The sequence below is a fragment of the Sander lucioperca genome, chromosome 4 (assembly GCF_008315115.2).
Source record: "Sander lucioperca isolate FBNREF2018 chromosome 4, SLUC_FBN_1.2, whole genome shotgun sequence".
Classification (NCBI taxonomy): Eukaryota; Metazoa; Chordata; class Actinopteri; order Perciformes; family Percidae; genus Sander; species Sander lucioperca.
Window position 1 is genome coordinate 42,128,499 of NC_050176.1, and position 64,793 is coordinate 42,193,291.

Genomic DNA, 64,793 nt, shown 5'->3' on the forward strand with positions numbered 1-64,793 from the left:
ACCTGAAAGGAAACATATTTAAAGGTATTTCCAACCACAGCTATTCAGTGAGTCATCCTTGTCGGTACACGATCCGTTCTGCGCTTGCGCAAAATGGTCGTGCATGCACAGATGATAATCTTGGCGTACAAGGATTTACGACACTGCACAATCTTCAAATGCTTCCGGTCGTAGTTGTAGCGGTCTACCATTAGCAGAGCTGTATAGTAACAAAGTAGAACTACTTCACTACTCTACTTAAGTACTAAAAGGCTGTATCTGTAATCTACTGGAGTATTATTTTTTTCTCCTACTTCCACTTTTACTTGAGTACATATTTTCAATGAATGAAATACTTTTACTCCGATAGATTTTTTTATGTGCTGCATCGTTACACATTACTGTTGTGAATTCCTCATGCTACGGAGACTGTGTAGGTTACAGTGTCTGTACGTTAGTTACGTACGCTAATGATCCCCGAGATTGCGTATGGTTTGTTTTCATTACGGTTGCTTGTTCAGAAGTCAGAGACGATGTAAGTTTGTACTCTTTCTATTTAGCTATTTTTGCAGCAGATGAATCAATTCCTGAGTTGTTTGAGTCTGCAGTGAGTACTGATTGTTAACCGTTTACCCTGTGATGTGAAGCTTGCTAACTTTCCTGTTCATCACACTTGTTACTAGCTAGTGTGTGATCGTTACTGTGCTGTTCATTTTACTTGCACAGTGTAATAATTGTATGTTTTATTTCAGTATTTGTTAATATTTGTTATTTTTAATATAATATATTTAATATTTGTTAATTACTTTGGCTACAGCCTTAGGCTAAACATTTGACATAATATAAACAATCTGGTATTCAAACTTTTGACTGCTTTCTTTAATAACTAAATAACACAATACTTGTACTTTTACTTTCAGTACTTGAGTAGTAACTTTTAAAATAAACTACTTGCAATACTTTAGTACTTCTACTTAAGTGTTGTGCTTAAAGAGCACTTCTACTCAAGTCACTTTTTTGATAGAGCACTTGTACTTTTACTCAAGTATGGGTCACTAGTACTTTATACACCTCTGACCATTAGCCTCCACTGGAAAGCTAACGTTAGTTTAGCTAACAGCTAATTCGGCTAACCGCTAGCTGAGACAGCATGTAAAAGACAGGATTATCATCTTGCGCATGCGCAGGACGGATTGTGTACCGACAAATTCTATTTGGTAAAACTTTATAATAACCATTGCTAATAAATGGTAAATTGATAGTTAACTAAACTTAAGTTAATACTAATTATTAACATTATAAATCATCATTTCAGTGTTTGTTGACAGTAAAATAACTATTAAGTAATAGCTATTAAGTTTAACTACCAATTTACCATTAATTAGTGGCGGTTATTATAAAGTGTATATATTAGTGACTCCTTTAATGTATTGTTCTCTTGTAATTTTGAGTTTGATAACAAAGATATTGTGTGTGTTGGTCAGCAGTGTGAGTGTTTCTATGAAACAGAAGGAGACTCTCCATCCTACAGAGAACACAGAGACACTGAATCACGCCACCCTAACCAGAACCCAGGATAAAGAGGTTGACTGAATGTGGTGTTGAAGGTGTAGAGGTGGATCAGTGTGTCAGAGGTGACTCTGTAGAAGGACAGAGAGCCAGCAGGACAGTCCACATACACTCCTACAGACAGAGACAGAGGAGGAGGAGATGTGTGTTGTTATTTTATTGTGACAGACAGAGTAACCACTATCAGAGCACCTCAGACTCCAGGACTGATCATTCTCTCCAAACCCGCAGTCTTTACTGTTTCCACTCCTCCTGATTCCTCTGTAACTCACTGCTACACGAACCTCTCCTCTCCTCTCGACCTCCCAGTAACAGCGACCAGTCAGATCATCTCTACACAGCAGCTGAGGCCAGTATTCAAACCTCTCTGGATGATCATGATATGGCTGATCCTCCTTCACCTGTGTCACTTTCCTGTTGTTGTCAGACAGTTTGAGTCTTCTGTTCACTGTGCTTGTGTCCAGTGTTAGTTCACAGGAATCTGACGGAGAGAACAAGACACAACACAGCAGCAGTTTATCATCTAACAAACCTGATTGTTTATTTGTTGCTTTATTAACAGACTGACTGATAATTAGATCCAATCTTCACAATGAAACACGTCTTTGGATTATCTTTCAAATGAGAATAGAATGCAGAAACACAAGCTTTAAATTCAACTTCCTTCTGTTTTTAAATGTTTCTATGTATAAAAAAACAGGCTTTAGTGTAATCACTCTCCTGTATTTGGTCACACGCTCTCATCATCATCAGATCTTATTTCATCTCTTTCAGCTGAAATCAGCTGTTTGAAATTATCACTTTATTGTGTTGTAAATAATCTGCTAAAATCGTCTTTATATTTCAATATGTTTTAGAGCCATAATAATTGTATTCATTAATTCACAGTAAAAAAGATGATTTATATTTAATTTAGTTTTCTATTTATTTTGAGTTCATGAAATTTAGACTTTGGATTTTAAAGCAACACTAGAGAACTTTTCCTCTTCGGTCCCCCCTGCAGGTTGGAAGCGGAATTGTCTCATTGGAACTACAGATCTGCTACCCGATCTGGCAAACTTGCATAACGTGGTTATAGCTGGTAGAGAGCCACAAAGTGAATGCAGAAGTGCCGTTCACCCTGTTACGAGTTGAAGAACCACTGAAATGATTTTGGAAACATTATTTGAAGATACAAAAAGTTCTCTAGTGTTGCTTTAAATTTGGAGAAGTAACTGTTATTCTCAATCTTAACCTCAGCTCCTCCTTCTCATGAGGTCATTCTCAGGTATAATCAGGTGACAGCATGGGGAGTTTGAGTGTTTTTTCTCACAAACGAGTCACAATCCTCCTCCAAAAGACATAAGAAAATGAGTGCAGGAGTCGCCATAACAAAGTATAACACTGTGTGGATGAATACTCAATTCTGATTGGCTGCATGGTGTCCATAAAAAAGTGTTATGCCGTGTTCACACCAAGGCGAAATAAAATATTTATGTTGCGTCATACAATGGTGAACACAAATGATCTATATATATATATATGGGGATCATTTGTGTTTAATCATGCTACTTGCGTACCCGCCGGTGTACAGCTGTAGGCACCAACAACATTTCTTTGTCATCATATGGCCAAAATAACCTCTGTTGCTTTGTACCTGATGTGGAAGTCACAGATACATCGGGAAATTAAACAGCGTCATGTCTGGGTTAACAATATTAGATTAGATTTTTTAGATTAGATTCAATTTTATTGTCATTGTGCATAATAGTACAAAGACAATGAAATGCAGTTTGCCAGAATGGCAAAAAAAGCAGAAAAGTGCAATATGATATACAAAGTATAGACAGGTGGTGCATCTACAGGACAAGAAATATATTGCAGTGTTATAAGAGCAGAATAAATATGGCTATGTAATATGAACAATGTATGTACAGATATGTGCAATGTAGTAGCAGTGACATAATAGTAGTAAAAATAGATATATGTAATATAGATTTATGCAGTGTATTAACAGAATATATAGTAAAAAAAACAGAATAAATATGGATATACAGTATGAACCATATAGACAGATATGTACTGTATCTACAGCTATGTGCAGTGTGGTAACAGTGCAGAAACAGTAACATTATAAGAGTAGTAAGAATAAGTGTATGTGCAGGATGAATAGTATGAAGAGCAGTAGAATATGGCTATGTATAGGTGTAATTACAATATGTACAGTAGTGCGAATTGTCCGGGGGGGCTTAGTGGCTTAATTATCACTGGAATGCAATTCAATTCAATTCAATTTTATTTATAGTATCAAATCAAATCAAGAGTTATCTCGAGACACTTTACAGATAGAGTAGGTCTAGACCACACTATAATTTACAAAGACCCAACAATTCTAGTAATTCCCCCAAGAGCAAGCATTTAGTGCGACAGTGGTGAGGAAAAACTCCCTTTTAGGGAGAAACCTCGGCAGACCCAGGTTCTTTGTAGGCGGTGTCTGACGGTGCTGGTTGGGGGTGTGATGAAAAGTGGCAATAATAGTCACAATAAAGATAATGGGACAGTGACTAGAAATAGTAGTCATAGTATGCAGAGTTAGAGTTCAGTAATGTGACACCCGCAGGAAAGAAGCTTCCTCTGAACCTGCTAGTATGGGTGCGTAGAGACCTGAGACGCTTCCCGGATGGGAGTGGGGTGAACAGTCTGTGGTTGGGGTGAGTTGGGGTGTCTTTGATGATGCTGCACGTCTTACGCAAGCATCGCTTGTGAGGATGCTCTTGATGGTGTAGCGGTATAAGTATGGTTGGGTACCGTTTGGATTTTTACGATTCCGATGCCAAACTGGTACTTTTAAAACGATTCAGATTCCTAACCGATTCCTAAACCGATTCCTAAACCGATTCTTGAAAAACTGAAAAATGAAATCAAAGAAAGGCTCTTTTATGGAGTTTTTTTTAAATTGAAAATGATTTCAATTTATTATTCCGTTTGTGTAGGAATCAGTTTCATAGTGGAACCAGGTTTCGGTACCCAACCCTAGGTATAAGTATCATCTGGCGGAGTAATGTTTACTGCCTTTTGCAGGAAGGAAATGTGACATCTGATGTCTGATGTCTGACTTGAAGTACACATTGTGCCATTTTTTAATTGCAATTAAGGGATAGAAAGTATTCCGAAATGACATCATGATGATGATTGTAAAAAGTCAGAGTTCATACTTTTTCAGGTCTGTCTGCAAGACGACACGCAAATAACTTTTAAAATGCTATTTTTCTGGATGGAGTTTGATTCTATCAGGGCTCTGCTCCATAAAAACAACAACAGAAATATCATTTCACAACTTACCTGGGGCCTGTTTCACAAAACCAAGATAAGGGACTAAGCCGGGATTTATCAGTTATCCTGGATGATTTAAGCCTTGACTCGGTTTCACGAAAGTGGAGGCACATAAATCACCATGGAGATTTATTCTGTGCAGCTAGCCTGCTCCTGACCAGGCTAACAGCCAGGATTTATTTAATCCTGGAGCCTTTTCTGATCACCCAGCAGTTTTACCCTATTGTTATCAGCCTGGATTAAAATACAACAGGTGCATATTGTTGTTCCTTTAAAGGAGAACTCCGGGCAATTTTTACGTTACTCTTGATCGCTATAAGTATGTGAGTACTGTCGATAGCAAAAAAAAACGAGCCGAATCGGTGCTAGCTAACTGGAGCTGCTGCAGCTAATGCTGAGAGCTCCCGTTAGCTAAAACGGCAGTTTTGGGGGCATATCATAAAGAGTGCCTTTGTGCCTCTTAACAGACACAAAATGCAATTAAAATGTCTGTGCAACATGAACAGGGCCCTTACATGACAACAAGATGCGTTTTCAACTCAGACATTGTTTAAATTCACCTACCCTGTTAGCTGCTAGCTGCCATCTGGGATGAGTGAGTGTGTTCAGCCAGGCTTCGGTAATAATCATCAAGCAGCAGTTCCCTGTGTATTTGTAGCATATATATCCATTTTCTGTGCGATCCATCTGGCGTTGGTGAATAGTAGTCTCTGCAGTGGCGAACTGTGTGTTAGTTGCCTTAGCCAGGCTAGCAGGGCCGACTGGCATCCTTCTAATTCCTCCCCGCCTTCCTCACCTGCCGCGGCCGACAACAATCCATGGGCGCCCGCTGGTCTGGTGGATGTCCTCCAGAGGACAGTTCATGCTTTCGCGGCGAAATTTTTGCGGCGAAAAAAAGTTCATTTCCCCCTCAAAAATATGTAATTGAGCACTGTAGTGGTTATGATCATATCAGTGACTATGTAACTAGATGGAAACGGGACAAATGATGCCTGTTTCTTGTACAGTAATAGCGTTACTGAAGGCTAGCTCTAGCTCCATAGGTTACTCCAAGCTTCTTCCCTTGTGAACACCTCCGCTCTTCACTCTTCTCACACCACGCTTCCATCTGCACACTGCTGTTTACCTTTTCCTGCTACAACTGAAATCCCACGGGACTTCAGCGCAAGACTACAGCTAGCCTTCTGTAACGCTGTTACTTTACAAGAACCAGGCATCATTTGTCCCGTTTCCATGTAGTTACATAGTCACTGATATGATCATAACCACTACAGTGCTCAATTACCTATTTTTGAGGGGGAAATAAACTTTTTTCGCTGCAAAAATTTCGCAGCGAAAGCATGAACTGTCCTCTGGAGGACATCCACCAGACCAGCGGGCGCCCGTGGATTGTTGTCGGCCGCGGCAGGTGAGGAAGGCGGGGAGGAATTAGAAGGATGCCGGTCGGCCCTGCTAGCCTGGCTAAGGCAACTAACACACAGTTCGCCACTGCAGAGACTACTATTCACCAACGCCAGATGGATCGCACACAAAATAGATATATATGCTACAAATACACAGGGAACTGCTGCTTGTTGATTATTACCGTAGCCTGGCTGAACACTCACTCATCCCAGACGGCAGCTAGCAGCTAACAGGGTAGGTGAATTTAAACAATGTCTGAGTTGAAAACACATCTTGTTGTCATGTAAGGGCCCTGTTCATGTTGCACAGACATTTTAATTGCATTTTGTGTCTGTTAAGAGGCACAAAGGCACTCTTTATGATATGCCCCCAAAACTGCCGTTTTAGCTAAGTGGGAGCTCTCGGCATTAGCTGCAGCAGCTCCAGTTAGCTAGCACCGATTTGGCTCGTTTTTTTTGCTATCGACAGTACTCACATACTTATAGCGATCAGGATTAACGTAAAAATTGCCCGGAGTTCTCCTTTAAGTACTGTTATTATTTAAAGTTGTGACCATTATTTTTTTTTATAATTATTCATGTGAGGGTCATCGTTACTGTTATATTGCTGTATGCAGACTGCTGTTCATATTGTTGTTAGAAGTTTGATGAATATATTATAGCAGTTGTTGAGATAATTAGAAAAGGCTGATAAAATTTCAAATGTGTTTTAAATGAAGTCTGTTACTAAGGGCAATACATACAACGCTGTACATTTCTATAGTTGACCAATGCACCTTGAATTATTTTAGTTGATTAATTTTTTTTAAATTCTTTAACAATAAGGATCATGTTTGTTCCGCTTCCATGTGCATTGTATTTGGCATTCTTAGCACACAAATTGTGTTGTCCAGTAAACTGGGACTATAATTTGGGAGGATTGTACAATTTAAAGAACATATCCTAATTGTACAATCCTCCCAAATTATAGTCTTAGCTCACTGGACCAGTAACTATATAGTGATGTAGGCTACTGTACATTCATGTTACAACAGGGAGAGGACACCTCAATGGTTTTTGACCTTATATTTAGCTGGCGGGGAAATAACTGATGAATATACTCTGTTCCATTCATGTTTACAGTGTGCATGGAATTTATCACTTAATTGTCTTTATAGTTTCTAGATTTTAGAGTCACATTTCTTCAGTGTCTTTATTTTCTATGTTCATAAATACAAGGGAGCAAGGCATATAATATGTAGAGAAGGAAACTCGTCCTCTATAAAAAATTAAAATTAAAAAAACACAAGAAAAAGCGTGGCAGATAATAGCGGACCGACTGAATGATAGTCTAAAAATATACATTTACGAACTACTGCTCTTAACTGAAACCATTCACTGAGTCACTGTCATCTGCAAAAACGAACAGTTGTACACTTTGCATTAAAAGCGAGCAGTGGAAGTTAATATGACTTAGGTAATTTATATTTTAACCCATGAGAGAGAGGGAGAAACAGAGCGAAAGATATTTATGCATCATATTCTAGTGTTGTAGAAAATTGATCTTCATGGTAAATTTCCTGAGTAACATTATCTTCTGCTTACTTTTAAGGCAAAGAGTACAACTGTTAATTTGTGCAAATGATTAGTAGCCTAATCCTTGAATGGTATGATTATGACGGTTTCAATTCAGAGCAGTGGTCAGTTAATGTATATGTTTAGGCTACTTACATTTCCGTCATTCAGTCAGTCCGTGATCGTCTGCTACGCTTTCTCTGTTTCATTACAGCGGCCGTGTTTCTTTTCTTTTTATACAAATAATGTGTTTCCATTTTGGCATCAGTAAATCTGTGATCGACCTCGCGGTCTTTTGAGGAAAGCCGTGGACGCGCATCTATCTGAATTACTTCAGCCTGGCTCAACCTAGTCTCTCCTCCTCAGCCTGGCTTGGCCTTCGTGAAACGCACCAAGCCAGGATGCACAGATTAGACTAGGTCAAGCCTCGCTTTATCAGTTATCCTGGATTTATATATTCTGCTTTTATGAAACAGGCCCCAGGTAGTCAAACATCCCTGCTTACTTCTCCCAAAGAAAAGTCCTGTGGTCATTGACTGCATTTTGTGTTAAAGCAATAAAAAATTATCCACAGTTTGTGACTTCTGTTTCTCTGTGTGAATAGTTTTGACAATGTGACTTCCGTTTAACTGATGGTTGTTAGTAATAAAAAAAAATACTAACACAATACTAATCCTACTGTAAGATGTTGTGCCTTGTTTTTATGAATCAAAGTGAAAGCACACTCACACTTCCTCAGACCAGGTTTCAGCCTGGAGGAACAAACAAAGTCAGAATGAACCGTCAGAAGCTTCCTCATCTCTTATCTTCAAAATATATCAAACATCTCAGGTTGCTAAGGTCAAAGATTAACTCTGAACATCAACATAATCCAGATGTCCTCAAAGTGTTCCAATAAGAATGTAACTTAATAATAGGAGTTGAGTCTCAGCGCGGACAAGATTCTTTACTGTTATCACCAGGGCTGCTGGTACACACTGTGAACCAACAGTGAGCTCTGCTGTTGGTTCATACCTTAGATCGTCCTGTCTCCAGTATGTATCCACCCATATTGCTGAAAGCAGGTCCACTCCCGAGTCTCCTGGATGATTGTAGCTCACGTCCAGCACTCTCAGATGGGAGGGGTTGGAGCTCAGAGCTGAGGCCAGAGACTTACAGCCTTCCTCTGTGATCAGACAGCCTGACAGACTGGACACACAAACACACACACACACACACACACACACACACACACACACACACACACACGCACACACGCAGACAATGAATTGAATTTACAATAATAATAATGAATTAATTTTCATCATGTCTTTCTTCTTCAGTGTAAATTTCCTAATTTTAGCTAAACGTTTTTTTTTAGCTAAATTGTCCACTTCTTTGAAATACATTGTTGTTGAACAGTGAAATGCCACCAGAATTTGACACAAAGTAATTTGTCTTAAATCTGCATTAATTTATTTTTGACCTCTCACTTAACTGGCAAACTTCTGCAGTGGCCCAAGGCCAGTCCAACAAAAGAGCAAAATAAAGCAGAAGAGTCTGGAAATATTGAATTTAAAAGTTGGCATAAAACCCAACAAAGTCATTTGACTTAAGTTGGTACAGCCCTAAAGGTTTCTCTTTCATGGCTGGTAGACAGCAGACATCTGTAAGATCACAAATAATCTTTATGATGCAGCCAACTGAACTGGGAATGATATGTGAGTAAATCACAGAGTATCATACGGAGTTCTGAGGTTAAAAAATGGACTAAGGCTCCACAAATCCTTAAGAAAAATGATATTTTTTGCTCTTAAGCTGCTAGATGTTGAACTTTCTTTACCAGCTAGTGTCTAACTGTGTCTGTCTGCTGTTGGTTCATGGCAGATAGTGTACAGTGGGTTTATTAGCTTTACTAGCTTGTTAGATTGAAAAAGCTGCATGCTGCTGCTGAAGAATGTGCTGATGAGAGTAGTGAGACTAAATTAAAACATGGAAGTTGTGGGTCTTGAAAACACAACAATTGGCTGAAAGATGTTGGGTATATTTTTGAACATACATTAACTTGTATATCAAGCGACATTCAACATGAGCTGAATCCTGACCTGAGAGTCTCCAGTTTACAGTGTTGACTCTTTAGTCCAGCAGAGAGCCGCTTCACTCCTGAATCCTGCAGGTCATTGTTACTCAGCTCCAGCTCTCTCAGAATAGAGGACTCTGAGCTGAGAACTGAGGACAGAGCTTCACAGCTTCTCTCTGACAGATTACAGCCACTCAGCCTAAAAATATGAACAGAACATAAGTGCAAACATGTTTATCTGTATTTGATATGACTTACACTTAAAATAAAAATGACTACACCTTGTGAAAGATTTGGGTCACCCTTTTCTCACTCACCTAGTCAACCGGCTGTTTCCTGGACTCTCTCAAACAAGCAAGAGTGAACCCTCTCCAAAAGAATCCACACTCAACCTTTTTGAAGTTAACAACAGACCTGTCTCTCTTCTTCGTTTTCTCCAAAACACTGAAACATGCTATCTTCAACCAACTCTCTTCTTATCTTCACCAGAACAACCTTCTTGATCCCAACATTTTTTGTTTCAAGGCAGGCCACTCAACTAAAACTGCCCTCATTCCTGTCACTGAGTGGCTTGAAACTGCTAGAGCAGCCTCTCTCCCTTCTGTTGTCATCCTTCTGGACCTTACTGCTGCATTTGAAACAGTTTCTCTCTTTTCCCCAGTCTGAAACACAATTACCAGTAGGCTAAGTATCTCTGTCTGTCTGACTGACTGACATCTCTCATTGAATGTCCACACACCACTTGAAACTCAGCCTTGACTAGACTGAGCTGCTTTTCCTTCAAGGGACGGGCTCTTCCACACAGATCGACAACTCTGTGGTTGTCCCAACCAGGACTGCTAGCTAATGGATCACCCTTTATAGCTTTATTGTTCCTGACCTGAGAGTCTTCAGTTTACAGTGTGGACTCAGATTCAGTGCAGTAGAAAGCTTCACTTCTGATCTATATTTGAAATGACTTACACATCTACAACACAACACATTTCTACGGTTGTCCAGCCTGAGTTAATGATTCAAACACAACAAATGTGTCTTTCATTGTGTATATTACTGGAATCAGAAAACTATTAAATGAAATTTCAAAAAATATAGTCATATCTGTTGGATCTCAATCATTCACACTAATTAATTTCAGCCTCAAATGAACTACAAAGTGGCAGATCTTTTTTTCTTCATTTGGCTGGATTAATCTGTGGAGGTACAGTGAAACTGAAGAAACAATTAGATTTTTCAATTGATCAACTAAGCAATTTGTTGACTAAATATTGACTATCATTTGACTAAAACATTCATTAGTTGACAACAACCCTACACATCTGATACAGTTAGTATCTTCAGTAATCAGTGCACTTACAGAGCTTTTTTGGATGCTTTGACCACTGGCAGCAGCCTCACAAGAGCCTCATCTCAAGCAGAGTATTTCTTCAGGTCAAACACGTCCAGATCGTTTCCTGATGAGAGTAAGATGAAGACCAGAGCTGACCACTGAGCAGGAGACAGTTTATCTGTGGAGAGACTTCCTGAACTCAGGGACTGTTGGATCTCCTCCACTAGAGAACGATCATTCAGCTCATTCAGACAGTGGAACAGATTGATGCTTTTCTCTGCAGACAGGTCTCCAGAGAAAGGCCCAGGAGGAAGCGAAGGAACAAGTCCAGGTGTCCGTTTGGACTCTGTAAGGCCTTGTCAATAGCAAACCTGTGGACCTTAAACATCACAGATTTTTTGCTGAAAAACATTCGCCATTTTTCAAACCAACTTTGCCCAAACATCACATTCTTGTTTCTGTTAATGACTGCCCTCTCTACATGAAGACCAGCCAGAAACTCCTGAACACTCAGATGGACGAAGGTATACATCTTGTCTTTCTCATTCTTTTTCAGACTTTCCTGTTTGAAGATCTCTGTGAACACTCCTGAGCACACCAAAGCTCTGCTGACATCAATGCCACTCTCTTTGAGATCTTTCTCGTCGAAGATCAGGTTTCCCTTTTCCAACTGACGGTAAGCCAGTTTTGCTAATGACTTAATGTACTGAATGCACTTTTCTGGGTCATACTTCTCTTTTGTCTGATGAATCTGATACACCAGGAATTCTGCGTACATCTCGGTCAGGGTCTTGGGCAGCTCTCCTCCCTCTCTGGTTTTCATCACCTCCTCCAGAACTGTAGCAGTGATCCAGCAGAAGACTGGGATATGGCACATGATTGTGCCGGCCTGCTCCTCATTGCGGAACCTCTTCTTGAAGTATTCCTCCTTCTGTGGGTCGGAGAACCCTCTGACCTCTGTTGTGATGTCTACAAAATCAGAATGGATCTGATTGGCTGCTGCAGGTCGGGTTGTTATCCAGAGGCGAGCAGAGGGAAGCAGATTCTTCTTGATGAGGTTCGTCAACAGCTTGTCCACTAAGGTTGGCGCTGTCACATCAATTTCAACTGCCTTGTTTTTATTGGTGGAGCAGTTCAGATCAAGGCGGCTCTCATCCAGTCCGTCCAAGACAAACAGAAGTTTGAATTCACTCTTGTCAAAGTTGGTGTTTCCTGATGACTGCAGAGCTTTAAAGATGTGATTAAGAGCTTCTTCTTTGATGTCTCTTGTCCCTGTAATACATACACGAATGAGCCTTGCCAAACATACCTTTTCTCCCTTCCATGAATTCAGCTGGCGGAAGGTGAAGGGGAAAACGAGATGCACATCTTGATTGGTTTCTTTTTTACACCAGTCCCACACAATTTTGTGCACAAGAAACGTTTTTCCAATTCCTGCGATTCCATTGGTCAGTACTGTTCTTATGGGTCTGTCTTTTCCAGAGGGGGGTTTGAACATGTCACAAGGTTTAATTGTTGTCGCTGTATCTGCTGGCTCCACAGTCTCAAGCTGCCTGACCTCATGCTGTGTGTTGATGTGTACGTCACCAGTAGCTTTGATGTACAGATGTGTATAGATATCATCCAGATGTTGTTTATCCTTGTTCTGTGTCCACCCCTCTTGTGCACACATAAACTCATCCTGAAGGTTTGATTGAAGACAGTCTTGGTAAAATGAGATGTGTCGTGTCTCTGGTACTGGAACAATTCCATCTATATGACATACAAAGAAAAACAACAACACAATTAGGCAGTATATATGAAGATGCCTCTTTTCTCACAAGCATCAGTAAACACATGCAATTGAATATTGTGGTGGAACAAGTTGTATCTTGACTGTATTTGAGTTTAAACATTTACGACAGGTAGCTGCCCAGTACAACCACAGCGCTGCACTCGTGACTATTGACCAACTGCTGGCATTGCTGACGTCTACTGGTTAAAGGGGACATATTATGTTTTTCGTATTTTTTGTCATATCTACAATGTTATAATGTCAGATTTTTATGTAAAACTTCAAATAATGAAGCAAACATATTTTAGAGAAATCCCTGTGAGCTAAAACATTCATATTTTCAACTGTTCTGAACGCTCCGGTTTCAACAGTTTTTTCTACTCTTAGCTAAGTCTTATGCAACTCTAAGCCGGACTTCTATGATTGGTCGTCTGCTCCAGGTAAGAACTGCTGAAGTGTTTTTTAAAACTGGTGTTAACATTGTCGCATGTAGCTACATGGCAGTGAACAATGTCATCTTGTCACAAATTAATGTCCTGTTACATCAGTTTTAGTCTCTCCTTCTGTTCATATACAGTATGTGCTCTCATTCTCTATCACATGTCCAGAAATGCACACTTTCTATTTTTTTTACTCTCTTTTGTTAAGTGGTACTTTACTGATTTTCAAACGGGCTTGTGTCATCGCAGTGGGGGTGGTCAACATATGGCCTGGACTCCTAACACTGTGGTGAGACAAAGCAATTTGAAAATGTTGAAGTAATCCTTTGAATGGTTTTGAATTAGGGTTGGGCGGTCTACCAGAGTATTTAGAAATTCCAATGGAATAGTTCTAAATACTTTTAAAAATACAGATGCTCCTCTTTCTATCGAACTGATATGGAAATGCAGTATTAAGAAGGTTTAGTCCACAGGGAACTGAATTTAACACTTGTTGACCTGCAGATAATTTGATGCTGTTTGTAATATATCTTAGCAAGTTCTCCTATCTTTGCTTTATCTCAGTTATAATGGAGTCACTAACTTACTTGTACTTTTTTTTTTCTCTGGGCTTTCATACTTACCAGAAAGAGGCGGATCTACAGGGGGGCAAGAGGGGGCAGCTGGCCCCCCACTGTAGGCATGTTGTCGGCTAATGGAGTGGTGGCTAATGGAGCAGCTGATTTGGACACATTCTCTAATATGGAGGAATTAATCCACCGGGTCTTGGAAAAGCACCTACGTGCACTTAAATCAGTGATATATAGCACAGTGAAGGGAGTGCTGGCCGAAATTAATGCCTCGCAGCAACACATCTGAGATGCTGGAAAGTCATGGTATGTGAGCCGGACCAATTTGACTGCATCACATTCACGATCCAGCGGCTTCGGATGCCTGAAGGGATACAACATGAGCTGTACGCTGAATGCAACCCAGACTCGTTCATCTGCGCGCTGCCTGGGAGCGACCTACGGAGGGAGAGAGTTCACTTTCGCTGCATTAGAAGAGGAGGAGAACGCGCTACAGCCACGGATCGCCCAGCACCGCGTGGAACCGGAGGACAGCGGTGGGATTTTGCTTTTGATGCCGGGCCGCGACTGAGCACCTGTGGACTAATGGTGTTTGGGTCACTGTACCGAGTTTGACTGGAGGATACCGTGTGTAAGTTTTGAAACCAACCGTTGAAGGGACATCTAACCAGACTGTAAGAAATGATGAATGCTGGCTACTCAGTCTACAATCCAAATTCCATTGTGATATGTCAGGAGAAAGATCTAGGAGAAGGCAATTTAATAATTCCCTTCTCCAGAACACAGCTTTTGATTCAGAATTTAGAACCAAACTGGCTGAATTTATATCAATTAATACCGACTCAGTTCCTGATCCTGCATATACATGGCAAGCCACTAAAGGATTTATTAGGGATTTCACATCCTCCTTCGCAGTCAACTTGAAGAGGAAAAGAGAGGCAAAGATTGCAGAGTTGGAATAACGCTGTAAATTGTTAGAGCAATCTCTTAAGACTTGTTTTTCTAAATCTACACATACTCTTCTAGTCACAAGTCGAGCAGAGCTGAATGATTTGCTAAGAAGGAGAGTTGAGTTCATAATGCACAGTGAGGAAAAATTACTATTTAAACGGCTGTAAACCAAGCAAATAGTTTGCTCTGAAATTAAAACAAAGCAATTCCAGAGCTACTATCAACAGCATCCGCACAGATCGAGGTATCTCAAACAAATCCTAAGGATATCACCGCCACTTTCCAATCCTTCTACTCAAAGCTGTATGAGTCCTCCTGCAACCCAGATCCGACACAGTGCCAGGAGTTTCTAAAAGAACTAAACCTGCCTCTTCTTGACCCAGAGGAGGCAGAAGAACTGGGTCACCCTATAATGTTAGAGAAAATTAAATAAGCATTAAAAATGGTTAAAAAAGGGAAAACACCAGGGTTGGATGGAATTCCATCAGAACTTCTTCTACAGTATTTTGACATAATAGGACCTACCGTTTTACAAGCTTTAACTTCAGCCGTAGAGAAGGGTACTTTCCCTAGTGAGGTGGTGAACTGAAGTCAGACTGCAGAAAGTAAATGGGAAAAACGATTACTCGTAATATTTTCAAGTATTGATATGACTCACGCACATCTTTTCACTCCATATCATCCACGTTATCATGAAGATTAAATCCAGCAGTGTTATTTCTGCTTGTACTGAGTGATACTTGTTCCATAAACACCTTGTAAAATCCAACTCAAATCTTTAATAAAAATGTGTTCTTAATGTGTAATCGGCGCTGTCTCGCCGTCACATTGTCCACTACGGAGCGCACGCAGGAGGAGGGGATAGCCCGACTGCATGGAATACAGGATAGCATCAAATACCCTAGCATTAGAGAACGGCAGAACACTGTGTAAATAACTAAAGATCTGTCTTTAATACTGTGCATATATCATCAAATGTCAAAGTCTGGAAATACAGCCGTTAAGCTCTCGCGCAATCGTTACACTTAATGTCCTCATTATCGGTCCTAACTTTAATACTGTTCGTGACAAAACCTGCATGAAGAAAAGTGTGTTTGCCTATTAGACTTTCTTTCGTCTTCAAATTGTATCTTGGGGTGGGGATACCACTAGTTGATGCTGTGTTGGCAAGGTGTTAACAATCACAAATTGTTGTAAACAAATACTGTGGTGAACCTGTGCGTAATGCTGCATGGTGGCAATGGAAGAATCAGGAGAGAAAGAGACTAGGGACCATGACGATGACTGGCTAATATGCCGATTTAGATTCCCTAAAGCTGAGCTCTTGGATCTATGTATTGAATTGGGTCCAGTAGGGCAACGCGCCGGAACCGTGCCATCCCGGTCCAAATACAGGTCCTCGCCACTCTGGGGGCAACTGGCTGTTTCCAGAGGGAAATGTCAGACACAAGTGTTTTTTTTTTTAATAAATATTACATATCATCTTCAACTTTATCACTAAGGCTTGTTTGGATATAATATATAGTTCTGTGAAATCTTATTATATACGTCTGGTATATCGAAGCTGTCCCCGAGTGCCGTAATGCAATTCCTGAACGTCTGAGAAGTTTTTTGCTTTTTCTCCACCAGTCATCATGATTCGGTCTAACAACTGCCAGTGTCATTCATATACTGATCAGCATTCACGAGGTGCTTTGCATTGACTATTTATGGTTAAAAATGGGCGTGTACAGGGCGGGATAAGAGGCGGATTCAAGTACGCACACTTGTAGGTAATCTCTGATTTATAAAGGGAACTTTGCTTACAGGTGTGCGCACACATGGTTTTATAAATCTGACTTTTCTTTGGCGTACGCCATTTTGGGCTTTTGGGCATACATACACTTATAGTAAGGCTCCTATGCACAGTTTTATAAATGAGACCCCTGGCTCTCGCTTAGAGCGTTTTATCAAGAAGCTAGTCCACCCTGACCAATCAGGTTTTATACCCAAGAGTCATGCTGCAGACAATGTACGCAGACTATTTCATGTAATAGAAGAAGCCAAAAATCTTCCAACAATGGAGCAGTTTTATCAGTGGACGCGGAAAAAGGCTTTTCGACTGTAGTGGAACTACTTGTGGCAAGTAATGGAGAGGCTTGGTAAGGAATTTGCCTTGCCGTTTCAATACTTTTGGAGGGGACTGTATATGTGTATATGTGTGTGTGTGTATAATATATATATATTTATATATGTACAGTCCCCTCCAAAAGTATTGGAACGGCAAGGCAAATTCCTTTGTTTTTGTTCACTGAAGACATTTGGGTTTAAAATCAAAAGATGAGCATGAGACAAGAGTTCAGAATTTCAGCTTTTTTTTTCCTGGTATTTACATCTAGATGTATTAAACAACTCAGGACATATTACCGTTTGTATTAGACCACTGCATTTTTAGGTGAGCAAAATTATTGGAACAAATAATATTAAAGTAAATAACATTTAATATTTGGTGGCATAACCCTTGCCTGCAATAACTGCCTCAAGCCTGTGACCCATTGATATCACCAAACTGTTGTATTCTTCATTTGTGATGCTATTCCAGGCTTTTAACGCTGCTTCTTTCAGTTCATGTTTGTTTTGGGGGGTTTCTCCCTTCAGTCTCCTATTCAGGAGGTGAAATGCATGCTCTATTTGGTTAAGGTCAGGTGATTGACTTGGCCAGTCTAAAACCTTCCACTTTTTCCCTTAATGAAGTCCATTGTTTTGTTGGCAGTGTGCTTTAGGTCATTGTCCTGCTGCATGATAAACTTCCTCCTGATTAGTTTAAATGCATTTCTCCGTAAATTGGCAGACAAAATGTTTCTGTACACTTCTGAATTCATTCTGCTGCTACCATCATCAGTTACATCATAAATAAATATGAATGAGCCTGTTCCAGAAGCAGCCATGCACGCCCAAGCCATGCCATTACCTCCACCATGCTTCACAGATGAGCTTGTATGCTTCGGATCATAAGCAGTTCCTTTCTTTCTCCACACTTTGGCCTTTCCATCACTTTGGTAGAGATTAATCTTGGTCTCATCAGTCCATAAGATTGTGTTCCAGAACTTTTGCGGCTCATCTCTGTACTTCTTTGCAAATTCCAATCCGACCTTCCGATTCTTACTTCTGATGAGTGGTTTGCATCTTGTGGTATGGCCTCTATATTTCTGCTCTCCGAGTCTTCTTCGAACAGTGGATTGTGATACCTTCACCCCTGCACTGTGGAGGTCGTTGGTGATGTCACTTACTGATGTTTTTGGGGTTTTCTTCACAGCTCTCATAGTATTTCTGTCATCAACTACTGTTGTTTTCCTTGGCCGACCTGTTCAACGTCTGTTGCTCTGTAGACCAGTACTTTTTCAGAACATTGCCCAATGTTTTTCCAGTGGCTCTGGTCGATTTTCCTTCTTTTCTCAGCTTGAAAATTGCTTGCTTTTCTCCCAATGACAGCTCTCTGGTCTTCATGTTGGTTTATCCTCTTTAACAAGAAATGCAGTCTTTATAGGTTTAAACCAAGGATAAAAAGTTAGACTAGTCATGCAGAGCTATTTAATGTTTGAACAATCAACCTAAAAAGCAACACCTGGGTAACAAGAAACATCTGTCAGTCACATGTTCCAATACTTTTGCTCACTTGAAAAATGGGTGGGTTCAAACAAACGGTGATATGTCGTTGTTTAACACATCTAGATGTCAATACCAGGAAATAAAAGCTGACATTCTAAACTATTGTCTTCTACTCATCTTTTGATCTTAAACCCAAATGTCTTCAGTCAACAACAAAAACAAAGGAATTTGCCTTGCCGTTCGAATATTTTTGGAGGGGACTGTATATAGATAAAAATTAACCAATAACTATGAAAAACATCAGTCGCAACTTTCCAATAGGCATCCAGATAATGTTTATAGATGGTTTACAAAGTATTTATTAACTATTTAACAAGGTATTATAGTCATCTGTTGCAACTTTATAATAACCATCCAGACACTGTTTATAGATGGTTTACAAATCAACTAGTAACACTTAACAAAGTGTTAGGTATATCTGGTCCATCTATCTATGTAATGTTTATATGTTTTAAAAATGGTTTCTTAAAGGTTTACAAAAATGTTTTGAATTATTACCCGATACCTAATACAGTATATGAGGGATATAATGTGTGTACAATAAACTGTTAATTAACAGCACTATACTAATAATTAGTAAACATTATAATTTAATTGTTTGTTAACAGTAAATTTAGTGTTTGCTAACAATTAACTAAAGACTAATTAACTATCAATTTACCCTCTATTAATGATGGTTATTATAAAGTGTTACCAAAAATTCTTAAGATCTTCAACAAATTCTCCAGGAGAAGACCATAGAAGGAGATGCAGAAATAAGTGAAAGAGAAGAGGGAAAGAAATAATTGATTGTGAGGGATGAAGTGGAGGCTGCAGATGCAGAGAGAGGAACAGAGGCAGAGTGGTCAGGAGGAGGCAGATGAAGATGACAGGGAGAAAGAGGCCTGCAGTTACCCCTGGACCATATGGTTTGTTTATATTATCATTCCATATAAATTGCAGTACAGTAGCGTGTCATGTCATGTCACTCAGTGAAATGACATGTTTTCAGTTTTTTACCATTTCCATTAGGTTGTATATATTATAGGTTAGATATGTAAAAATGTACATATATAACATACGTAGATTATCTAATGATGTTTTACAGTTTCTCTATCATAGCATTTGTTTGACCTTTTTATTGATCATAATTACTGATAAAATAAGACATTCTGTTCTATTTTCTGTTCTTTGTGTCTGTATCAGTAAATATGATCAAGCCATTTAATTAATTTTCAGCTAAATTCAATGTTATTTATAGTATCAAATCGTAATAAGAGTTCACTCTTCTCAAGACACTTTACAGATAGAGTAGATCCAGATCACACTCTTTAATTTACAAAGACCCAACAATTCCCCTAAGAGCAAGCACTTGGTGCAACAGTGGCAAGGAAAAACTTCCTTTTGGGCAGAAACCTCAGACAGACCCAAGCTCTTGATGGGCAGCCGGTTGGGACCAGTGTTGGGGAAGTTACTTTTAAAAAGTAGTGTTTGCTCGTTACTCATTACTTCTTAAAAAAGTAATCTGTTACTTTACTTAGTTACCCCCTATGGAAAGTAACTTTTTACTTTACTCATTATTTTTACGTTACTTTTAAAAACAGGCATCTCTGGCAGAGACTGAGGTTAATTATACAAAAACTATCTTTGACCATAAAGCCAATCTATGGTTTATCAGTGAAATGTCTGAACTACACTGCAGACTGGATTCTCTACTCACAGAGTGACGGCTGATTCATTATGAACATGTCCAGCGCGGGTTGAATGCACATCAGCAGGTCATCGCCGTTACACGGTGTTAGTGTATACTATGTAATGTCTGTATCGACTTGTACCGGGGTCCGTGCATTGTTGTAGACACATGCAGCCTCTTTTCTGGAAATCCTTGCATGTCCGTGCAACCGACACAAGTCCACAGCGGTCCGCTGCATGTATGTATGAGGCCATCACCACGCATCCATCTGTGAGGTTGTCAGCTTTGTGTCTGCCTGGCTCAGAGTGCCGTCCAGCAAAAAGCCACGAAGCTTAAAAAGCTCTCAAAAGTTAGCTTTGGCTGCTTCTCGCTTGCCATGATTGCTCTGCTACCAGCGTAGCGTCCCGTGTGGAGCTTGTGAGCGCGCAGCTAAGAAGGCAGTGTTGCTGTCTAATCTGTCCCTGGGAAAAGTAACGTTGCACCGAATTGAAAAAGGAACTATATTTCGATACCAAATTTTCAGTAGTAGCGCGTTACACTACTTTTTACCTGAAAAAAGTAGATCAGTTACTATAACGCGTTACTTCCAACACTGGTTGGGACACAGACACTGATACAGATATACAGATATAGAGAATTATGATTCATAATAGTTATAGCAGTTGGTATGATGAACAGTGGCACTTATACTAACAACAAAGATTGTGGAACTATGACTAGAAATAATAGTTGTAGCAGTTCAGGGCGTAGCAGGGTGTTGCGGGGCATAGTTAGGCATAGCAATGCGTTTAAATATGGGGGTTCCCATGTACTGTACCTACACACACAGTACTGGACTGATCTGAGTGCTCTGACATGGACAACGTCATGGACAGTTAGAGATGGTTCAGCAGCTGTAACCATGGTTCCAACATGTGTGAGGCAGAAAAACCACAGAAGAGCTGTAGTTGTGCTATCAGTCCACTAGATGGAGCACTTTACCCACACCATCTGAGTCAAACTAGAACAGGAGGCAGAAACAGTCAGATAACTCCAGTCATTACAGAAGATAACAGAACATCCAACATTATTTATAGCTGCTCCGCAGGAAAAGGAAAAAGCGGCGGATGGAGAAGAGGAGAAAAATGTCAAGGGTTCTGTCAGCATAGGTGTCAAACAGAGACATTCCTCCTCATTACCTTCGTTATGCCCAATGAACAGGGCTACAGTTTAAGTGAGAGTTGGTAAGTTGTGCGTAGGGGATTGTAGCAGAGAGAGTGTGGCAAGATGGTGGCAGGTCACAGGTGGAACACAGCAGCACCGGATTGTAAACCTGTATGATTCTTTAACAGCAACACCCGTTGTAACTGCCAGCGTTAATGCAGAGAAGCGTATTTTGATATGGCTGACTTTAGGGGATTTGAACTCCAAACATCTCACATACTGAGCAGAGAAAAAAAGTTTAGCAAAAAAATATATATTTTTATTATAACATTTGAAAAACATGTATAAACTGAACACCAAATAACAATATTAACTATGCAAATTATAAGCAATATACCTAAGTAAAATAAATAAATAGCCAAAGCTTTAACACTTGTTTAGATTGTAACAAAATACTGTTGAAAAACAAAAGGAACTAAACTCCATTGTGGAGTTGAATTCTTCAATCAAGTTCTCTTACATATACAAAGTAAATTAAATGGCTACTGTGTCACAGTACTTTGCAGTGTCTGAAATGAAAGGTCCCATGACATAGTGCTCTTTGGATGCTTTTATATAGGCCTTAGTGGCCCCCTAATACTGTATCTGAAGTCTCTTATATAGGCCTTAGTGGTCCCCTTATACTGTATCTGAAGTCTCTTTTATATAGACGTTAGTGGTCCCCTAATACTGTATCTGAAGTATCTTTTATATAGGCCTTAGTGGTCCCCTAATACTGTATCTGAAGTATCTTTCCCGGAATTCAGCCTTGGTGCAGAATTACAGCCACTAGAGCCAGTCCAACAATGAGCTTTCCTTAGTATGTGCCATTTCTGGGTCTGTAGCTATTGATGAGGAGGAGAGGGGGGGGGGCAAGGTGGAGGGGGGGGGGTGTGGCCTTGACCAACTGCCACTTTGCTCGTTTGAAAGCCATGATGTCTCTCTCTCATGGGCGGGCCAAATTCTCTGGGCGGGAAAAGCAGAGGAAGGGGAGGTAACCTTTCTCCTTATGACGTCATAAAGGGAAGATTCCAGATCGGCCCATCTGAGCTTTCATTTTCTCAAAGGCAGAGCAGGATACCCAGGGCTCGGTTTACACCTATCACCATTTCTAGCCACTGGTGGACCATAGGCAGGCTAGGGGAACTCATATTAATGTTAAAAAACCTCATAAAGTTACATTTTCATGCCATGGGACCATTAATACTTGCCAGTCGCCAAATGTGGAGGCGGGCCGACACACAAACGCATAAACACTGGCGCACACACCAGCCACCAGCTTCGGTTTGCTGATAACTTGTGTTTAACTCAGGCTAATTAATTAGCTAGTAAGGTGCGATTTTTGGCAGCCAGCCTTCCAAAGAAAGCACAGGAAACAGAGTCTCACTTCACCTGGCCGGGAGGCTCTGACTCACTTTTCGCACTCTGTGTCCACGGACAGCGCTCACGTAGCTCTACACAAGCAGAAAAAAGAGGAGCTTAAAACGTAACTTGCAATGTGATCTTGTGATCTGGACGGGAAGGATAACTCTGGGAGTTGGAAGGGGTGTGTCGTGATTCTGTCTTCTAACAGCGTGACACAGGTTCATGGATCTGAATGTCGCGCTTTCAGTTTCATCGCATATCATTACAGTCCTAATGTTGTGACTTTTATTCATGAACATCAGAGGTTTAGTTTGGAACAATTTGTTTACACTACTGTATGCAGTAAAACATTTCAATGCACTGTGGGATCAACTTTTGATACATCAAAAATCTGAATGGTAAAATTGTCGAGGACAGTCTGGAGATGAAGTTCCCTAAGTTTGGTGTCAATTGAGCCAAAAAATGTGGGAGGAGATAGGTTTAAAGGTTTAGTGCGTAACTTTTTGATATTAATGAACGTCCGTTACATTCAAGCCATTGCCAAATAAGTTGTTACAAAGCTAATTAAGACTATCAGCTCCACACAACTCTCTCTGTATTTCTCAGTATGACTATGTTCAGAAGATTGTGGTGTCCGGTGACTTTCCAACGCAGAAACTCAAGTGAAGATAATGAACTCTTCTGAAGAGTCCATGTTTTTTTAATCCTCCGCTCACCAGCATGCAATATTGTTTACTATGTTAGAGATACAGATAGTTGTAAGTAAATATTACCCAGTACTGACAGTATTGTAGTAGTCTAATACTAGAAGTATTGTAAGAATAGTAACATTTAAATGTAAAACTGAAATGTATTTAACTAATGTTATTTCAGCTGTACTCTGTTTAAGTTTTACAGTCTGTTCAACTGGACCACTAAGAATCCAGTAAAGAGTGAAGCCTGACTCCAGCCTCAGGGGACTGATTTATAAAACTGTGCATAGGATCCTTACTAAAAGTGTACGTACGCCCAAAAGCCAAAAATGGCGTACGCCAAAAATAATCAGATTTATAAAACTGTGCGTACCCACATCTGTAAGCAATGTTCCCTTCATAACTCACAGATTACCCACAAGTGTGTGTTTGTGAATCAGCCTCTTATCCCGCACTGTACACGCCCATTTTTAACCATAAATAGTCAATGCAAAGCACCTCATGAATGCTGATCAGTATGTTAATGGCCTGGCAGTTTTTCTTTAAGCCAATCATGATGACTGGCGGAGAAAAAGCAAAAAACTTCTCAGACGCTCAGGAATTGCTGCAAATTTAATTATAATTTCGGCCTGTTCTCGCACAGTGTAGGTAAACCTTATCTATAGACTACCTATATTAATGATACCGTCCAAAACGGCAGGCATTACGGCACTCAGGGACAGCTTCGATGTACCAGACCTATTTGATAAGATTTAACAGAACTATATATTATATCTAAACAAGCCTCAGTGATAAAGTTGAAGAGTGGTGAGGACCTGTATTGGGACCGGGATGTTCGGTTCCAGTGCGGTGCCCTCTCTACTGGCCCCAATTCAGTAAATAGATATGTCAATAGAGCAAAAAAAATGTGGGAGGAGATAGGTTTAAAGCTTTAGTGCATAACTTTTTGATATTAATGAACGTCCGTTACATTCAAGCCATTGCCAAATGAGCTGCTACAAAGCTAATTAATAGCTCTACACAACTCTCTCTGTATTTCTCAGTGTGACAATGTTCAGATGAATTGTCCGGTGACTTTCCCGCACAGAAACTCGAGTGAAGATAATGACCTTTTCTGAAGAGTCCACCAAGACAGCCGTGCGGCGATTGGATTTCATAAGGGCGAATTGTTAAATCTGCTTTAAAAATAAACATGTATGTTTTGGAATATAATGTTTAGCTCCGGCAGCTTTACCTATGTGCAAAAAATATACAATGACTGAGGAAGCCTAGTGATGAGTCCATAGCAACCAGTGTTGAATCTGTTATTTCCCAGTGTCCTTTGCTGAATGGTCTCAATGTCACGTGCAGAGAGAGACTGGTGGACCCAAATGCAGAGAGCAGGCGAAGGAGTAATGAGCACGAGGATTTATTAAATACAAAAAAGGAGCAAACCAAAGGCGGTCCAAAAATGGAGCAGGCAGAAACAACTGAACAGGCTACGACGTACTGACAGGAACAAAAACCAGACACAAAACACGCAACAACAAAACAATGATCCGACACCAGACAAAGAACAGCACAGGAACTAAATACACCAGGTAATGAACACTAACAACGGACAGGTGATACAAACAGGTGGAACACATCAGGGCGGGGCAGAACAATCAAACAGGCGGGAAAACAGAAAACAGGAAGTAAATTAGACAAGACAAGACAGACAAGACAGACTACAAAATAAAACAGGAAACCAAATACCAAAACCCTGACACTCAATGGTTTATTATTTTATTTCATGTGAATACTAGTTTACTAGAGGAGTAACTTAGTATTTGAAGTAATGCAGTAATACAGGAAGTGTGCATTTAGTTTCCATGCTTATTGTGTTTCCACAACAATGTTAGTGAGTAAATCTACTGAAATGGCCACTACACCATAATAGAGGAGTGTGATGTAAAGGTTCAGAAAGCAGAGGTTAACTCATCTATGTCATGGCTGTTAAAAATCAAAAGACATCTGTACATCTTTGCTAAGCACAAACTAGCACATAAGGCATCAAAAAGTTGCTGGGGAGGGTCATGCCTCTTTTTCAAATCATTTTGGAGGGTCATAGAACAATTACTACTGGCAGGGGGGGGGGTGTCAACTTTTTTTAGCCTAAAAGTCTCAAAACTCCTCCGGTGGCCCCTGAAATAAATAACGAACTGTCCCTAAATGACATTTAATCTAATAATCTAATCTAATATGGAGCATGCAGGAGATGGACAGGGGAAAGAGGAAGGGGCATTAAAGAGGGAGTGGTATTTTAAGAGGGAGAGGGGGGCACAGAGGACAGGGAACGGCCAGAGAAAGCTAAAGGCTTATAGCCTGGAAATCCAGACCCAAATCCGATGGACGGCACCAAGCATGCATTTGAAAATCTCACTGCACGCAATTGTATAACAACTACGACCAATCACAACAATACACGGGGTGACGTATCTAGAGCCTCATACGCTTAGCTACCAGCGGAGCTAACTGGTAGATTAAACTCTTGCCGTATCCGGTCGGCAAAACAGCAAAAATGTCCTTCTTGCAAAGGAAAAATTCCGGCGCCGTCTTCTGTTCTTCTTTTAGATAAAAAGCCAAGTCTAACTCGTTAATTGTAGCGGCCAAAGCTGTTTCATACAACTGGTGTTCATCTGTAGCCATCTTGCAATGTTAAATAATATTACTTCAATGTCGCAGCGCTGTCGTCATCTGTTTAGCTCGCTTCTAGTCCCACCTATATCAGATGGGCAGCTCGGCTACAAGGGCATAGTTATAACATCACTATGGACTGTTTTTTTTTTCATTACTGAATGCCAGATTGACTTGCTGAGCAAATTACTCTGAAATAACAAAATAACTCTGGATTTCCAGGGTAACACAATGTGGCACTGCCACCAAGACATTTCTAACCCTTTAAATTAAAGTTGTAGTTTTTGCCCAGTGACACCAAAAACCAATCAAAGCTGCTATAAAAACAAAGTGTATTATTATTATTAAAGTGGTGTTAAAGTATAAAGTTGCACAAAATGTAAAACCTAGACAAAGTACAAGTAGCCTACCTCAAAACTGGACTGTACTTAAATGTACTAAGTTACTTTCCACCACTGTGTGCTACTACTTTGCCCATGTAGCATTGCTTCGGCTGTGCTTCCACCCAGTATAGTCCCAAGTCAATATCTGTCCAGGAAATCCTCTAGTCTTAATCTGCCTTGCTATTTGTACTTCTTGTGAATACGAAGTCCATAAAAAATAATTAGGTTGTTTTTTTTGTTGGCTCATGCTAAAAGGTAACATAGGATTCCATTCACTACGCTAAGCTAACTAGACGCTGCCGGTGTTGCACCGGACTAAAACAATGCATGCACTGAGACAAAAAATGCGTTTGCCCAACTATCTACAGCTAGGGGAGACCGTGATCAGCCCTATTTCAACAAATGTTGGCGTATTCCTTTAACCTTAAGGAAACATTTTAATGCCTTTAACTTGTAATACTTCATGTAATACTTCCACCACTGTGACATTGTGACACAAGTTACTGAACGTCTCCTTTTGTGCTCTGTAAACATGAACACAGCTCCACACGGTGGCCGATGGCACCACTGCAGCTTTCTGGGTACAACCAACAGGTGACTAAAGGCCGTTTTACAGTCACCGCATCTGAGCTTGAATTATAATTTTGGCCTGTTCTCGCACAGTGTAGGTAAACCTGATCTATAGACTACCTATATTTATAATACTGTCCAAAACGGCAGGCATTACGGCACTCAGGGAAAGATTCGATATACCAGACCTATATGATAAGATTTAACAGAACTATATATTATATCCAAACAAGCCTTAGTGATAAAGTTGAAGATTAATATTTATATAAAACACTTAGCTGTCTGCCATTTCCCTCTGGGAACAGCCGGTTGCCCCCAGAGTGGCAAAGACCTGTATTTGGACCGGGATGGCAAGGTTCCAGTGCATTGCCCTCTCTACTGGCCCCAATTCAGTAAACAGATGTGTCAATCTAGCAAAAAAATGTGGGAAGAGATAGGTTTAAAGCTTTAGTGCGTTACGTTTTGATATTAATGAACGTCCGTTACATTCAAGCCATTGCCAAATGAATTGCTACAAAGCTAATTAAGACTATCAGCTCCACACAACTCTCTCTGTATATCTCAGTATGGCTATTTTCAGAAGATTGTCGTGTCCGGTAACTATCCCGCAGAAACTCGAGTGAAGATAATGACCTCTTCTGAAGAGTCCATCATGTTTTTTTAATTCTCCGCTCACCAGCATGGAATATTGTTTACTATGTTAGAGATACAGATGCTTGTAAGTAAATAGTACCCAGTACTGAGAGTTTGTAGTAGTCTAGTACTAGAGTATTGTAAGAATAGTAACATTTAAATGTAAAACTGAAATGTATTTATCCAATGTTCTTTCAACTGTACTCTGATTTAGTTTTCAGTCTGTTCAACTGGCCCAGTATGAATCCAGTAAAGGGTGAAGCATGACTCCAGCCTCAGGTATGTACATAGTTATCTACATGATGATCGGAAACATAAAAATAAAAACTCTCACCTGAAGGTTTGGAGAACAATAAAAAACGTCAAAGTCTGTCACTCTGCAGAAGTGAAGAATGAGTAAACAGTCAGGCTGCTACGTGTCTGTAACAGGAAGTGTAATTGGGGTTATTCTTTTTCATGCCAGTTCCTGTAAATGCCCACCCAACATTGCACATTACTACATCATCAACACCACTGAATATGTTGTTTGTTTGTTTGGTTTATCTTTTGATTTGCAGCAGTTGTTTTCATTCCAATAACGCACTAAACTCTGCAGAATCCTCTGGTGATCCTAAATTAAAAACCATGTTGCTCTTCAATCCTACAGAGATAGGTTTGCTGTCTTTCATCAGATCACTTTATAATCTTTATCAGGCAACTTTATGGAAGTGCAATACTGAATCACTAGAGTGTTCCTTAAATTACTGCAGTTTTTCGCCAAATGACTATTAAACTTTGTCAAACTATTTGACATGAGTTCAGTTCTTCAATAATTTATAATTGATTTGGCACAAAATGCACTGAGTAAACCTTGCATAACAAAATAGTTTGCATTCATTTGCTATTGAATCCTATCATTCTCTAATGTTACTATAAACACGTTTATTGTGTAACTCCTTACATGCAAAATAGAGCAACCAACTATCAAATAACTTGTCCCACATATAATAGATACATAATAGTTATGTGGTGGTATTGTTGTAAACGTTGAAAACTTCCTCAGAATTTAGAGCAATCAAACAATTTAGCTGACAGATGAAACTCATAACCAATCAGTTCTCAAACATATTCACACTGTGAGGGTAAGACTTTTGGCGCAGTGGATATGACACATGCATTTGGTGCGGGAGATCATTCGGGTTCAATTCCCACTGCGATACAATGAGCAAGACACTTAACCCTTAGTTGCTCCAAAGGTGTGTGGCCTCTGACATATACAGCAATTGTAAGTCGCTTTGGATAAAAGCATCAGCTAAATGACATGTAATATAATAATCTAATCTAATATGGAGCATGCAGGAGACAGACATGGCAAGAGGAAGATAGCATTAGAGAGGGGTGAGGGGGAGAGGAAGAGGGAGATGGGCAGAGAGACAGAGAGGACAGAGAGGACAGGACAACTACGACCAATCACAACAATACACGGGGTGACATATCCAGAGCGTACCCATACGCTTAGCTAAGTGGTAGATTAAACTCTTGCCATATCCGGTCAGCAAAACAGCAAAAACTCAGAATCGCAGACTCAGCATTCACATTCCATTCCAGCAGTTGTTAAACTCCTCGCTACATTATAAATATTGGCATCAGGATCATTTTAAACAGTCATAGCATCAGCAGTGGGAATATCGCAGTCTGCACTCAGCTGTATCATAGCACCAGTACCGCTTTGCTACAGCGCAGTTTACGGTATAGTGGGCGGAGAAAGGTGCTGATTACTCAATGAACTGGATGTTTGGTAAATACGATGTAAACTGAAGTATCACAGCGTGTGCTTTCTGTGGGTTGGCCATGGTGCTGATAATGCTACATTGGCAAATGTATGTACATCTTACCCTCATATTGACTGCAAGTCTCTCTTGTAAAAAAACATGAGTTATTTTATGGTAAATGAAAGGCTTGATCTGATGAAGTAGGTCATTGAATCAAATCGAAGCATTGACGTCAATGATGCTGCCAGTTCTGCCGTTGTTCACCTTTTTCTTCTTCTAGTCTGTAGAAATAGCAGTCGGTAGCCTTTCCTCATTAGCGCCACCTCTGTTCTGGAGAAGACAGCAAGTACTGTTGCGACCACTTCGCGGGAGTATAAACAGTTACGGCACTCCCATGACGTCACACTGGCGCTCGACAGGTCGGCTAGTATACCACACTTTTAAGGCTCTGTCCCAATAGCTCCCCTTCCCCTAGATTATTGCCCTAACCCTCATTTTTGCGCGTTCTCGTGTAGGGGTACGGTGTCCCAACACTTTAGGGAGTAAGAGGGAGTGCTATTTTTCCCCTTAAAATCAACCCTGAAAATATAGTGAGGTCCGATCAAGGATTTAAATGAAGTGGGAGATGAAATTACCCAGGATACCATGCGAACTCAGCGAGCTGGACACATTTTTCAACCAAGATGGCGGACACCACTGGAAAGGAACAATTGAATTGTAAGAATATTTTAATATTTTTACAAATAAGCATGTTAAAATGTCTAAATGTGTTGGAATGTGTTAGTTTGATGCACATCCAAAGGACTGTTGAGTTTTGAACACTCATGTTAGAAAATATGTCAATCTAAAAACTTACATCTGATCTGGGTAGTTTTGTCAATATTTAGGATGTGTGTTCTAGAGTTCATATGAACATGAATATCCCGGGCTTATCCAGATTTCAATCATATTCGTAATATGGCTTTAAAGGTCCAGTAGGTAAGCCTTAGAAAACTAACTTTCTGGCATATTTGCTGAAACCCTATGTTCCAGTAGAACTACATGAAGCAGGTAATTTAAAAATTGTCTATGCTGTCTTTGCTGTAATCAAATCAGTATATATTTATGTTTAACATGAAGTATACTACTGCTGGAGTGAATTTTATCTAAATAAAGTTGAAGAACATGCTTTTCATTTTCTCAGTGGAAATGGTAGGTTGCAGGGGTTATAGGAAGCTAAATAATGCTCCAAAGTTAGGCTTCATTTTGTAGAGAGAAAAACTGGCATGGCCATTTTCAAAGGGGTCAATTGACCTCTGACCTCCAGATATCTGAATGAAAATGGGTTTAATGGGTACCCACGAGTCTCCCCTTTATAGACATGCACACTTTATGATAAGCCATGCAGTGTTTACTTGAAAACTATCATGTTTTTCCCAAATGATGTACAGATTTTTAAATGGCTTTAACTATAGTGCAAATAGCTGCCGGGTCATATTTTCATAAAACCAGAATCCTCAGTAAAATGTTTGAATAACATACAACACACTGCTGATCAGACTGATATACAGTAATTATCATTTTATTATAGGGTGGAACTTCCCTTTAACATATTCATATGCTGTGTACAACAGCAGATAAATTATCACTTTATATTTCTTTCTCTTCATTACTGAATCAAAAACGTTCAAGTTATTACATTCATTATAATCAGAATAATAGTGATTTAACAAGCTTCTTTACAGAATCACAAAAACCTTAATCTCATTTTCACAATTATCAGATTAAACTCAAACTGTAAATCATTTTTCTTGCTACACAGTGTTTTTAATACAGACATCAGATGAGACTAAAAGCTCAATGAGCCAGACAGAAAGCCATCTCATCATTTCCTTTATGTATTTAAAAGTTTAAACATCTGCAGAGGACGCAAACATTTTTCTGCAACAAATTTTTAACGTGACACTTTTGATCTGAAGACTTCAGTTTGCCTCTCCATCTTGAATGTTATATAGTTATATACAGAATATTTCAGTATTTGTGGATCTGCTGCCTCCTCTTGCTCACTCTGCAGGCTCACACTCTGATTGGCTGCCAGCTGGAAGCAAAACCATCTAAACCAATGGAGAGCAGCTTTCTGAAGCAAACATTATACTAAAGTAAGTTACCCCAACTCAAAAGTTATTTCCTGTCTGTGTGCCTCTTTAGGAGACTAGCAGCAGGTCCTGAGTGGATTGATTCCAATGGGAGAAGTGAACGTGAACACAGATTAGGAGCGATTCTTTCACTCCATAATCACCAAAGTAAATATTGGAGCTAGTCCAGAAATCTAGACGCACCCTAGTGCCAGCAAATGTAATTTGCAGCCAGCGTCGTCTAGCAACTCTCGTTGGCTTGCGAGCTGGAAAAACCATACTCTAGTCAGGCCAATCACATTGTGTATAGAGTTGGTGGGTGGGCTTAACATAAGGTCGGCAGAGTTGTGGCAGTTCCGCGTGAATTTCCTGCTACTTACAAAGAAGATGGCTGCTGCTGCTGGTAAACAGCGGTCTTTGTAATCTGCTTTGGCCGCAACTCTGGAAGACTTGGAATTAAGCTTTTCTTTGAGAAAGAACAAAGAACGGCACTGAAGTCATTCTTAAAAAAGGAACGTGTTCAGAGTTTTGCGGACCGGATACGGCAAAGTTTAATCTTCGTTGCTCTGGTTGGTTGTAGCGCTATCCTATTGCGTGCAGAGGGAATTTGAAAGACAACCTTTTATCCCGCCCCTCGGATTGAGCCCTGCCAATGGTGAGTTCCCAGACCTAACATCTTGATGTGGGTCTGGCTTGTCAGGCTATATTGGAGCCATTCTTCAACAAGCTTCATATCTCCAGAACATTCTGACACTAAAATGTTAGATTTGAGATGGACACATAAGGAGAAAATTAACTGTCGTTGTGACGTTCACTACACTTTCAAACGAGGCCATGCCCCTATAGGAGACAGGAAGTTGGTACCGTTTCAGACCATTGGCGCTGTGTGTGATGACCTATCTTTAGTTAGAGATAATCTTTGCTCGAGATTTTAAACAAATGTAGTAAAAAGTTTCACAGAAGCACCCCAAAAACCTGAAAGGAAACATATTTAAAGATATTTTAACTCACAGCTGTACAGTGAGTCATTCTATGTTGGAAAAATTTTATAATAACCATCGCTAATAATGTAAATTGAGAGCTAACTAAACTTAAGTTAATACTAATTATTATTAAACATTATAAATCATCATTCATTGTTTGTTGACAATAAAATAACTATTAACTAAAGTTTAAGTTCAAGTTTAAGTATCAATTTCCCATTAATTAGTGTCGGTTATTATACAGTGTATATATTAGTGACTCCTTTAATGTATTGTTCTCTTGTAAGTTGGAGTTTGATTTACAAAGAGATAGTGTGTGTTGGTCAGCAGTGTGAGTGTTTCTGTGAAACAGGAGACATTCCATCCTACAGAGAACACAGAGACACTGAAGCAAGCCACGCTAACCAGAACCCAGGATAGAGAGGTTCAGTAAATGTGGTGTTGAAGGTGTAGAGGTGGATCAATGAGTCAGAGGAGACTGTGTAGAAGGACAGAGAGCCAGCAGGACAGTCCACATACACTGCTACTCTATCAGAGACAGAGGAGGATGAGGAGGAGAGGTGTGTTCTTCTCTTATTGTGCCAGACAGAGTAACCACCATCAGAGCAGTCCAGGCTCCAGGACTGATCATTCCATCCAAACCTGCAGTCATCACTGTTTCCTCTCCTCCTGATTCCTCTGTAACTCACTGATATATGAACCCATATGCTCCTCTCAACCTCCCAGTAACAGCGACCAGTCAGACCATCTTTACACAGCAGCTGATGATAGCAGTCAAATCTCTCTGGATAATCAGGATATGGCTGCTCCTCCTCCTTCACATTTGTCACCTTCCTGTTGTTGTCAGACAGTTTGAGTCTTCTGTGTGCTGTGTTTATGTCCAGTGTGAGTTCACAGGAATCTGATGGAGAAAACAAGACGCAACACAGCAGCAGTTTATCATCTAACACACCTGATGGTTTATTTGTTGCTTTATTAACAGACTGACTGTTAATTAGATCAAAACTTTACATTGAAACATCTCTTTAGATAATCTTACAAATGAGAATAGAATGCAGATACACAACCTTTAAATTCAACTTCCTTATGTTTTCAAATGTTTCTATGTAAAAACAAACTGTATTTGGTCACATGCTCTAATCATCATTACATCCTATTTCATCTCTTTCAGCTTAAATCAGCTGTTTGAAATTATCACTTTATTGTGTTCTAAATAATCTGCTAAAATCGTCTGTATATTTAAATGTGTTAGAGCCATAATAAGTTAATTCATATGTAAGACTTCGGCGGAGGCAACCGCTGCGCGTTGGACGGTTCATGCCTTGCCATCGTCCATTATACCTGACAATGGAAACCTCAAAGGGCATTAACCGGCTTATACCATGGTCACAAATAACATATGTTTTCTCCAGTCTTAGGTGGCTCAGAGTGGAGGAGAGAGTTCCCCAACTTAAATTGTGTTTAGTTTATAAGATAAGAAATAACCTGGCACCCACGTATTTATGTAATTATTTTTAAAAAATTAGTGATACGCATAGCTATTCCACCAGGGGGAGTTACACAGATTACAGGCCCTGCTGTTTTAAGAGCTGTATGAGAAAGTACTCTTTCCTATACTTGGCAGCTGTCTTGTGGAATGGCTTACCTTCCAACCTTGAATTGTTGAGCACCTCCTACTTTCATTTTACATCTTCAATAAAAAAATGGTTATCAAGCCCGTAAACAAACTCAAAAGATCCTTGAAGTACTAGGAATATTGTACTGTTGTCTGTACTGTATTGTCTGTTTATGTGTCTGCATGTCTGACAGGGAATCTAGCCCCTGTTTTCTATTGTGTTTTAGATCTGTTTTACTTGTTTGTTTTTGATTATTAGTGGACCTCTTTCCCCTTTGTCCTCAATGTTTTTAGTCTGTGTGTTGTACTGCCTTTTCCATATTAAGGACCACAATGGAAACAAGCCTTTGGGCTTTATTGTGTTTTTATCCTTTGAACACCTCTTGTTGATTGTTGTTCAATAAAGTTTTCATTCATTCATTCATTCATAGTCCGCTCAGCTCGTAGAACCCTTCAGCTCAGCTACCAGCCAGAAAGCTCATGCTATGCTAGCAAGATCCAAAGTCAATAACATTGTGTATAGTTGGCAATCAGTAAAAATAATTTGACAGTATGTTGAACAACAAGACAAGCTAGCTATCCAGCTGTGTCATTGTCCCCAAAACAACATGAAGATTTTCAGGAACAATGTTAGGCTACTAGGTCAAAGCCTTAGCTAGATAGCAAGCCAAACGGCAAACTGGAGGAAAATGAAGTCGCTCATTGTTGTAGTAGTATAACATTATGCTAACTAGATGTAAGTTTGTTACAATAAATTGGAAAAAGATACTTTGACTGCCTGTTGCTATGGTTACTCACAGCTTATGTAGCCAGCGCATTTATTTATTTATTAAAAATGGTAAAAAGTCACACTGGAACTCCTTTAGTAGGTGTCCTACAACACTTTTTTATGGACACCCTGCAGCCAATCAGAATTGAGTATTCACCCAGACCATGGTATAAGTATTCATTAATTCACAGAAAAAAAAGATGATTTGTATTTCATTTAGTTTTCTATTTATTTTGAGTTTATGAAATTTAGACTTTGGACTTTAAATTTGGAGAAGTAACTGTTATTCTCAATCTTGAGAATGGTAACCTTGGCTCCTCCTCCTCATGAGGTAATTCTCAGATAAAATCAGGTGACAGCTTGGACAGTTCTCAGAGAGAGTAGAGAGGAGGACTGACACAGATGAGTGACTGCATTTTGATCAGTTATTATAAGAAAACTCCAAGTTTAAGGTTCTGTAGAAAAGGCAATTTTTGACGTTGCTATATTTGTGGATCTCCTCAAGTGCTTTTTCTCACAAACGAGTCACAATCCTCCTCCAAAAGGCATAAGAAAATGAGTGCAGGAGTTGCCATAACAACGTATACTATTGTCTGGGTGAATATTCGATTCTGATTGGTTGCAAAGTGTGCATAAAATAGTGTTATCCAGTGTTCACACCAAGGCAAAATAAAATATTTGCATTGCTGTGGTACAACGGCAAACACAAATAATCCAAATATGGGGATCATAGTTGGATCATTTGTGTTTAATTACGCTACTCGCGTACCCGCCTGTGTACAGCTGTAGGCACCAACAACATTTCTTTCTGTCATCATATGGCCAAAATAACCTCTGTTGCTTTGTACCTGGTGTGGAAGTCACAGATACATTGGGAAATGAAACGGCGTCATGTCTGGGTTAACAATATCATCTGGCAGAGTAATGTTTACTGCCTTCTCCAGGAAGGAAAAGTTATTGATGTCTGCCACTTCCAGCGCAACTTGAAGTACACATTGTGCCATTTTTTAATTGCAATAAACGGATAAAAAGTATTCCAAAATAACACCATGATGATGATTTGTAAAAAGTCTGAATTCACACTTTTTCAGGTCTGTCCACAAGACGACAAGCAAATTACTTTTAAAATGCTTGTTTTGTGGAAGGAGTATGGTTCAGGGCTCTGCTCCATAAACATAACAGAGATATCATTTCACCATTTCACAACTTATCAGGTAGCAAACTGCCCTGCTTACTTCTCCCAAAGAAAACTCCTGTGCTCATTGACTTCATTTTGTGTTAAAGCAATGAAAAATGATCCACAGTTTGTGACTTCTGTTTCTCTGTGTTTAATATATTTGACAATGTGACTTCTGTTTTAACTGATACTTGTTAGTAATCGAAAAAAAATACAAACACAATACTAATCCTACTGTGCCTTGGTTTAATGAATCAAAGTGAAAGCACACTTACACTTCCTTAGACCAGGTTTCAGCCTCTGTTCTCCACAATGATCCAGCCTGGAGGAAGAAACAAAGTCAGAATGAACCTTCAGAAGCTTCCTCATCTTTCATCTTCAAAATATATGAAACATCTCAGGTTTCTAAGGTCAAAGATTAACTCTGAACATAAACATAATCGAGATGTCCTCAAAGTGCTCGAATAAGAATATAACTTATTAATAGGAGTTGAGTCTCAGCGGGGACAAGATTCTTCACTGTTATCACCAGGGCTGCTGGTACACACTGTGAACCAACAGTGAGCTCTGCTGTCTGTTCATACCTTAAAGTGTCCAATCTCCAGTGTGGATCCTCCTGTCCAGCTGAAAGCAGCTTCACTCCCGAGTCTCCTGGATGATTGTAGCTCAGGTCCAGCACTCTCAGATGGGAGGGGTTGGAGCTCAGAGCTGAGGCCAGAGAGGTACAGCCTTCCTCTGTGATCAGACAACCTGACAAACTGGACACACACACACACACACACACACACACACACACACACACACACAGACACACATTTTAGCCATTTATTTATGTCCACATGAAGAAAAATGGTACAGGGACACAAATATTACAGATGCAGTACAATACATACGCAAACTCATGGACCAGTGGCATGCAGCAGGTCTTTACAATAACACTTAATAAGCACAATACTCAGTTCTTAAGGGTATAAGTAGCAATGTCTCTGCCATATATGACAACTGCCAATAATAGCAGATATGGCACAGTAGTTTGCAAGCTGTTTATCCCTCTTTTTGGCCATCCCAAGTTGTTGCAACCCTCTTACTACCAACCAGTGTGTGTGTTCTAGGCTACCAAATGGGAAAACGAGTCCAGCTCTGAGATGGTGTTTAGGAGTGGTTTGTATTTAACTACCTTGGTGTAGAAAGCCTCATCCATGCTGGAATCAAAGGTGCCTCCAAAATGTACACCTTACCGGACTCCTCATTGATAATAACAACATCTGGTGTATTGCCGACTAGGTGTAAGAAAGTACTAGGGTTAAAGCTTTCTCTGCCATGGCTGGTAGACAGCAGAGATCTGTAAGATCACACAAAATCTTTATGATGCAGCCAGCTGCACTGGAAATGATATGGTAGTGAATCACAAAGTATCATACAGTGTTCTGTGGTTAACAAATGGGCTACGTCTCCACAAACCCTTAAGAAAAATAATATGTTTAGCTCTTAAGCTGCTAGATGTTGAACTTTCTTTACCAGCTAGTGTCTAACTGTGTCTGTCTGCTTTTGGCTGCTGGGCAGCTAGTGTACAGTGGGTTTAACAGAGCTTGTTGGATGGAAACAGCTGCATGCTGCTGCTGAAGAAGGTGCTGATGAGAGTAGTGAGACTAAATCAAAACATGGAAGTTGTGGGCCGTGAAAAAACAATTGGCTGAAAGATGTTGGGTATCTTTTTAACATACATTAACTTGTATATCAAGCAACATTTACATGGTTATTTGTTTAACAGAAGCTGAATCTTGACCTGAGAGTCTCCAGTTTACAGTGTTCACTCTTTAGTCCAACAGAGAGCAGCTTCACTCCTGAATCCTTCAGGTCGTTGTTACTCAGCTCCAGCTCTCTCAGAATAGAGGACTCTAAGCTGAGAACTGAGGACAGATCTTCACAGCTTCTCTCTGACAGGTTACAGCCACTCAGCCTAAAAATATGAACAGAACATAAGTGCAAACATGTTCATCTGTATTTGATATTACTTACACTTATATTTATGTAGGCATTACTATTACCGAAGAAACATTGTTGACTGAAAAAAAACAAAACAACAACTGTGTGACAGATCTAGTTCCCCCTTTACAGGTTTAGTATTCCTGACCTGAGAGTCTCCAGTATACAGTGTGGACTCTTCACTCCAGTAGAAATCAGTTTCCCTCCTGAATCCTTCAGGTCGTTGTTACTGAGGTCCAAACCTCTCAGACTAGAGGACTCGGAGCTGAGAACTGAGGACAAAACTTCACAGCTTCTCTCTGACAGATTACAGCCACTCAGCCTAAAAATATGTACAGAACACAAGTAAAAAAAATCTATCTGTATTTGATATTACTTACACTTATATTTAGGTAGGCATTACTATTATCAAAGAAAAATTAATTGACTGAAGAAAAATGAAAACACTGTGTGACAGATCTGGTTCCCCCTTTACAGGTTTATTTTTCCTGACCTGAGAGTCTCCAGTCTACAGTGTGGACTCTCCAGTCCAGCAGAGAGCAGCTTCCCTCCTGTATCCGTGAGGTCGTTGTTACTCAGGTCCAGCACTCTCAGACTAGAGGACTCTGAGCTGAGAACTGAGGACAGAGCTTTACAGCTTCTCTCTGACAGATCACAGCCACTCAGCCTAAAAATATGTACAGAACATAAGTCCAAACATGTTTATCTGTATTTGATATGACCAGAAAAAGAACGATGACAACACCTTGTGAAATATTTGGGTCATCCTTTTCTCACTCATCTTATTATCACCACCTAATCAACCGGCTGTTTCCTGGACTCTCAAAAAAGCAAGAGTGACCCCTCTCCAAAAGAAAGCCACACAACCTGTCTGAAGTTAACGACCGACCTGTCTCTCTTCTTCCGTTTTCTCCAAAACACTCAAACGTGCTATGTTCAACCAACTCTCTTCTCATCTTGACCAGATGCCTGTACTACAACGCGAGATCAACATGTCCTGGATTTATTTCAGTTACCCGGCTTCACCTAACCTAACAACCACGGTCCCGCATAACCTGTATCACGACGCTGGTTAACAACTTGTTCAATCAACCCAGGGTTTCCCAATCCAGCGACGCGCGCGTTCACATAAAAGAGGTGGTGTTTGCGCACCACGACCAATTGCAAACATCTACCAGAGCTGCATATTTTATATAAGAAGAGCAAACTATAATTCTACATAAATATGAAGAACACAGACACAGTTTTACAGGCAAAACGCAATACAGTCGCTGCTTCCTAAAACAGGAAGAAAGCTGGCAAAAAAATAGCCGACGCTGTAAATGCGTAAATCACAACGCTTATCAATATCACTTCCCCATCAGTCAGGACCAAGATCTGACCATAATTACACTTGTGCACTTTCCATAAACTGCCGTTGCTTTAGCCTTTTATTTCAGTTGCAACCCTGGCAGTGGGAAGCCATCGTGAGAGCAAATAAAATATATAAAAACATAATTCAAACTGATGTGCAACACACGGCTCAAGAAGCCGAGCCGATATGTAATTCCCTCCCATTACAATCTATGTATTTCATAAATATACACATCAGGGAATGTTAACGGGGGTTGTCGGTCTCTAAATGTTTTAACCTTAATGTGCGCACCCCTCTCTCCCTCTCTCTATCTATGTGCACCGAGCTCCGCCTGATCTTGTAAGAACGGTGACGCCGTTATCAATCGAGTATTGATTGGTCAGTAGGTGGTGCTTTTACACCGGTTGATCTCTGATCTCCAACTTAACCTGCTCCCGACCAGGTTAGGTGTTCAGCATAAGTTACCACGGCGATTGAACCTGATCACAAGTGATCCACCTTCGTAGTACAGAAAACCCTGGGTTGAACCTGAAGTTAGCTCGTTAACGCCAAATCTCGCTTCGTAGTACAGGCACCAGAACAACCTTCTTGATCCCAACAATTTTTGTTTGAAGGCAGGCCACTCAACTAAAACTGCCCTCATTCCTGTCACTGAGCTACTTGAAACTGCTAGAGTAGCCTCTCTCCCCTCTTTGGTCATCCTTCTGGACCTTTTTGCTGCATTTCAAACAGTGAACCACTCCAGTGGGCCCCCTCCTCTTCTCTCTGTACACCAACTCTCTCTCTATTCTGTTTTTTCACTCACCTGGCTTTTTTTCTACCACAACTATGCAGATGACACCTGATTAATTCTCTCTTTTCCCCAGTCTGAAACTGAAGTACCAGCAAGTATCTCTGCCTGTCTCACTGACTTGAAACTCAGCCTTGACAAGACTGAGCTGCTTTTCCTTCCAGGGAAGGGCTTTTCCACCCAGATCGACAACTCTGTGGTAGTCCCCACCAGGACTGCTAGGTACCTGGGTGTGACACTCAACGGACAACTCTCCATCACTGGCAACATTGCTGCAACAACCCAATCATGTAGATACATGCTGCATTACCTCAGAAGGATACAGCCTTTTCTGACCCTCAGGTTCTGGTTCAGCTTTTTGTCAATGGCCAATATGTTTGCTGCTCCCTCACTGCGAAGGACACCTAAGGTCACTCAATGAAATCCAGACGTTTTGCTGTCTTGCCTCCTAAATGGTGAAATGAGCTCCTCCTTGACATCAGGACAGCTGAAAGTCTACACATCCTCCACCGGAGGCTAAAAACACATCTCTTCCAACTGCACCTATGAAGATGATGGTTTTATAAAATAAATTGCACTTACATGTTGTATTTTAGCTTATTTGAAGCTAATGTACTTCTATGTGATTCTTGATCTTCTTAGTTTTACCTACATGCTTGACTGCACTTGACAGTCACTGTAATTCACTTTGGATAAAAGCATCCGCTAAATAAAATGTAATATAATGGATCACACTTCATAGATTTATTATTCCTGACCTGAGAGTCTCCAGTTTACAGTGTGGACTTTTCAATGAAGTATAAAGCAGCTTCACTTCTGATCTGTATTTGAAATGACTTACACATCTACAACACATCACATTTGAACGGTTGTCCAGACTGAGTTAATGATTCAAACACAATAAATGTATGTCTTGTATTGTGTATATTACTGGAGTCAGAAATTTCAAACAATATAGTCACATATGTTGTATCCCAATCATTCACACTAATTAAGTGCAGTCTCAAATAAACTACAAAGTGGCAGATCTATTTTTCTTCATTTGGCTGCATCAATCTGTGGAGGTACAATGAAACTTAAGAAATGATTTGCAAGTTTTTCAATTTATTAACTAATAACTTTGTTGATTAAATCTTGACTATCAGTTGACTAAAATATTCATTAGTTGAGAACAATCCTACACATCTGATACAGTTAGTATCTTCAGTAATCAGTGCACTTACAGAGCTTTCTTGGAGGCTTTGACCACTGGCAGCAGCCTCAGAAGAGCCTCCTCTGAAGCAGAGTATTTCTTCAGGTCAAACACGTCCAGGTTGTTTTCTGATGAGAGTAAGATGAAGACCAGAGCTGACCACTGAGCAGGAGACAGTTCATCTGTGGAGAGACCTCCTGATCTTAGGGCCCGTTGGATCTCCACCACTAGAGAACGATCATTCAGTTCATTCAGACAGTGGAACAGATTGATGCTTTTCTCTGGAGACAGAGTCTCACTGATATTCTTCTTGATGTAGTTGACTGTATCCTGATTGGTCTGTGAGCTACTTTCTGTATGAGCCAGCAGGTCTTTGAGGAGATCCTGATTGGTCTCCAGAGAAAGACCCAGGAGAAAGCGGAGGAACAAGTCCAGGTGGCCGTTTGGACTCTGTAAGGCCTTGTCAATAGCAAACCTGTGGACATTAGACATCATAGTTTTTTTGCTGAAAATCATTCGCCCTTGTTCAACCCAACTTTGCCCAAACATCACATTCTTGTTTCTGTTAATTACTGCCCTCTCTACATGAAGAGCAGCCAGAAACTCTTGAACACTCAGATGGACAAAGCTAAACATCTTTTTTTTGTAATTCTTTCTCCGACTTTCCTCTTTGAAGATCTCTGTGAACACTCCTGAGCACACCGAGGCTCCACTGACATCAATGCCACTCTCTTCTAGATCTTTCTCGTAGAAGATCAGGTTTCCCTTTTCCAACTGATGGTAAGCCAGTTTTGCTAATGACTTAATGTACTCTATGCACTTTTTTCGGCCATACTTCTTTTTTGTCTGATGAATCTGAAACACCAGGAATTCTGCGTACATCTCGGTCAGGGTCTTGGGCAGCTCTCCTCCCTCTCTGGTTTTCATCACCTCCTCCAGAACCGTAGCAGTGATCCAGCAGAAGACTGGGATGTGGCACATGATGTGGAGGCTTCGTGATGTTTTGATGTGGGAGATGATTCTGCCGGCCTGCTCCTCATTTCTGAATCTATTCTTGAAGTACTCCTCCTTCTGTTGGTCGGAGAAACCTCTGACCTCTGTTGTGATGTCTACAAAATCAGAATGGATCTGATTGGCTGCTGCAGGTCGTGTGGTTATCCAGAGACGAGCAGTGGGAAGCAGTTTCTTCTTGATGAGGTTCGTCAGCAGCACATCCACTGAGGTCGGCGCTGTCACATCAAATTTAACTGCCTGATTCTCATTGGTAGAGCAGTCCAGATCAAGGCGGCTCTCATCCAGTCCGTCCAAAACAAACAGAAGTTTGAATTCACTCTTGTCAAAGTTGGTGTTTCCTGATGACTGAAGAGCTGTAAAGATGTGATTAAGAGCTTCTTTCTTGATGTCTTTGGTTTCCCAGATACATTCATGAATGAGCTCTGCCAAACATACATTCACTCCCTTCCATGAATTCAGCTCGCGAAAGGTGAAGGGGAAAATGAGATGCACATCTTGATTGGTTTCTCTTTTACACCAGTCGAACACAAATTTGTGCACAAGAAATGTTTTTCCAATTCCTGCGATTCCCTTGGTCAGCACTGTTCTTATGGGTCTGTTTTTTCCAGAGGGGTGTTTGAACATGTCACAAGGTTTAATTGTTGTCTCTGTATCTGCTGGCTTCACTGTCTCAATCTGCCCGACCTCATGCTGTGTGTTGATGTGTACGTCACCCCCAGTTGTGACAGACAGATGTGTGTACATTTCATCCAAAGGTTGTTTCACCTCCGTTAACCCTTCTTGTAGTTGCATGTAACGGTCTATGAGGTTTGGCTGAATCTTTTCTTGGTATTTTGAGATGTGCCGTGCTGGCCTTGGTACCGGAACCATCCCGTCTGTGTTGAACACAAATATAAAAAATATAAAGTATGAGGCTGTTTGTCTACAGATGTAGAAGCATTATAGCCCGGTTGATGTTCACTTTTTTATAAAAGCATGGAATGTGAGACACTTGAACAGAATGGGGCCCTGAACATTTTTAGAAATGGAGCCATCGCAATGACTCCTCGAGGTGGCCATGGCTTCCATTTACTTTCCGCCATAACCAAATAATGCATATCGCATCATATCCACGAACGCCGTGCAACCAGTAACATAGCTCCATCAGCATTCGTGGTTTGACTGGTCATGACTGTTTTCCCAAGATGGAAATTGCCTGTATACCCGAAAGTAATGTCTTAATAAACTATCTTTTTAATAAACTGTCTGTACACTTACAAAGTTGTCAATGCTTCGGTTTACATGTAGGGACCCTCTTTATGCTACTGTGGAAGTGTGGTGCTATTTGCGTCTTGTTAGTGGTATAAAATAGCAATTTCTTTTTACTCTACCAGTGCCCCGAAATCCTAGCGTTAAGCTAATCAGTGGTTCACTGTTCAGGTATATAGTTAATTGGGGTGAATTTAGTGACATTGTTGAAGGAAATATCAGTATCTGAGGACATAGGTTAGATTTAATCATATTATGTCTTTTGCATTAATGTTGTAATGTTTGCTCACTAACCCGGATGATACAGTGACTGTAAAGAGTAGAACTACATAGAGACAGAGCGCATTTAATTCCTGATCCCATTGGAGGGGAAATAATTCTCTGTTCTCCATTGAATTTGTGTTGCCTGAAGGTTCCTTCTTGTCAATGCTGTCTGCAAGTAAAAAACATAAAAATGCTGTTTGGTGGAATGACCTACAAAGTTTTTGTGTGCTGCCAAACCGAAAAAACTGATTCTTGTTAATTTACTAATGAAATATACATTGTAACGATTCATCACTCATCACAAATGAGTTCAGTCAATTTAGTTGGATTTGCACTTTAATATTTCATTGTTATTCTACAGTAATGCTTTTTAATTTACGTTGAAAGCCCACAGTATGGCTATAGTTTCATTGTTGCCTTCACTCACTCCTTGTAAACTCCCAATATGGATGATTGTTATCATAAATCACTATTGTGTATTTTGGTTAAAAAAGAGCAATCATTTATAACTTCTGGGAGATGGTTTTGGTATATATTAATTATTGTTCTTAAATTATGAAACAAACTAATCTGATATTTAAAGGTGCCCTGCCACACGTATTTCATTACTTTGTGGTAATGTCTGAAGTTCTACCATGGACTGAAAAAATGCTTTGGTTACCTTGTTTCAAGCCATTCTAGCGTGGTATAGAAAGCCTACAGGAAGACTCAGCTCGATTTCTGGCAGTTCTCATTAATATTCAACAAGCTAAGCTGTATCTAACTAAGCTAATCTGACTGGCTAACAGCTAGCCAATGAGAGCCTGGCTATCAGAATCCTTTACCCAGCCCAACTGGGCGAGCTAATGAATAGTAATGAGCTCAGGCAATATGATGTCAGACTGACCAGCTTTTGTAATTGGCCTGATTTCTCTGCTTATTTCTTTTCAGTGGCTAGAGCTGACAAAGAGGTAGCAATTCATTTTCACATTCACAACATAACACAATCACATATGGACCTAACATATTTTAAAAAATGCAGGTAAAACGGTTTTGTATGAGAGGGCATCTTTAAAGTAAAATTGTTTCATTCAAACAACAGCCATCTCGTAACAAGTGTGTTTACTCTTCGGGCCTTATCTTGCACCCGGCGCAGCATGGCTCAAAGCCTGACGCAACTGTCTTTGCTAGTTTAAGACCGGCGCGGTTGTCAATTTCCCGTCCAGCGCCCACATCATTTAAATAGCAAATGCACCTGCGCCCATCTGTGGCGCATGGGCGTGCTGGTCTTACAGGGAGGTGTGTTCAGGTGCATTCTAGGCGTATTGCTATCGTGAAGCAGCGGGAAGTGATCGCACCATTGACCAACTAAAACCTGATCTAAAGTCAATATCGCAGCATTTCATTGTTATTTTAACAGCGCATTAGTAAAATGTAGGGATGAATGAGTACAGCATTATCTGTATCTGTATCTGTTAAACATATGAATTATCTGTATCTGTACTCAGACTGGGCGGGGCCTAAACCGGAAGTGGGCGGAATTTAACCCGGAAGTGGGTCAGGTTGTCTTGAAATGGGCGGGGGTTTAACCGGTATGTTATTTTAAACATGCAATTGATATGGGTTGATCAGAAATTGTTATATTTATTGCTGATTAGAAAACTATTTACATGACAGCATCAGCATTGAGCTTCAGATCAATGGTTTTGATCACGATAACAAACTATATACAAAACAAGTTTTGCAACAATGAATACAACACATGCGGTTGCAATTATTAAGTAAAATGTAACGAACAAGAGTTTTCATACTCAACATAACTTTCTTTTTTTAACTTTTAATTTTTTTATGATCAGTGTGATTTTTTTTTTTTTTTTAATTTCCACACCAGGTGTGTGTGTGTGTGTGTGTGTGTGTGTGTGTGTGTGTGTGTGTGTGTGTGTGTGTGAGTGAGTAAGAGAGAGACAGAGAGAGAGAGAGAGAGAGAGAGCGAGAGAGAGAGAAAGAGAGAGAGGGGGGCGGGGGGGGACTGTGTTCTACGGATCAAATAGTCCGACGCTGTTTTTCAGATCTGTTTAGAGCCAGCTGACGGGACACACACAGCAACACAATAAATCTGTATGTGTGTAGGGGAGGGGCGCTGTGACGACTAGCCTATCACAGAAAGCAGACACAGTCAGCTACCCAATGAGGATTTTTATTCAATCCGAGCACAGATATTGACTCGTATTACTCGTATAATACTCGTACTCGGCAAAAGTGCTTTATCCGTACCGGATACTCGTTTCAGCCGAGTATCCGGCTCAACTCTAGTAAAATGCGCCTACACTTATGCACAGCGCGCACGCACTATGCTTGTTACACACACAGGGATGCATAGCAGCACACACACGCAGAAGATTACAAACAAACTAGCAGCTCCGGTCTGGCTGGGTTTGAGTTGCTGGTTGAAGGTCCAAATGGACCAGCGACAGACCAAAGATTAAGACGAGACAAAACTGTTTTAGAATGTTGCAGGATAAGTTTCAGCGGTCTGAACAGGCCTGTCTCAGCTGGACTCAAACCAGCTGATTGTGTCGCTGCGAATCAGCTGGTCAAGTCTCCAGAGGCAGGTTATAGAATGTAAGAGACGTCTCCTGTTTAAAAGCCAATAGAGAAGTCAGCTGGTCGAGTCTCCAGAGGCTGGTTTTAGAACATAAGAGACGTTTCCTGTTTCAACAGCCAATAGAGAAGTCAGCTGGTTAAGTCTGCTACACACTATAGAAATAAATTATCAATAATCCATTTTATTTCTATGTTACAAACTGTCAGCTGGTGGAAATGTCAGAGTTTAAGAGGGAGGATCAATGCCCATGAGCATGGTATGTGGTGGCGCAAGCCACACACACACACACACACACACACACACACACACACACACACACACACACACACACACACACACACACACACACACACACACACACACACACACACACACACAGTTGTCGTAATGGGAAGGGGAAAAAGGACCCAAACGCAAAGAGAGAGGCAGGCAGGCAGGAGAAAGAGTCGAGCTCGAGGATTTATTAATGAACAAAAAACAGCAGCACGGAGGCTGGAAAAACCACAAGAAAAAACTGATGAGGAAAAACTTACAAAACAACACAGGGAAAAATCCAAACACAAGGGCATAAAATAGACCGGGTGAAAACACAAATTGACTGGACGAAGACACGAACAGACACAAACGGATACACAACAATCCAACAAGAGGCAAAGGGAACACAGAGGTTAAATACATGAGGTAATGAACAAATAAGGGACAGGTGATACGACAGGTGAAACACATCAGGGCGGGGCAGGGTAATCAACAGAGGCGGGAAACACAAAAAGTAAAACTAGACATGACAAGACAGAAAACAGACTATCAAAATAAAACAGGAAACAAGAACAACTGACAGAAAACATGAAATCAACTAAACACAGAAACTTGATACAACACAACAGAGAACACCGGACTTAACCAAAAACTACACAATACACAGAACACAGTCAAGACAGGGTAAACACAATAAACAAGGAGATAACTAAACAGAAATGTACAGAAGTAATATATAAAAACAGGCAACATACAGAAATAATAATAAAGGCAACCAAAATATACAAAAACAGGCAACGGAAATGTCCAAACCCCATCACAGAAAGTGGGGCATTGCCGGATTTTGTGTGAATGCAGAGCTTGATGGGCTGGCTCAGGTTTGCCTTGGACCAGCTGATAGTTATGCTGTTATAGGTCCAGACTGCCGGGGGGCTTTTTTGACACACTGATCTCCTCTCTCTTTCCATCTGAGTGCATTCATGTTCCAGAAATGCTTGTTACTAACTTATTTTCTGGGAGTTTATTCCCAAGAGTTTCCTTGGATTAGGGTGCCACTTAAATTATGGTTGCTGCCGCTGTGGTGTTGCTTGATGCCCTGCTGTGCCCTACTACGCCCTGCAACGCTCCACTACGCTCTGCTGTGCCCTACTATTTAAGCAACGCCCCGCTATGCCCTGCTATGCCTTACTATGCCCCGTAATGCCCCTGCTACGCCCCGCAACACGTGAACTATTACAACTTTTATTTCTAGTCATACTTACGCTATCTTTATTGTTATTATAACTGCCACTGTTCATCATTCCAACTTCTATAATTATTATCAATCATATTTCTCTATATCTGTATCAGTGTCTGTGTCCAAACCGGCAGTGACAGATGTCGCTCACAAAGAACCTGGGTCTGTCCGAGGTTTCTGGCTAACAGCACGTTTTTACTCGCCACTGTTTTTTGTTGGGTCTTTGTAAATTATCTGTAAAGTGTCTTGAGATAACTCTTGTAATGATTTCATACTATAAATAAAATGTAATTGAATTTATCCTGTCAATGCCACTTTGTATGATGCAGATGCTATGTCTGTTAGAGGAAGCCTATTTGGTTTCACCTCAAGTGCTTGTCCCCAACACATGTATAAATTAAGTTGGGTTAAACTTGAGGAAGCTGTGAAGCTGCTCATCGCTGTATAACACAGTTTATGGCTGATCCTCGGTTAGCTTAACACTGAGCCACCTACTCCAAGTGGCTTTATTGTTCCCAATTTGTACCGATTTTATCTGAATCTACCAGAAAGGCCCTTTGCGTTAAAGTGCTTTGCACAGCACATCTGACGTACAGTGGCTTTAGAAAATAATCAACTATTTAAATATTTAAGATGGACTTTTTTAACAATATTTTTACACACACTTGACAAAGCAAACACTTTTATAATCTTTGCTAATGTACCTTTACTTTCTTCATCACCACTGGCATCCACTGAAACAGAGAGAAATAATGTGATTATTACTGTTTTTACTTGATTGATCCAATGAGCATTACGATTCACACACCTCTCTCTCAGACTCACTCTGTCAAATCTAAATAGTTTGATTTTTCTCATCCTTCAGCTTCAATATATGACGTGTATGAATTATTGTCATTTGCTCATGCATGTTATTCACCTGATCACCAGGAAATGTTTTACTCACACTGTGGTTTATGATTGTTCGTATCATAATGGAATATATAGTTGAACTCCTGTTTAGAGCTATTTGTGTGATCTTAAGGCAGTGGTTCCCAAAGTGGGGGGTTCCAGGGGGTCACTAACAAATACACATACACTTTAATGGCGCTGAGCAAATGGGGACGAGGAGCTATTGGATATCTGCTCATCTGCTTCATCTAAAATGCATGTTTGATGCTTTCACATGTCAACACTTTCTCATTAGCTTGGAAAGCTAAATTTCTTCAAGTAAATTGTAGTACACCATAATTAACTTTTTGCAGAATGGAGTCACTAACTTACTTGGACTATATTCTTTCAAACTTTAAAAGTACTTTTTGTAACTCAGGGCTTCCATACTTACCAGAGAACACAGCAGCTTACCTTTGCTCTGAGAGGAGGGAGTTCCTCTATTCTCTGAAGTCTTTCCAACATCACTGACATCCAATGACTCTATGTGGAAATGCATTGTAACATTTAAATTATCATTGATGATTACTGTCATAAACAGCAACAGCACTCACCTAAAAAGTGCGTACTGTTACAGTTAAATTAAATTAAATTAAAAGACACGCAAATACTCCTCACAGTCAGTCAACCCATTACATACAGTATGTCACTGTTATGCAAAAGCACACTTCATTCCCCAGTCTTTGTGACAGAAAATACTTATTAAAAAGATTGACTGACCTTCTGGTCCTGAGCTGGTGTCTGGCAGACTCTGCACTAGATCATTCCTGTTGATCATCTCTAAAACCTTCTTGGTCACCTTCAGAGCTCCATGAAGTTTATAGGTTTTAACCATCACATCCACTGTGTCCTGCCTTTCTGCCGTCTCCAGATTGGACACTTTGATACTTTGGTAGCCTTCTAGGAGGTCTTGCTGCTGCAGATACCATTTGAATTTCTTAAATTCATCTTCTTTTAAATCCTCCAGAGTGTTGAAAAGGTCCACTGCCGTCATCGTGGTTTCCTGCTCAAATCAGACAGTTCTGTCAAACTGAAGTAAAACTGTAACACAAATGTCTCAGAGCAGCAACAGGAGTTCTGATTGGTCGACACTGGAGCTTTGTTGGTGGGATTTATGTGCAGAGTCTGGCCAGTTAGAGCTCCTGCTCTTGCTATGTGGCTCCAGTGTGTAGGATCTAGTGGTGAGTTTGCAGATTGCGACCAACTAAATACCCCGCACACCTCCCTTTACCAAGCGAGTAGAAAAACCTACGGTGGTCTTCCCTCATGGCAGTCTTTGTAAAGAAGACCTGCTCCCATTTATATATGAAGGGCTTATTGTAACGAAAACAAAATCATTCTTAGGCCTCATCCACATGAAACAGTGTAAGGTTGGTTACGCAACTGGATACAGGAATTGTCGCAATTGACTCAAATAATAGCTTCCCTCTTGCACATTGTTGAGGACATGTAGGCAGCAGCAGAGTTATTAAATGCAGAATTTAACTGCACAACAGCTACTAGCAACAGCAATAAGATCAGGAAATCCATCGGTAGTCAAAGTTGATGTTTTTCTGGAAAAGGGGCATGTAATAGGGGCGTGACGAATCAGGAAGGACACTGCAGGACCGATAACACCCATTCAGGAAGCCAACATGGGTCTCAACTTAATTTTTTTTAAAGAGCTCCGGTTTTCCAAATGACCGATTGGATTTTCGATTTAAACTTTTTTAGGGACAGAATGCCAAAATAAGAGCCACTAAATGGCAGAACAACAACAACAACAACAAGAGTTGAGTGAGTTTCTCAGAGTTTACAGATGAGGAAATATGTTGTGAAATAAGTTATATTTCAGTTTTTATATTTAAAATCCACAGGAGGTTTGAGAAAACCACAATGACTTGTCTTGATCCAGCAGGGGCTTTTAATAAATTATACTGTTTATTGATTATTACACTCTGTTTGTTAGAAATCACTACACACAGGCCTGAAATACACACACATGTTCAGGACCTATTCATGCACAAATGGAGAGATGTCAGAGTGAGTGGGCTGCCAGTGCTGGACCAGAGCCCTGAGCGGTTGGGGGGGGGGGGACGGTGCCTTGCTCAAGAGAACCTGGCAGTGCTCAGGAGTTGAACTGGCATCTCTCCAGCTACCAATCCACACTCTGTACTTTGGTCCGGACTTGAACCAGCAACCCTACGGTTCCCAACCCAAGTCCCTACGGACTGAGCTACTGCCACCCCTTTACCTAACTTTCTGCTGTGATATGACAGAGAATATTACTGGTAGTGCTGCAGGTATTGTACAGGATGTAAAGGTCAGAAATGAGCTGATAATGACTTGATCCAGCAGGCATCTGATTGCTATAGATGAATGCAGTGTCTTGAGATAACTCTTGTAATGATTTTATACTATAAATAAAATTTAATTGAATTTATCCTGTCAACGCCACTTTGTCTGTTTGAAAGTCTGTTGGAGAAAGCCTATGTGGTTTCACCTCAAGTGCTTGTCCCCAACACATGTATAAATTAAGTTGGGTTAAACTGCTAGTCGCTGTACAACACAGTTTATGGCTGAGCCACCTACTCCAAGTGGCTTTATTGTTCCCGATTTGTACCCATTTTATTTGCATCTAATAGAAAGGCCCTTTAAAATGCTTTGCACAGCACATCTGACATACAGTGGCTTCAGAAAATTTTTATATTTAAAATCGACAGGAGGTTTGAGAAAACCACAATGACTTGTCTGGATCCAGCAGGGCTTCTGAATGGTACATATGAAAAGCAACAACAATATTGTTAGAACGTGTACAGAACATGATGCAACGTTAAAGCTGGGACTATGTTGACTTACTGAGTCCCTGCAGGAAGCTTTCCTTTAAACACTAAAGGTGGATCCATGAACCGGTGGCTCTTGATGGACACACATCTGGGTTCAGGTTTAGGAGAGTCTGGTCTCTGCTGCTGCTCTGGGCTTTAACACAAAACACACACAGACACAGTGCTGGACTGATCTGAGTGCTCTGACATGGAGAACATCATGGACAGTTGGTGAGAGATGGTTCAGCAGCTGTAACCATGGTTCCATGTAGTTGTGCTATCAGTCCACTTGATGGAGCACTTTACCCACACCATCTCCACAGAGCCGGAGAGCAGACTGACTGAGTCAAACTAGAACAGGAGGCAGAAACAGTCAGATAACTCCAGTCATTACAGAAGATAACAGATAACATCCAACATTAATTATAGCTGCAGGAAAAGGAAAGAGCGGTGGATGGAGAAGAGGAGAAAAATGTCAAGGGTTCTGTCAGCAAAGGTGCCAAACAGAGACATTCCTGCTCATCACCTTGGTTATACCCAAGGAACAGGGCTCCTGTTTAAGTGAGAGTTGGTAAGTTGTGCGTAGGGGATTTGAACTCCAAAGATCTCGCTCTCGCACAATGCCTGATAGTATGGCAACACCAGGAGCTCAACCCAGAACCTTTGTTGCCGTAGGCAGGTGCTGATCTCAGGGAGCTATTATTTGGCACAACTGGCTTCACAATATGTGATATGTAAGGGGCAGGACTGCAGCATTTTAAACTACTGTCAAAAAGTAATTTCTCACTAGAAAATTCAGAGAATTTGTGTACTTTGTGTACTACAACATAGAGATAGCTGTAATTTATTTCCTCAAAGATCAATTAGTGACAAACTGATGTTTAAATATGCTCTATTTTGCATTGACTGTAATGGCGAAAGGACACAATTCAAACATTTTATAAAAATGTACTTTTTGAGGTACAATTCTGAAATGTTGCACATTAAATCTACAGTGACCTCATAATGTTGAATGTGAATTTTATCCATGAACATCAGAGGTTTAGTTTGGAAGAATTTGTTTACACTACTGTATGCAGTAAAATATTTCAATGCACTGTGTGCTCAACTTTTGATACATCAAAAATCTGAATGGTAAATTTGTCGAGGATAGTCTGGAGATAAAGTTCCCTAAGTTTGGTATCAATAGAGCCAAAAAATGTGGGAGGAGATAGGTTTAAAGCTTTAGTGCATAACTTTTTGATATTAATGAACGTCTGTTACATTTAAGCCATTGCCAAATAAGTTGTTACAAAGCTAATTAAGACTGTAAGCTCCACACAACTCTCTCTGTATTTCTCAGTATGACTATGTTCAGATATGCGCAGAAACTCGAGTGAAGATAATGACCTCTTCTGAAGAGTCCATCATGTTTTTTAAATCCTTCACTCACCAGCATGCAATATTGTTTACTATGTTAGAGATACAGATACTTCTAAGTAAATATTACCCAGTACTGAGAGTTTGTAGTAGTCTAGTACTAAAGTATTGTAAGAATAGTAACATTTAAATGTAAAACTGAAATGTATTTATCCAATGTTCTTTCAACTGTACTCTGTTTAAGTTTTACAATCTGTTCAAATGGACCACTAAGAATCCAGTAAAGAGTGAAGCCTGACTCCAGCCTCAGGGGTCTCATTTATAAAACTGTGCATAGGATCCTTACTTAAAGTGTACGTATGCCCTAAAGCCAAAAATGGAATACGCCAAAATAAATCAGATTTATAAAAACGTGTGTACGCACATCTGTAAGCAATGTTCCCTTAATAAATCACAGATTACCCACAAGTGTGCATACGTGAATCAGCCTCTTATCCCGCCCTGTACACGCCCATTTTTAACCATAAATAGTCAATGCAGAACACCTCATGAATGCTGATCAGTATGTTAATGGCCTGGTAGTTATTCTTTACGCCGAATCATGATGACTGGCAGGCAAAAAACTTCTTAGATGCTCGGGAATTGCTGCAATTTGAATTATAATTTTGGCCTGTTCTTGCACAGTGTAGGTAAACCTGATCTATACACTACCTATATTAATAATACCACAAGCATTACAGCTCTCAGGGGCAGCTTCAATATACCAGACCTATATGATAAGATTTAACAGAAGTATATATTATATCTAAACAAGCCTTAGTGATAAAGTTGAACATTATATATAATATTTATTAAAAACACTTTTAATAAATGCCAACGCCATTTCCCTCTGGAAACAGCCGGTTGCCCCCAGAGTGGCGAGGACCTGTAATTGGACTGGGATGGCATGGTTCCGGTGCCTTACCCTCTCTACTGGACCCAATTCAGTAAATAGATCCAAGAGCACAGCTTTAGGGAATTTAAATCGACATATTAGCCAGTCATCGTCAGGGTCCCTGAAGCCTCTTTCTCTCCTGTTTCTTCCAATGGCGTAGTCCTCCTGCAGTGCTAGCAGTGCCATCATGCAGCATTACACACAGGGGTCACCGCAGTTTAATAGTGTTAATAATAAAAGTAGTTTAATAATAAAAGTCTAATAGGCAAATAGACTTTTCTTTATGCAGGTTTGGTCACGAACAGTATTAAAGTTCGGACTGATAACGAGGACATTAAGTGTAACGATTGCGCAAGAGCTTAACGGCTGTATTTCCAGACTTTGACATTTGATGATATATCTACATTATTAAAGACATATTTAGTTATTTACACTGTGTTCTGCCGTTATCTAATGGTAGGGTATATGATGCTATGCTGTAATCCATACAGTCGTGCCGTCTCCTCCTTCTGCGCTCCGTAGCAGACAATGTGACGGTGAGACAGTGCCGATTAAACATTAATAATGAATTTGTATTAAAGATTTAACTTGAGTTGGTTACAAGGTGTTATGGAACAAGTATCACTAAGTACAAGCACAAATAACATTGCTGGATTTAATCTTCATGACAACGTGGATGATATGGAGTCAAGAAATGTGCGTGTGACATCAAGACTTGAAAATATTAGGAGTAATCATTATTCCCACATTTACTTTTTGCAGTCTGACTTAATTTCACCACCTCACCATTTGTGTCGCCAATTCCCATTGTCTCCAAAATGTGCGTACGCATGGGTCAGAGTTTGCGTGGCGCACCGCACATTCTCCCGTCAAGTTTGTTTTTTATAAATCACAATCTTTGCGTGGGAAGTGGCGTATCCACGTTTTCAGCCCCGTTTTGTGCATACGTCACGTTTATAAATGAGACCCCAGGTCTCTACAAAGTAATCTACATGATGATCTGAAGCATAAAAATAAAAACTCTCACCTGAAGGTTTGGAGAACAATAAAATATGTTGACAACATCAAAGTCCGCTCACTCTGCCGTCTGGCTGCTGCGTTTGAATCAAGTCAGTTTACAAGAAGTGAAGAATGAGGAAAAAGTCAGGCTGCTACGTGTCTGTAACAGGAAGTGTAATTCTGGTTCCTCTTTTTCATGTCAGTTCTGGTAAATACCCGCCCAACATTGCACATTACTACATCATCAACACCACTGCATATGTTTGTTTTTGTTTGGTTTATCTTTTGATTTGCAGCAGTTATTTTCATTCCAAAAACGCACTAAACTCTGCTGAATCCTCTGGTGATCCTAATTTAAAACCCATGTTGCTGTTCAATCCTACAGATTAGGTTTGCTGTCTGTCATCAAATCACTTTATAATCTTTATCAGGCAACTTAATGGAAGTGCAATACTGAATCACTGGAATGTTCTTAAAATTACTACAGTTGTTTACTACTAAGTGTACTGTAAGAGCCGCTGTGTAATAATGTGCTGGGTAATGTCATTATTCCCACTATGTGCTACATTGAAATCAATGCGACACACCTTACAAAAAGCATGGAGATGGTCGATATGACTAGGTATTTTGCATGTAAATTGTTGCGCCCAACACTGTTGAAATATTATTAAATTATACATGGTGTGTGGATTGTGTGAACAGGATGTGTTTCATACAAGATCTTGCAACTGGTCAACATTAGACAAACATATTGGTCCAATTATTTATAAAGGAGTTTGGGCCATGCAAATTACGGCAGTTTCCCGGGAGAAATAACAAACAGAGCTAAAAAACGGGAGAAACAATCAGTTCTCAAACACATTCACACTGCGAGGGTAAGACTGAGTTTTACAGCTGTGGAATAAGGAGCACGCAGGAGACAGATATGGGCAAGAGGAAGGGGCATTAGAGAGGGAGTGGTATGGTGAAGAGGAGAGGAAGAGGGAGAGGGGGGCACAGAGGACAGAGAAGAGCCAGAGAAAGCTAAAGGCTTGTAGCCTGGAAATCCAAACCCAAATCCGAGGGGCAGCACCAAGCATGCATTTGAAAATCTCACTGCACACAATTGGATAACACTACGACCAATCACAACAATACACAGGGTGACATATCCAGAGCCCCATATGCTTAGCTACCAGTGAAGCTAACTGGTAGATTAAACTCTTGTCATATCCAGTTGGCAAAACAGCAAAAACGTCCTTCTTGCAAAGGAACGATTGGAGCGCCGTCTTCTGTTCCTCTTATAGATAAAAAGCCAAGTCTAACTGGTTCATAGTAGCGGCCAAAGCTGTTTCAAATGACTGGTGCTCATCTGTAGCCATCTTGCAATGTTTACTAATGACTTGGATGTCGCAGCGCTGTCGTCATCTGTTTAGCTCGCCTCTGGCCCGCCTATATCAGATACACCGATGTGATTGGTGCAGCTCGGCTACAAGGGCATAGTTAATGAGCATAATTACTGAATACCACAGTGACTCGCTGAGGAAATTCAAATTGTGCTCTCGCGATAACTCTGGATTTCCAGGGTAAAAGGCTTAGGCAAAGAAATATAAAATGAGATATGGGCAAGAATTATAGACCATGAAATCATGCATGGCCTAAATATTTTTTTTTGTGTTTGCGGTTGACTGGTGTGTACGTACAATGAGAAATACATGTTTTGTTAAAAGTATAGTGTGTGCCACATCAGTGCTATTCAGCTGCCTCAATCTTCCATTCCATTCCATCTTCATCCACTTCATCCACGTCGCGGGGGCAGCAGCTCCAGCAGGGGACGCCAAACTTCCCCTTCCAGAGCCACATTAACCAGCTCTGACTGGGGGATCCCGAGGCGTTCCCAGGACTAGGTCGAGATATAATCTCTCCACTCTAGTCCTCCCAGCTGGATGTGCCTCCACCTAGTCCTGGGTCTTCCCAGACGCCTCCTCCCAGCTGGCCATCCTTCCACCTAGTCCTGGGTCTTCCTAGAGGCTTCCTCCCAGCTGGACGTCCCTCCAGCTAGTCCTGGGTCTTCCCCGAGGCCTCCTCCCATCTGGATGTCGCTCCATCTAGTCCTGGGTCTTCCTAGAGGCTTTCTCCCAGCTGGACGTCCCTCCACCTAGTCCTGGGTCTTCCCTGAGGCCTCCTCCCAGCTGGACATCGCTCCACCTAGTCCTGGGTCTTCCTAGAGGCCTCCTCTCAGCTGGACGTGCCTCCACCTAGTCCTGGATCTTCCCCGAGGTCTTCCCAGATGGACGTGCTTCAACCTAGTCCTGGGTCTTCCCCGTGGCCTCCTCCCAGCTGGATATGCTTGGAACACCGCCCTAGGGAGGCGCCTAGGGGGAATCCTTACCAGACGCCCAAACCACCTCAACTGGCTCCTTTCGATACAAAGGAGAGGGTAACTATCACCCTTTCAGAGTAAACTGTCATGTGACAAGATGTCTTTGCATCTTGGTCTAAGCAATGATAAAGGAAACTTTTGGGTCAGGGTATCTTTGGATAATCCGTAATTCATTTGTAATTGTAATTTGTTTATTTGTCATCTGACACGCTCCCCCGTGCTTTTGTTTTGACATATTTACTTTTACTACATGTCATCTGTCTTGATGTTTTGAATGTGGTTTTCACGTTTTTCATTTTGGAAACAAAAAACCCACTTGACTGCTGTTTTTGGTTTCAAACTATGAAACCAATTGTGCACAGACTTTTTCATTCTTAAATCCAAAAGGAATAACAATTAAAGGAATTGCCAAACAAAAAACTTGTTTTTCATTTTTTTTTTATTACAAATGAATTACGGATTATCCAATGATAAAGGAACCTTTTGTTTTGATGACAACATTTACATTTGGAGCTAATTCTTTTGATTGAGTAATCACCTTTTGCAAGTGCTGAATGTACCCTGTGGTGTGAGGATTGAACTTTTGTAAGATTGTTTCAGTAAATGTGCCAAATCAATAGAGAAAAACTGTAACTTTAGTAAACATTTGTACGTAGGACTTTAACTGTTGCAGTAATGGAAGTAAAGGATTTGATTGGCTCCTTCTTCCACCACAGTGACACAGTCTGAAGTTACTGAACGTCTCCGTTTGTGCTCTGAAAACATGAACACAGCTCCACATGGTGGCCGATAGCAGCAATGCAGCTTTCTGGGGAAAAAAAACAACCAACAGGTGATTAAAAGTCGTTTGTGACATTCATTAAACTGCTCCATTAGAACACAAATATATATATATATATATATATATATATAGATAGATAGATAGATAGATAGATAGATAGATAGATAGATAGATAGATAGATAGATCGATAGAGAGACAGAGAGAGAGACAGAGAGACAGAGACAGAGAGAGACAGAGAGAGAGGGAGACAGTGAGAGAGAGAGAGAAAGAGAGAGAGAGAGCACTGACAGTCAATCTGAAAAAGACCAGTGTTATGGTATTTCAGAGAAGAGCGAGATCTCAGGGAAATAGACTGAGTTACAACTTCACTCTGGGCAACACCAGACTAGAACAAAATGGGTTCATATAATTACTTAGGGGTTGAAATTAGTGCATCACTGAGTTTCAACCTGGTCTTATGTAATAAAATAAGAGTGCTTTGTATGCAATTAAATGCAAATTTGGAAAAACAAATATCCCTGCAATAATTTGTCTTAAAATCTACAATTTTCGGATAACACCAATAATGCTTTACGAAAGCGAAGTTTGGGTCCTGATTTTGAAACCAGAATTTAAAAACTGGGATAAACCAACCACTGAAAAATTACAACTGGAATTCTGTAAAATTATTCTAAAAGTTCGCCCAAACACCCCAAACAATGCATGCAGAGCAGAACTCGATATAATCCCTCTGAAAATTCAAATTTAAAAAAGGTCAATTAAATTTTGGCAGCATTTAAATCAAGCTGGTAAAAATTCCATTGCATACAAAGCTCTCCGATGTCTAGCCCCTGGACCAGCTGGCTCGGAGGTACATGGAGCTAAACACAGTCAGTAGTAGACAGACAGGTAGAGAGAGAGACAGGTACACTGAGCCTCAGAGCCGCCACAGACACAATCCTCAGTCTTCAATCAAAAGATTTGAAACTAAACTAAAAGACAATTATACAGAACAAAGGCAAAATGAAAATAAAATACAACACAATCTCCTCTGTTACTCCTCCTCAGCGATTGCTGCCCCGAGACTCTGGAACAATTTCCCCCCTGATATTTGGACAATTACAGATGTAGCTCTTTTTGGCTTTTAATACGTAGTAGTGGTGTGACAATTTCCCTCTCCTATTTCTATGGAACCTTTTTTTATTTTACTGTTTTCTATGTTTCATTCTTTTTATTGTATGATATGTTGTATGATATGTTTTATTCTTGGTTTCTGATGTGAAGCACTTTAGATACCTGCTGGTTACTGTAAAGTGCTATATAAATAAATGTTGATTGATTGATTATCAATCCCTGAACAGAGATATCTAATTGGCCGAATATCTCAAAACAAAAAATGTGAGTCAGTGACCATGAGCTGGAAATTGAAAGAGGTAGACATTTAAAAGTGTTGAGACCAAGAGAGGAACGTGTCTGTCACACCCTGCCACCAGGATATCGAAACAGAATTACATTTCCTATGTACATGTCCCAAATATGAAGACTTAAGAACCAGATATTTCCAAAAATTTTAAAAACATTTACCAGGCTTCACTACCTACACTGTGGACAAAAAGCTTCCTTTTTTATTAGGAGAAGATAAAAGCACGGCATGGATAGCAGCTAAATATGTCTTCTCCTGCCACAATACAAGGCAAAATAAATAGAGAATTGTATATATTATCATTTTTATTTTTCTATTGTTTTATTTATTTGTATTTTTTTTGTTTGTTTCAACGTACCCTTTGAGGGATATGCACAGAATTTGTTTATCTGCAATTTTATCATAATTATCCTGTTTACTCATATTATTATATCAGATGTATTTACTCCTTGTTGTTGTTTATATGCATGTTTGTTCTTAAGCTTTGGCAACACAGATGTATTTTTGTCATGCCAATAAAGCAACATGAAATTGAAATTGAGAGACAGTGAGAGAAAGGGAGAGAGAGACATAGAGGGAGAGAGAGACAGAGAGATACAGAGAGAGAGAGAGAGAGACAGAGAGAGAGAGAGAGAGAGAGAGAGAGAGAGAGAGAGAGAGAGAGAGAAAGAGGTGATGTGTTTTTGGGTCAAACACACAGTCGTGGCAGACCTGAGTAATTTTTGTTCCTAAACCTAACCAAACTGCAACTGTTTCACAACGTTAAAGACATGTTTAAAGTCGCAACCGTTTACGTTACATTCTCTGCTTTAGATAACATGGCATATTTCCTTCCACCACTAGAGGCGCTAATGTATAAAACGCTGCTGTGGGTCGTGTTAGAGGGTAGGAACCACACAATATATATATATATATATATATATATATATATATATATATATATATATATATAGGTCGTGTGGTTTGGAGGACTTGTTGTTTTGGGTCAAAGCCCCACCTGCCAAAAGTGTGGTTTTACTGAGTAACTTAGAAATTAATGTCATTCTGCAGTAGTACATGACATGAAAAAAATCTTTGGTTGCTGCTGTTATTTATTATTTAAGGGCAACGATTTAAGGTCAGTGGCTGACAGAATAGTTTTAAAATGGTGTTTTTAGTCTCTAATTAGTCTTGCATTGCCAGCTCTATCTGCACAGAGCTGCAGAGTAAAGTCTGGCTACACCACAGATGAACCTGTCATGGGGAAAGGTCCAACATGCTGCCAGGGACCGAATGCAATGGAGAGTGCTCATTGAAGCCTTATGTCCCATTGGGGACGAAGAGGAGTAAGACACCACAGATGCATTCTGGGAGAGAACAAAAACACTTTGGGTGGTTTGCATTTCTTTAAATGCATAAATAAATCTGTTAAAAGTCCCTAAAAATGCACAATGACAACAACATACTTTCCATTATATTTTTGATATATTTTGACTTGTCATCTGTGTTTTTCTTTTTTGCATAGGCTAAATAAAGGTATTTCCACCGTAAATTGGTGCATAAAAGTTGACGTGATAAAGTATGCAATGATGCCTATTTTTTTCTTTTTCTTGTACTGCTATTTGTCATATTTGTTTAACTTACCAACTTATTAGCTGTCTGGCCTCTGTTTGTCTGTTTTTGGACATTTTAGATGTTGTTTCATGTGACCAATTTGCATTTCAAAGTTATGAAATTAGCATCAGGGTTTTTTTTTTATCTTAAAGGATGAGACAGATGGAGAGGCTGAGGAGGAAAAGGGTCAACAGGCAAGCTGCTTGAGGCAGGATGAGCAAGCGGGTCCAGAGACAGAGGAGCTTGAGCAAATGGAAATAGAGAGAGAGGGAGACCAAACTGATCCAGGGAGAGAGGAGCAAACAGACCTAGAGAAGGAAAATGAAGAAGCAACTGCAGCAACGTCTTCCAGTAATGTGCATGATTTAGGTAACAAAGATACAGGGCCCCGATAGGTGAAGCTGAAGAGCTACCCACAAGATAGCTTTGGTACACAGAACAGGGCATTTCACCACAGCTTGTTTGAAAAGCACAACTGGTTGGAATATTCAATCAACCGTAATGCAGCTTTCTGCTTCCCATGTCGTTTTGTGTTTGGCAAAAAACATAAAACATGATACTTTGGTCAGTAGTGGTTGCAAGAACTGGAAGAAAGCCTTGTTTATATTTGGCAAGCATGAGATGGCACACACACATAAGGATAGTGTTGTTGCATGGAAAAGCTACCAGGCAACTAGCCGACAGGGAGATGTTGGACAGATGATAGCATCTGCAAATGCAAGTGAGATAGCAGAGAGAAGAGAGTATCTAAGGCGAATTATTGCTGTCACTTCCATGTTAGGGAGACAGGGAATCCCCTTTCGCGGCAATAAAGAAGGCGAAGATGAACCAAACAGAGGCAACTTTCTTGCTTTTATGTAGTTTTTAGAGAAGTTTGATCCGTTCCTTCAAAAATATAAACCTCCATCAAATGCTACCTATATCTCAGAATGAGATTATTGATTGCTGTGCTCAAGAAGTGACCAATGTCATTGTATCTGAGATGACAAAATCCAAAATCGATGCCATTATGGCAAATGAGGCAAGAGATGCACGGTCAGAACAGCTGGCTGTTTGTGTTAGGTACGTGTCAGAGGGGGAAGTGAAGGAATGTTTCCTTGCACTTACAGAGATAAAGTCATTTGATGCCCAGTCCATTGCTAACGAGCTGCAGCAGCAGATCCAGAAGAATGGTGTAGCAGAACTTAAGTGTGTAGCACAAACATATGATGGCGCAGCTGTTATGAGTGGGTCCACTGGAGGTGTGCAAGCATATTTTAGAAAGTTCCATCCTGAGGCTATATGTGTGTATTGTTATGCCAATGAGCTAAACCTAGTGTTGTGCCATACTTGCAGGGCTGTTTCAGGGCTGTGGAGCTTTTCAGCTTGTTGGAGAGTGTGTATTCCTTTTTCAGCACCTCTCTAGTAAATCATCATAAATTCATAGAGGCTCAGTCCAGGCTTGGATTGACAGCAGTTGAGCTCGTACAACTTTCAAACACTCGCTGGATGTGCCAGCTGTGATCCATTAATGCCATTCTTGAGGCATTACCTGCAATTTTTGAGTGTCTCTCTGTCATTGGATCCCCCATAGCTGTTGGTCTTAGAGGAAAGCTCTACAAGTTCTCAACAGTCTATGCACTACTGATGTTTCAGGAACTTCTGTCTGTAACTCAAGGACTCCGCAAGCTCCTACAGAAGGAGACTTTAGACCTGGCAGAAACTTTTATGGGCAAAGAAGCTGTCTGTGACACACTGAGGGGCAAACGCACAGATGCATTTACCACAGACCTGTATGAGAGAACCAAGGCCATGTGCCACACACACAGTATACCAGAACCACATGCTAAGAAAAGGCATAAACAGAAGAAAATGGAGGAATTTGTGTTGGAGACAACCTTGGGTTCAGGCACTGAGTTGATCAGCTCAGAGACATTGAAAAACAGTTTGCTTTTCCCCTGTGTGGACAGGATGGTTAGTGAGCTTGAACTAAGATTTTCAAGTGTACATTCAGGGCTCCTAAAAGGCATCCAGGCATGCAACCCTAAATCTGAGAACTTCTTGAGTGAATCCAACTTGGATGAGCTAGCCAGGCACTACAGCATTGACTTGAAAACAGAGGAGGTTCTCGTAGCAAAAAACTTTCTTGCCCGCAAAACAGAGGCTGGATGTCCACCCCAAGACATGTTAGCTGTGCACAACCTCCTAGACCCAGACATGTTTCCCTCTCTGAGGGCAACCATCCAAATTGCCCTTACAGTGCCTGTGAGCAGCTGCTCTTGTGAAAGGTCCTTTAGTGCACTGCGTCGGCTTCACTCCTGGCTGCGTCAAACAATGGGGCAGAAAAGGCTTCACAATCTTGCAGCCATGTCGATTGAAAATGACATACTGAAGCACCTTAGTCACAACAGAGTGATAGACCGATTTGCCACCCTTAAAAACAGAAGGCATTTTTTGATGCTTCCACCCACGACGTAGACAATAAACAAAAAGTAACTGTTGACTGTGGTTTTAAACATGATTTCATTCTTAATTTTCCTTTATTTGAATACTGCCTTTTTGTTGTTGATTTATATCATACATTGTATACATCATTTGGCAGAATAAATCATCTTTAATTGAGAAACGCTCAAACCTGTGTTGTCAAATTTCACTATGACCTTAAAATTCTGGTTCTTGGGTTAAACTGTATGCAAGCCAAACTACACAGCGAAATTACACTCTGATTGAACCAATCCACAGCGCAGTTACAGTAATTAGTGTAATTGAATAGCATTCTTTTGACAACTTATCTTATATAGAGAGGAATTAGATATAGTATGCTATTACTTTATCATACATTTACATGAGCAGACAGGTAGCATTTAAGTCATTGCTTACAGAATAACTCATCAGGAGCAAAGTCTGGCCTAAGTAAATTCCCCCATGCAGCTTTGATGTGTCTAAAAGCTAACATTACAGTAACTTTTCTTTAACAGAGTAGAAATGGAAGAAGAGGATATGTCTGTCACGTTTTACTTCTTAACATCTTGGTTTCTTAACTGGTTGGTGACATAAGTGTAGCTCTAATACAGTAACAAAAGTGCAAAGATTTTGCAAACGCAAGTTACAAATACCCTGGGGGCTAAGCCCCCCCTGTCTTTCAATCCTAGTGACGACCCTGGACATAAGATTATTTAAGATTTAAAAAAAAATAAAATAAATGAACCTACTGTTTAAGCTAAGTTTGAAAGCTGACAGCCCACACTTTCTGTGGAAGCCCGCAGAGTAGCAGGTCATGACCTGTCATGATCGATTGCGTCACACAACATATAGGTCGCACTCTTCCTGTTGTTTTTCACAGCTCTTAACTCACTCAGTCTGTAGGAGACTCAACAAGACTTCAGTCAGGGAAGAGACAGCTCCTTTTATGTGTGAGTGTTCAATGCATTACTAGATATTGTTCATTTGCAGAATATGTTTTTTAGGGGTGTGAATCTCTTGGCACCTCACGATTCGATTCAATTCCGATTTAGAGGCAAACGATTCGATTCTAAACCGATTATTGATGCAACAATTTTTTTATGTACATTTCCA

General features: G+C 40.3%; 1 protein-coding gene and 1 long non-coding RNA gene across 3 annotated transcripts; both read right to left on the reverse strand.

Moving 5' to 3' along the window:
- Positions 1–1,857: 1,857 nt before the first annotated feature.
- Positions 1,858–21,254, reverse strand: LOC118494899. Its single transcript, XR_004897104.1, has 3 exons — positions 21,245–21,254; positions 8,547–8,569; positions 1,858–2,029 (listed from the first exon to the last, which is right to left on the reverse strand). It is a non-coding gene; the product is annotated as an uncharacterized LOC118494899 (long non-coding RNA).
- Positions 21,255–32,855: 11,601 nt separating this feature from the next.
- LOC116050965 (NACHT, LRR and PYD domains-containing protein 12-like) lies at positions 32,856–51,976 on the reverse strand. 2 transcript variants are annotated; one of them, XM_036000594.1, is made up of 9 exons: positions 51,842–51,976; positions 49,724–50,009; positions 49,418–49,486; positions 48,778–48,807; positions 41,503–43,360; positions 38,629–38,802; positions 36,734–36,907; positions 36,425–36,471; positions 32,856–33,489 (listed from the first exon to the last, which is right to left on the reverse strand). In XM_036000594.1, exons 2-9 carry the CDS (start codon positions 49,995–49,997, stop codon positions 32,954–32,956), a joined length of 3,162 nt encoding a protein of 1,053 aa, XP_035856487.1. In that variant the 5' UTR covers positions 49,998–50,009; positions 51,842–51,976; the 3' UTR covers positions 32,856–32,953. The 2 variants fall into 2 exon arrangements, 1 of the variants encoding a protein (XP_035856487.1); XR_004897102.1 differs by lacking the exons at positions 32,856–33,489; positions 36,425–36,471; positions 38,629–38,802; ... (3 more) ...; positions 49,724–50,009; positions 51,842–51,976 and adding an exon at positions 41,038–41,216 and having other exon boundaries at positions 36,772–36,907.
- Between the last annotated feature and the right edge of the window lie 12,817 nt (positions 51,977–64,793).

Coding starts and splice junctions, on each gene's coding strand:
- LOC116050965 (XM_036000594.1), bottom strand. CDS start 49,997: ATGACGGCAGTGGACCTTTTCAACACTCTGGAGGATTTAAAAGAAGAT. Junction 38,803..41,502: donor AAAGCCTCCAAGAAAGCTCT/GTAAGTGCACTG, acceptor ACATATTTTTAG/GCTGAGTGGCTGTGATCTGT. Junction 33,490..36,424: donor GAAACCTGGTCTAAGGAAGT/GTAAGTGTGCTT, acceptor TTTCTCCATCAG/ATTCCTGTGAACTCACACTG.